Raw genomic sequence first — 70,406 nt, forward strand, 5'->3', positions numbered from 1 at the left:
TTACACTTGAGAAGCCACATGACTGTGAATGAAAAACAAATGGAGGTCTCAGATAACAACAGTGTAAGGAAAACAGTGGAGTGCCTGTGAAATGTTTGGTATGCATCCTAACAGAGGCATAATAAAGGAGTTCAGAGAAGTGAAAATTCCTGGTTTGTTCCAGAATAGTCTTCTATCTGTTCTGCTCTAGAACAAGACGAGAGAAGTTCGCAGAAGCAAACTGAGGGACCATTCTGGGAAGGTCTTGAAATGAGTTGGAAAAAAAAGATGCACTCTCCCCCACCCCAGGAAGATAGTGTTCTGTGGGAGCAAGGGTCAGAATCTCTCTAGCAGTAAGCAAAGGACATTTTATAATACAGTAACCTGTGAATATACATAATAAGTAAATAATAAAAATAGTTGGCTTGTATATTTTGCTACCAAGGCTTCGCAAGAAGTCTTCTCTTCCTTATAGGTAGACCTCTTCCTGGTGGTCAGTCCAATGAGGAAAGATGCCTTCTTCCCCTGGGCAAATAATATTTCTTACTGTACTGCTCTGAATTGGTGCAATTTGTTCTCCTGTCACATTGTTGAGCAGAAAAAGAGGTCTATTTGTTTTAAGCAGTAAAAGTTAAAACAGAATCTGTATGGCTGACTTTTGTTTAGGGAGCAGAAACAGCATAAAAGTGTCTTTGTACTCTGTGGCTTAGAGATAAGGTGGTTTGTTGCCAATTTTAACCATTAAAACAATTAAAGTTTTTTGGGAAGGAAGTTAAAATTTCCTTTAGGAAAAATATTTGTGCAAAAATGACTGGCCCAAGTAGAATTTGTTTGTACATGTTTGTAGCGCTTGATTACCCTTGAGGCCTGAATCTTTCTTGTCAGGCTGTTCTCTTCTGACACCCTGTCACTACAACAACGAGCTAAATACAACTTTAATTGTAAATATGTATTTGTACCTTTGCCCACCACTATTTTTCCCTGCCGGTTTGATACCCCTAACTGTGATGTGCATCTCATTTGTTTATAGGTTAAAAGTGAAGTGCACCTTTGGAGTTGTGAAAGTTACCAAATGCAGGTTTAAATCTGCTGAGATGATTATCTGTGAGCACGCTGAACTGAACTGGTAGTGCTGGAGGAGAGGACTGGAGGCTTGTCTGCCTTTCCGAGAAGGAAGCTCACTTCGGGATGCATGGCTGTGTGGTGGTCTGAAGCAGTTGACCCCTGACCCACGGGGTTTCAGCTCACCCCATGTTCCAGCCCCACGTGGGTGTCGTGGTTTAACCCCAGCCAGCAACTAAGCACCACACAGCCGTTCGCTCACTCCCCCCCAACAGGATGGGGGACAGAATCAGAAAAGTGAGAAAACTGATGGGTTGAGATAAAGACACTTTAATAGATAAAGCAAAAGCTGCACACACAAGCAAAGCAAAACAAGGAATTCATTCCCTACTTCCCATTGGCAGGCAGGTGTTCAGCCATCTCCAGGAAAGCAGGGCTCCATCATGTGTAGTCGTTACTTGGGAAGACAAACGCCATCACTCTGAACGTGCCTCCTTCCTCCTTCTTCCCTCAGCTTTATAAGCTAAGCATGACATCACATGATATGGGATCTCCCTTTGGTCAGTTGGGGTCAGCTGTCCCAACTGTGTCGCCTCCCAACTCCTTGTGCACCCCCAGCCTGCTCGCTGGTGGGGTGGGGTGAGAAGCAGAAAAGGCCTTGACCCTGTGTAAGCACTGCTCAGCAGTAACGAAAACATCCCTGTGTTATCAACACTGTTTCCAGCACAAATCCAAAACATAGCCCCATACTAGCTACTATGAAGAAAATTAACTCTACCCCAGCCAAAACCAGCACAGTGGAACAAGTCCTGGGTAAGAGGTGCTGGGTAAAGGAAGAGAGGTGATTAATTTAAGACCAACACAGCCAAATCTCTTCCCTCAATTTTCCCCAACTAGATGAGATTAAAGATTTGCATGAGAGAAGAGAGAGGGTGTTTTCTTTGTAACCTACCTGTTCCTGGCTCGCTACCCCTGGGCCTACACACCTCGCTTGACAGCCTGGATCAGCCGCTTTTTCTGGTCCTTGTGTTTGTATTAAAGTGCTAAGAACCGGTCTTCGGAAAGATCAGTAGAACAAGAGTTTCCTTTACTAAGATTTCTTTTTTTTGGAGGAGGCTCTACCCTCCTGTCCAGACGCTTGGCTGGCGCCGGGGTCAGCACGCTGCTCCCCCCCGCCCGCCCGCGGCCAGCGGCGGCGCTGATGCGCGGCGGCGGTGACGCGCCCTCCTCTCGCGAGAGGGCGGGCGGCGCGCGGCCGGCGGCGCCGCTCACCATAAATAGTGGGGCGAGGCCGGGCCTCCCCAGGCGGCGGCGGCGGCGGCGCCCGTGCTTCAGGCGGCGGCTCTTCCCTCCCCGGGTGAGTACCGCGGCGCTCCGGCCCGGCTCTCCTCGGCCGCGGGGGTGGGCGGGGCGGCGGGAGCACTCAGCGCCCGCTCGCTCGCTCGCCCCGCGGGGCTGACTCCGCAATATGGTGGAGCCCGGCGGCGGAGCGGGCGGGGGCTGCAGCTCCGTCTGCGGCTCGCCGCGGGGCCGCTGCCGCCGTCATCGCCGCTGCGGTCCCCTGCCCCAAACCCCGGTGTATTTCGGTAGGCTGCCTAAGGCACCCCTGGGACCAGAAAGTCCCGAGGCGCTCGTCTGCCCCGGCAGCGGCGCTGGCCTGCCCCATCCCTGGAGAGGGCCCTGGTGACTGGGCGCCGTCCTCCCTTGGCCCCGCGGTTAGCCAGGGCAAGCTTCTTGGCTCTTCTGCATGGCTCTTTAACTTCTTTCCATAGCGAGGGGGGAAAGTAGAAATTAAATTTGTGACTCACTTTCCTGTTCAGGATCCTTTGCTGTCTCCGAAATATGCTTTTGTACCGTGGGCTTTGATTCAGCCATCTCGCTCACCCGCTCAGGTGAAGTGGATCTGACTTTTGCCAGAGCTGAAACTATTCAAGGAATCTCCAAAACTATGCAAGATCCTAGCTACCTGCCCTGTCCTTAAGAGCAGGAATAGCTTCACAGACTAGCTTTCCTATTTTAGTGACTAAAATTCAAATCCATGCCATGTGTGGCTGGATCTTTTGGGACACATTTCAAATACTGAATAATCCTTAAAGTAAGGGCTCTTCTTCCTTCAGAGGCCAGATTCCGCGCTGTTAGCCTCTTCTGTTCTGTAGCATGCTTTGCAGTTCAAAGTGAACTTCAGTTTACTCTAAGTAATCTGACTTGTAATGCCAAGTGAGAAACATAACAGGTTTCTGGGGGTATTTCAATACTTGATAGATGAAAGGAAAACTTCTCTGTTACTGCTGTTTGTTACCTGCTTGTACGTTCTACATATGGTGATTAATCTCACTATAGGCGTTACCTTATGGCATGTGTGTGTTTAATATGTGCAAATATGCCTGTAAAATGTTAATAGTGTGATGTTGTCCTTGTTCCCCATTATGTAACGAGGAAAAGTTCTGCTTGACCCCAAGCAGAATACTAACGTACTCCTTTTAATACTGTCATACGTATGAGAAAGAAAACTGCTGTTGGCTTTTTGACAAACATAGCAGAAAGCCTTGAAAACCACAGTCCTTTCAAGGACTGACTTTTATCTTGCCTTTCTGTTGCCTTCATGTATACATGTTCTTCTGGAACTTAAGTGTCATATGAAACTATCAATGCAAAAAGTGCTTCTTGCAGATTTAGTTCAGCATGTGTGCACAGGATGATAGTGCAATTCTGTATGTTCTCCTTATGTGGTACTGCAATACCCCTCTCCTTTTATAGGGTTCGTATGGGGAGAGCTGTTAGTATTTTCTCCATGGGAATACATGTTGGAAAATAATTGAGTAGTGTAGGCTTGTTGAATGACTGGTGTCTGCAGCCTGTTTCAGTGTGGGATAGGGAATAATTAAGGCTAAATTAGCATAAAGGAGAGTTATTTTCTGCAGTGGGGAAGTCCTATGGTCTGTATAGGAATGCTAAATTTTGAGCAAGCTGAGCAGGGGGAGCCCTACGTGGGCATCAGGCATGGCACTAGAGATAATGAGCTCACTGAGTTTAGTGGAATGACTTGTGAGAATTGAGCTGAGGTTACTGAAATGAGTACTTCACCTCAGTCTTCCATGTGTTTTCGAGATTTGGACAGCAATGATGACTCAAATTTCAAACTTGACTCCTTTATGCTAATAGAAGATCTAATCTGATTAAAGATATTGGTGGTGGATTCTTCATTTGACTTAGACATCCTAAACTAGAGTTTTGGTGACTTGCTGGCTAGTGTTTCTTTGTCCTGCCTCAATAGATAAGCCCAAGTGTGTCTATTTCTTCTAGAAAAATAAATTAATCCACCAGTTGGTAATTCTGCAGTAAACTGCTGTACCTCAGAGCCTCTCTTGCATGTGCCCTACTTGTGTTGCCTAAACCAAACAAAGTAACTAGGAAACAAAGTTTTGCCTTTCTACATTGTTACAATAAAATGTAATTCCTGTATGCAAGAATGTGAAGATCCTAATCCCCTTGATGAAAGGGCTGGGCTTGATTACAAAAGGGTTGTTGGTTTTGAAGTCTGGTGATTAGATGAAGTGGGTATGATAATGTTCAGATATGCTTCTTTCACAGGCTGTGTAAGATTCAAGACCTGAAAAAATGGCATTGGCAGCAATTGATCCACAGCAGGTACGTTTGAGTTAGCCCCCTAGTTTTTTATGTCTAGTTCAGAAAAATAGGAGTCAACTAACCTCTTTCTCTTTTAAACAGAACATTGTATCGAGGGTTGTCAACCTTCCCTTAGTGAGCTCCGCCTATGATATGGTGTCCACAGCTTACGTCACCACAAAAGATAACCATCCTTATCTGAAGTCAGTATGTGAGATAGCAGAGAAAGGAGTGAAGACGATTACTTCGGTAGCCATGACAAGTGCTATGCCTATCATCCAGAAACTGGAACCACAAAGTAAGGCAAAGATGGAGCTGTTTGACTTTAATTCAACTGATTGCTTTATATATCCAGATGCACTTAGAGTTTAGCATGGTCGTGCTGGTCTGGAGTGCTGTTTCAGGTAGCTGACTGAACCTGTTGCCTGGCTACTGATTACAGATGAGTATGATCTAACAAAAAAAAAAAAAAATCTGGAGCCAAAGCAGATTCCAGCTTTTGTAATACTAAACTGACTGACTCCTCTTGATATGCAAGATGGTTACGTAGTGTCTTGCTTAACACCTCCCTCACCTTTCACCTGGTTTCAAATGCTACTTTGTACTTGCTCTCACTGAGAACAACTTGTGGTTAAATTTGGCAGCTATGTCACAGGAGCCTGGTTTCATGAAGTGGCAGAAGGCCAGGTGCTTCAGGTTGTTGCAACAGTTGATTGTAAGGTATCCAATGTATTTTCTCTGCCTGCACGTGAGCTTTTTTCTGGCACTGTAAACCTGCCTTGTTCTTGGACTTTGCTGCCTCAAATCTCACTGAAAAGGGGAGGAAACTACTTTAAGAGTGTTGTTGCATGAGCTCTGTTTCAAGAGGAATTCTCAATTAGAGTTACTTATACTAAGGAAAAAAACCAAAAATTAAAACCAACTATTGTAATTTCTTTTATAGTTGTAGTTGCCAACAACTATGCGTGTATAGGTCTAGACAAAATTGAAGAGAGACTGCCTATACTGAATCAACCCACTGACAAGGTAAGTTTGTTCCATGTACATATGCTAAGCAGAAGAATTATATACCCTTCCTCTTTTTTGTTATCACTAAAAATACAGGAAGACAGATTTCAGTAAGCCGTGTCTGAAGCACAGCTTAAAAGCAATGAGGAAGTAGAAAGTGTTTCTGTAGAATTGTTTGTTGCCTTTGGGAGGCCATTAAGCCTCTTCTTTTTTTTTCTTTAAATTTGTCAACCATTTGACACATCTATCTACAGCTGCTGTTCACTGGTGGGCATCTTTTTTTTAAAATTTGAATCCTTGTCTGTTTCTTGCTCAGTGTGAAGCAAATAGTGCCTGAATTACATTCACTGAAGTGTTTTGAGCTGAAGGCTGCGTGGCAGTCTTATTTTGTTTTGTCTTATACATATGTTTTCAGGGCAGAATTTCTCCTAGATAACCAATAGTTGTACAAGCTTTAGCGTACATTTATATTTCCTGGATTATGTAGCTCTCCCTAGAAAATACTTATAGTGAATCAACCTGTTTCCTTTGGCAGGTTGTCGCCAATGCCAAGGAGGTAGTTGTTGGAGCCAGAGAAGCTGTAACAACCACTGTGACTGGTGCCAAGGAAACTGTTGCTCACACGATCACTGGAGTTGTGGGCAAGACTAAAGAAGCAATGCAAGACAGTGTAGAAATGACCAAGTCAGTTGTCAATGGCAGCATTAACACTGTCCTGGGAAGTCGTGTGGTGCAAATGGTGAGCAGTGGAGTGGACAATGCTCTCACTAAATCAGAGACCTTTGTAGACCAGTATCTCCCGCTTACAGAAGCAGAACTAGGTAAGACCCATTCAAGGTTTGATTTTGTTGGAATGCTTCTATTGGAGAGAAGCAAGCAATGATCCATTTATTACTTACTCTTAGGGGGGAGAGGGCATGTGCTTCCCAAAATACCTTTTGCCTTGCTGGTTGTAATAGCATCTTCCTCACAGGGAAGCAGAGTGAAAGTAAGGATTTCCACGTGGTGGTTTATCAATCTACTCTGCTGCTAAAGGACTACTAAACAAGTCCAGTATTCAGCTGTTATTAAGCAGATAAAATTGCCTCAGACCTCTTAAGTTTTCTTCCAGTGGTCAATTTCCTTCCTTTCTGCATATCTAGAGAAAGAAGCTGCAAAAGTTGAAGGTTTTGAAGTTGGAGTTCAAAAGCCAAGCTACTATGTTAGACTAGGATCCCTGTCTTCAAAGGTCCGCACACGTGCCTACCAACAAGCCTTAAACAAAGTTAGAGATGCTAAACAGAAAAGCCAGGAGACAATCTCTCAGCTCCATCATACTGTTAGTCTGGTAAGTTTAAGCTTTCACTTGAGGTATAAAAAGCAAATGTTGGCATAGTTTTAGAGTGCAGAAAACAGCCAAAAGAGGCATAGAAAAACTGGAATTGCTTTCTCAGACTAAATGCATTTTCTAAAGATAAAGCATTTCCCATTTCAGACCTTTTCACCACCATTCAGGAGAGGTCCTAAATCAGGCTGAGCTGTCAACTAACCAGCAAGAGCTTGTAATTTTAAGCACTGCAGAAATAGAAGTGACATGTTTAAAATCATATTCCTGTTTTAGAGTGCTGGGTTTGACACTTGACTTCATTCAGTGAAGAAAGTGTCTTGCAATTTAGATACACTTCAGTCCTTTACGTCCGTTTTGTTAATAAAATGTCGGATTCTTTATGGGCTTGCTCTTCTTGCTCTGGGTATCTCTGAGCATTCCTGGGTACTTTAGTAGTCTTATCCTAACAATGTACCTTTATGTACAGGACAAACTGTGCATAAAGAATCATGGCCTTACACTTTCAAATCCTTGTGTAGGATGCTAGTGGGATAAGGAGAAATAGTTGAGGCATACACTACATAACATCTCAAAACTGCTTCCAGTTTTCTCTTCTTTGAAGAGAAGGAACACACTCTCATATTCCCCTAAGTCTTTTATACTGAACTCTTGAAGTATTTAAAAAGGAGGTTACAAAGCAGGTAAGGTAGGGTAGCCCTAATGGAACTGTTTGGACTCTTTGCTTTACTTCCTTATTTGGCTGTATTTCAGATTGAATATGCCAGAAAGAACATGAATAGTGCCAATCAGAAACTTCTTGATGCTCAAGAAAAGCTTTATCAATCCTGGGTAGAATGGAAGAAAAATACAGGCCAAAATGATGGTGATGAACTGCATATAGCTGAGGTAAATAGATGTAAATGTAAACCAGAAATAAATGGATTGTATACTGTCAAGGTAATGGCAAACTAACAGTTCCCAAAGTGCACAGCATCTTAACAGCACAAAAGCTTATGTGCAAATGTGGAATCTGAATGCTGAAGCTCAGGGTAGCTGACTAGTGACTAGTATGAAAAGTAGGGGACACCCAAACTTTTAAACGAGCCTACTTCCTGCAAACACTCTGGGGCTCATTCTCCTTTTAAGAGAATGCTCATCCTGCTTAGCATGTGAACCTGTGTTGGGATATCCATATATGGATCAGCTAGGACTCACCTGTCTGATACGGCAAGACCAGAAATAACAATTTCTTAGCATACAGCAGACTTAGGTACAGACTCACTGAGTTGTATATGTAGCTTTAAACAGTGGTTAATTGATTAGAATATACTTACCTGCTGTGACTTGTTATCCAGAGTTGAGACAAGAACTTGCGTATCTGTCCCTGGGTAGAAGCTATCAATGTTTCTGTTCCACAAAGTACTTGAGCACTGAAGAAATACCAAGTACTTTCAAGTCTCTGACTCTTCAGACTTAAGACCTGTTTTATTATCTGCTATAGCTTTATTTTACTTACATCCCCTCTACTTTGCTTCTTTATGTATCTTGAGCAACATAAAGCTGCTACAGTCATAAAAAGATACTAATGTGCTGTTATGCTTTTTGTTTCCAGCACATTGAGTCAAGAACTCTAGCTATTGCACGGAGCCTCACTCAACAGCTTCAGACCACCTGCGTCACACTAGTCTCAAGCCTGCAGGGGCTGCCACAGAATGTGCAGGATCAGGTTTACAATGTTGGGTCAATGGCAGGTGATGTCTACCAGAGCTTTCGGTCAGCATCCTCCTTCCAAGAATTATCAGACAGCTTTCTTATCACTAGCAAAGGACAGCTGAAGAAAATGAAGGAGTCTCTGGATGATGTGATGGATTATCTTGTTAACAACACACCGCTCAACTGGCTGGTAGGTCCCTTTTACCCCCAACTGCCTGGCATTCAGCATGCTGAGAGCAAAGGTGAAGGGGAGAAAAATTCCAGCCAGAAAGACAAACAGCCTGAACACGCTACTGAATAAACTGCATAGCATGCATGTACTCTGCTGACCGACCAAACAAGTGGCCTTAGCAAGTGTAGCTGTCAAAAAAGCCTTGGAGGAAAATCCATAAACATAGGAGTGGGGGAATAATACAGAGAAAGGACACTCTCACACATGGGCTGTATTGCCCTGTGTAGTTAAGCCATTCTAAAAAATCAAACTGTCTTGAATGCCTAAATATTGGCAGCTTACAGTTGTCAAGATGCCTTGTTTATCTGTCAAGTTAAGCAACCTCACTATGCTTATTAATGGTATTAATACCATTAGTCTAAATGAAACCTACCATAGCTAAAAGCATTTGATTTGTTGCTTAATCTGTACCAGAATGATACAAAAGCCTTACATACTATGAAACGCATTTAAAAGCCCTGCAGTCTAGTTGGGTACACTTAAATTCCATGTTTGCTGCAGATCATGCATTTGATTATTGTGGATCTGACTGTCTCAAATTCTACTGCTACACAATTCTTCACAAAAGTTCTGTGAGTGCAGAATTCCACAGCTGAAAGTGGGGTTTCTGAACGAGTCAGCTGGAGTTACTTAAATGCTGTGACAGTGCTAACATTTAACTATATAACCTTAACTATTGTATAATGCAGTAACCTGACCACATATCTCAAGTTGGAAGGGACCCATAAGGATCATCGGGTCCAACTCCCTGCTCCTTGCAGGACTACCTAAAACTAAACCATATGACTAAGAGCATCGTCCAGATGCTCCTTGAGCTCTGACAGGCTTGGTGCCATGACCACTTTCCTGGGGAGCCTGTTCCAGTGACTGACCAAATCATTATCAATACATTTTTTAATATGCAGTATAAAGACAAGATTCATGCTGTTTGTACCCAGGTGCCTGCTGTTGTGTGGGTTTTTGTTGTGTGGTTTTTTTTTTGTGGCCATCTTTTTGTAATTCATTTTGTTGATGTTAGTAATAAATGCTTCAGTAGCCAAAGTCTGTCTCCATTTCAGTGGTGTTTAAAACGAATGTAACTTGCTGTTCTGTGACTCCTTCAAACTGGGTCCAGCAGAAAGCAAGCTTGACATGCAAATGAAGTAGACATGCACTGAAGTTGTATTTGTGTGTGTATGTATAGATAGGTAACATATCGCTGCAGCATTTCCTTCCTCCCTTTCTGTTCCTGTGCATCTTTCCATTCAGTCTTAGCTTTACTGCTGCTTATTTGGTGCTTGCTGTTGCCTGCCTTTAATGATGACCTAAGCTGTGAGCTGATGGATATTCTAATACTGAGAAGAGAAGGATATGGACAAAAAAAACCCTGTCGTGCCTTTGCAGTAGGTGTTCTGTGTGTGAGACTGCCGGCTACTTGCTTTGGCTGCTGGCTCCTTATAAACAGTATATACTCCTTAGCTGTAAACAGCAGTTTTAACCTCTTTAGCTTTATTTACCCTCTTTCAAACTTGAGTGACTAATGTACATTAACACTCAGCTACTTGGGTGGAATTGTTCCTCCATAAATCCTGTGAACCCCTACCTGGAAGAGAATTACAGTCGCTAAGAAATAGTTTTCTTGGTTTAGGGCTGTCCAGGTAAGTTGTGTCTGTGTTCTTAAGGCATGCCCTGGGCAACTGTGAGTTGCAATCATTTAGTGTAGCAACGCTGGCCACCATTTTCAAAGAGGTCACCAAATAATGTGAAGCAAAAATGGAGTTTAAAGGAAGCTTGTCACCTAGTGACATGTTGCTACATGGAACAATGTCTCCACCTGGTACAATGCAAATTACATGTAGTGTAGCCTTCTAATGTGAGAGGTCTTGCTTAGCTGTTAAGTTAGGGTTGGTGTACAAGTGTTAGGAAGATGGTGTTTTAAGCACGATATTAAACAAAACTGTAACAATAGAGGATTACAGATAAAGATTCTGTAACTTCTAGCTTTAAATACTTGCTTTTTGTAAGGGGGCTGTTTAACATGAAATTAACATGAGATGGTGAGATACTCCTTTCCAGCCAGGGCTTGAGTTAAGACTTCCAGAATTCTTTCAGCAATTAATCCTGTTTCCTTTAAGTATTGAATGAGTCCAGCCAGAGAACATCCTTTTTAATCTCAACTTGTAATAAAATTTGCATCCACTGTTGTAGAGGTGCTTAGGAACAGAATGGGACTAATCGGGTCTGGGAGCAGCTGGCAGTTCAAAGAAGGGAATTCCCATTCTTACATGTATTTTAAAATCTGAAGGCTGTGGGCCTTCATTCTGAGGTGATCAATCAAATAAGATACTCAAACTGTTCACTTTCTTTTGAGGACTGAGAAATAAACAGCACCATCTAGTATTAATGCAAGAGCAATACATTTCTTTGCCTTAAGTTGCACTACTGTTTCGTACTCTCTTAGATGGCTGTCCAGCTTTACTAAACGTTAGCAAGCAGATGAAGTAGAAAATGTTACCAGCCTAGACCTTCAAATCATTTCTTCTTCATCATGCACTGTGACTTCTGACAGCTGACCTACAACTGGTGGCTGCAAATAGAGGATTGCCTGGTTAAATGCTTACCTAATGGTTGGGCTAGTAGCCTCTTATTCCAAAATGCTGTACGCAGGTTCCGGTATCATGCTATTGTGGTGTGCGGTGGTTTCATTGGATCCTGCCCCCCGAAAGTGAACATTCTATCCACCCCCCACAATAGAACGAAGAATCCTTCCTTGGAGGAAAAGAGGGCTGAATAACAGCAAATCAATAGGTTCCTGGTTTATTATATTGAATAAAAGTCTCTGGGTTTAAATTATTAGAGACTCCTGATAAGGACAGCACTGAAATGTTTAAACAGAATTGCAACTGTAGCTTGCATGGGTATCTTCTTGCAGGTAATCTAGTACAGCATATCCCTAGACTCTATTCTAATTACAAGTCTACACGCAAAACTTGGTATTTTTCTTGAGCATGGTTAGAGAGAGTGACTACTAAAATGCCTGCTGGAGGCAAGAATGATGTGGACACCTTCCAAAGCCATCTTTGTTTTTTTGCCACAGTGCACTGAAGCTGACATGCATGCTAATAACTGCTGAAAATTCTCAAATAGAAGGAGAAAAACCTAAGATATTAACAGAGCAGAGCCTGCTTCTAAATTTTTCCTGCCATCTTACCTGTTCCTCTATAATTGCGTGTATCAAACAGCTCAGCTACACTGCACAGAAACTTGCTTGCTCTTAGTCCAAAAACACGTTTGAGGATATAGCTTGGGCTAGAAAGCTGTGAAGTCTCTCTTTTTGAAAAAGATAAGACCAGATATGTTGAAAATTATAGGAAATAGTTGATCCTATTTGCAACAAGGCAGATAAACTAGATGAAATGGAACCAAGTGTCAAAAGCGGCTAGTCACGCAAAAACCGAGGTGGTAAAGGTTAGAATACTAACCAAGTAATTATCACTGGTAAGGTTATTTAGGGTTTATTTAGAATTCAGAACATGATTGTTTCTCTTTAAGAGATCACTCAAAAATCATTCATGCTTTCCCCTTTTCAAGCTTATTTAACAGGGAACTATTACTCTATCATTGCTGATAATCCTTTGCTACAAAAGTTTTAAAAATAAGCATTCGTAAATCACTCCATATGGTATAAAAGTTTCGCAAACATCGTATTTGTAGCAGCATACAGATTGGTCAAATCCAAATTACAAGATCTGTATAAGGACTAAAGTTGCAGGGATATAGCTAGTTTGCCTCAAACTAAAGAAAGGTGGAAAGCTTTTGAAATGTCTCCCATTCCTTAAGATGACTTTTTTGCAGTGATCTTTTCCAAACTGCAACTTACAGTAATACTATATAGCTAGTAAAATAGGTAAAAGGATTTGGAAGCAACTGATGAATTATTTCTCTTTATTTTAAAAAAACAAACCCAAACAACCAAAAATCACAAAAAAACACCCAAAAACTTAACTAAGCCGTCTAATTAAAGACAAAACAGAACCGAACTTATTTTTTAAGCATGATCTGTTGGTCTTTTGCATGATCACGTCCTACCTGCAACAACTTGCTGGAGGTGTTGTACACAGTGTTTTGTTAAATGGATTTCTTTTCATACCAAGATGGAAAATTTTATTTCTTTTGGATAATACATTCTCTGATGCCTAAAAATAAGTGCTTGTTCTGAAACTGCACAAAATAAGAACCATCTCTCAAATTGCTAGTGGCTCAGTTCTGAAAATATATTAAACAAGAAAAAATGGGTTAATTTAAAGTTAAGTTAGTATTGACATTAAGATTTGTATATGAAGATAGCAAAACACTGAAGTTTTGCACTATTCCATGCAAGGCTTTTGCAAGTTTTGCACTATTCTGTGTAAATGATCTAACTGCATCTTACAGAGAAATGGCACAAGGAACAGTCATAGCTGGCCTTACTCTTTGCTGCAAGAATTGACTTACTGCTTTGTTTCAACTTCCTATCAACCGTGAAAAGTGATATGGAACTGAAGGTCCTTTACCTAAGCAAACCCATAACACCAAGGGCTTTGCACAGTTTTAGTTAGACTGGTGCAGATGTCAGAATATGCTATTCTAATACAATTTAAAATGTTCAAAACTGAGATAGAACATACTGACATCAACCCTGTTTTACTCTGATGCTGACAAATACAGTCCAATTTGAAATTCTTTCATGCCTATGAACATCTTACTAGTACGTTAAAGGAGTCAACTGCTTATAATGTGTGCACATTAAGGAGATGAAGAAAGCACAAACTTAAATTGGAGCAATTATCTTCTTGTCAGTAAGAACACCATGGATATAAGTAATAGAAGTGTCTTAAACCTAGGATATAGTGAAATTATCACTGGTCAGACACAGTTACTGAATGTGGTGATGTGCCCTGCTTGGTGTAAATACAGAATAAAACAACTTGTTTAAACCATCCGTTTGGGCACATTTTAAAAAGACTACTTGGCCTTAGTCTTGTTAAGATATTCCCATTTGTACTGTAGTAGGAAATACAGGGTCATGTGCTGATAATGGGAAAACTTCTTGATTTCTCTAAGTGCAGTAATTAGAGTTTTAGGTAAACTGCCGTAAGCAGAAAGATGCAAGATAATTCTTGCTGGTAGAAAGATGTGTTTCCCCCATTCCTAGTGCCTTTTGATTTTTTAGGAGACAAAGACGACTGGTCTCATTTTGATCAAGCTTAGGTTCTCAAAGTGGTCCACGCATATCATTGTATTCACACTAGTGCCTGATAAGTGACATGCTGCTTAAAAAATTCTTCTGAAGCTCAGTTTTAATTACTATTTTAATTAATATTTGTAAGTCCCTCGTGCCCGATGGCTACCTACTTTCTAAGGAACTGAGTGATTCATGTTCAGTGCTTCAGTGCTATCTACAACCTGATAGCTGAAACAGTAATCCCTTTATCCTTTGATGTGTTCTCTATTCTTCTGACTTGTCTTCATAGCAGGAAAAGCATAGATTTGCCTTGCATACTACCTTTCATAAAAGTAAGTTATAAGCAAGGTGTTTTGCGGTTAGGGAATGGATTAAAACTGCTTCTCCAGTCAGCACTGAGCTTAGGTTACACAAATGTCTAGAAGCCTCTTCAAGTTGCTGCTTCTTTGTACATGCGGAACCAAAGTCCTGTCAGCATGCAGCAATCGTTACGTGCCGATACCGTGCCTGGCTCCAAGTATGTCACATCACCAACATTAAAGCTAACCATGAATCAAACTATAGATATAAGTATTTTTCACTTGGGGCAAAAAACTTTTGGTTATGAGTAAATTGCTTAATTATATCCCATTTTTCAGAAGAGCCTAAGTAATCTAAGTCCTACTAAGGGGACTTAAGGGTTGGGACTTAAGCTCCTAAGTGTCTTAGCCAACATTTTTAGAAGTGTGTAACATCCATGTATCCACTAATGTCTCTGGCAATTCCTGAAACCTGGTGCTGCTTAACAGAACAGAATACTATACATGCAGTTAAAACAGAGGCCAAAGTGGGATTGCAGTTGCAGATATTTGTTTCCTCAGGAAAGGTTTGATATGGTAGGCCAGCAGAGCAGTACAGAGCAATCCGTATCAAGCTCCTCAGGGCAGGTTCCTTTGTACAGTCCACTGCTCCCAAGGAAAGAAGAAAGGTAAACTAAGTTTAAAAACTTCCTTTCTTAATTTTCCAGTCACCAGTTTCACTAAATACACTCCACTAAGTTCAGCTCTGTTCCATCTCTACTATAAAATCCCATCATCACATGTAGATGATCTACATCTTGCACAGTATTTGGTCTGTCTTAATGCTATGTGTTTCGTATGTGACTGAGCGTATTTCACTCCGTATTCAGTATTTTGGGTCTGATTTCTAGAGATGCTGAGCATCTTTGTCTCCTGACTTCAGTGAGGAGTACTGCACAAATTTATTTAGTTTTACTTTTAAATTTATTGAAATTTTATTCCTACGCAGGTTCCAGATTTCACTATTACAGACCTGTCTTCAGAGTCAGATGATATCCCAGACATTCTGGATTTGGATGAAGATGATCAACAAGACTTTTCACACACAAATGGCCCTTACACTACAGGGCAAAGAGCTGAATAAAGAGAAGCATAAAAATGTCTTTTTGATACAATGTACTTTTGCCATGTTTAACTTACATTTCTTTTTTTTTAAAGATGAACCTGCCTAGCTTAGGGATTTTGGGGATTTTTTTTTTAATCACTACTGTTTCACTTAGCTGTACCAAAATTCTATTTTTTTTCCACCTAAGGAATGCATGCTACATTAATTTATTAGCATGGGTGTCAAGCTCCCATTCTACAAGCCAGGTATAGCCTAACCAGTGTATCCAACTGATCTAACCTTTGTTGATGATTTGTCCTCCTGCTGGCAGCAGCCATGAGAACACTCCAGTGCTTTGCATAAAGGGCTGCCAACAAAAGTTGTTGACGAGGATTTGCCCACAAAATTTCCCCTTTCAGTCTACATGAGAAGCACTTCTGCATCTACCTCTTTGCTGCTGGAAGGGGTAAGAGACTTTGTCCGTCTCAGATTCTCTCAGGTTCTTTTTGTTAGGCTCTGTACCTACAGAGCTTAGAAGCTTAGCGCTTCCCTTTGGCAAGAGTGCTTTATGCACAAAAGGACTCCCTTTCTCTCTACATGCCTTCTGTGTGCAAAAATTTTGACCATCCTGATGCTATCAGTGGTGGGGCCCGAGACTGGAAGAGGGTAAATGCTTAAAAAGTAAAGTTTTCCAGGATTAAGGACGACAGTTAAAAAAGAAAGGGGAAAAGACTGTAAAAAGTAAGGAAAAACAGAAGGCAAAGAGATACAAAGAGACGTGGGACAAAAGAAAATTGCAAAAAAAGGCAGAGAATTGAAGGTAGGGATACTTCTGGTGACAGGGATGATCCTTCTATGTTTAAATAAAATCTCAGTCAAATATTTGCTAAGGAATGTCGAATCCGCATTTGCTTGCACGCAGTGACTTCTGTAGGAGTTGGGGTGAGCGGGAACTGGACGGGAGGCAGGCGTGCTGCATTTTTTTCCGAGGATCAGGCAGCGCTCCTCCCGCAGAGATCTCCTCCACGTCGCCGGGGTGACTGCGGCAAGCCTGGGGATGCCGCACGGCGCCCCTTGGGCGCGGCCGCCGGCAGCCGGTACCGCTGTGAGGCCGGCGCCTCTGCTCCCCCGCCATGTAACGCGCGCTTGTGGCGAAAACCGACGTCTAGTCGCTGAAATGCCTTGGAATAAAAGTCTGAACGGCACAGCCTGCTGCCGGTGCGAGTTTTCTTGGTTCTCGTGTTAAATTCTGTAACCCGATTACAACATGGTTTAAACTGGAAGGGCCCTCTGGAGGTCGCCCAGTCCAACGGCTGCCCAAAGCCCGACGCCCCCTACCATCAGCTCACGCTGCTCGGGGCCTCCTCGGGGCGGCTTTCGACCGACGGGCCGGCCCCGCCGCTGCTGCCCGCCCCCTCGCGGCCCGGCCTCTTCGCGGGCCCCTCGGCACTGCAGCCTCCACCGAGGCGGCTGCCCTGCGGTCGCCGGCCGCCGTCGGCGCGCAGGCGCGAGGCTCGCCGGTGGCGTACCGCCGCCCGGACTACACCTCCCGGGAGGCAGCGCGCCGCAGGGCGCGCGCGTGCGGCGCCAAGGCCCCGGCTTGCCTCGCGCGCCGTCGTGTCTGGTCAACGGGGGCCGGCGGGAGGTCTCGCGGCGCTAGGGCCTGGTGTGGGCGGGGCCGCGCGCGGGAGATTTTGGCGGGCGGCGGAAGATGGAGGCGGCATGGCGGGCGTCAGGCGGGCGTTAGGCGGCTGCTCCTCTCCACTCACCTGGTTTCGTCGGCGGGTGCTCTGTGAGCCGCTTGGCGCTATGGACGTCCAGTGGGAGGCCGAACATCTCTGGCTGTACGTGCTGGCCCTGGGCTTCGACCCGGAGGCTGGCGACAGCGGCTTCGTACTGGGAACGTAAGTGCGAGGGAGAGACGGGGAAGGAGGAGGAGGAGGAGGAGGTGGAGGGGGGACCCCCCTGCGGCCGCCAGCCCCCGAGCGGGGCCCTGGGTTTCACCTCAAAAGGAGGGGGGGGGTCTCGCCGTGGCTGTTGCCCTTGGCGATGCGTAACATGGGGGCAATGGCCGAATTGCGGTGGTGATCTGTTACCCGTGGCTGAAGAAATGAAACCCAGGAATAGTAATGACTCTTGCTCTCCGGTTGATATGTCCCGCGCAGTTTCCCGCGCGGAAACAAACCCTACAACTCACGAAGAGTTATAAAGCAGGTATGTTTATTGCAGTGCTGGACGCACAGGGGATCGCTCCACCTAGTGTGCGTGCCAAATCACGTAACCATAGGGGTTAAATACAGTTAGAGTGTACATATTCATTATATTTCCGAGAAATAGTCTGAATATTCATTTTATTTCCCAGAATTAATTAACATGTGCAAATATCTCCGACGCATGCGCTCTTGTGCTCTTCGGTGGTCTTTCGGGGTCCTCTGGTGGTCGTCGGTAGTCTTCATCACAGTGCCCTCTGGTTGAACTCAGTCTTCAGGCATGCTCCGTTTGTCCCTTGGCTTGGTTTACATGTTTTTCACTTATAGCAAGCTGGCTTATTCCAGTGTACCTTCCCTGTCAACCCTAGGAGGTTAGCTTATCCATCTAATTAATGTAGAGTACAAAGTTTCAAGGCTCTTTTATCTATTGAATGTCTGGCCTGTCTATTCATAAAGCATTCCTAACCCATCTACATCATTTGAACCAAAGAATCTCATGTCTCTTCGCTGTTCCTTTTCTTCCTTATAAGGTTGTTCCATTTCCGCGGTTAGTGCTCACTGGAGTCTAACAATGCTTCCAAGATACACAATTTATCTACATACCTACAAACACAACACCTGATGGTTACCTAACTTTTAAACAACAAATCTTAACAAACTATATCCACTACATCAATTTGAGACTTATGATATTACTCCCTATCACAGTCATGTGGAGAAAGTGAGCTCATTGGCTCCCTACCTCTTGGTTTGAAAACTTCGAGAGAGAAAATGCTCTCACCGAAATTATTTCAACTTTGTTAAGTAGGCTGGAGTATGTATATTTTTACCTACGTGGCAAATAAAACATTCAATGTATAACTTGTAACACTTTAATATGAAGTAGTATTTTGTAACCTTAAGCGGACAGTAAAAATGCTGTGTTAATTCGGCATCCTAATTACTTCTGACATAGCTGTTTATTTGTGTATTAGGAAGATGTTTGATAACCCAAACAACAGTGCGTTTCACGTCATTGCCCTCTTCTTGTTTGGTAAGCTGGATAAGTCCCGTGCAGCAAAAACTTTCAAGTAAGTATTTGGCTTTTGAGGTTACTGCTGTGCACATAATCAAGAATGTGGTTTATGCAGTTGCTGAGGGGGGAAGAAAAGTGGTCTCTTCGGGAATGCTGTGGAAAAAGAATATACAGCCAGAGAATTTGTTTCGTCTGGATCACAACTCTGTAATGTATCAGAAAACTTGCCTTAATTAAACTTGTTTCTGATAGTATCTATAACTTGGCAAGTTTGGTAAAAAATTTCATAGCTACCTTTCCCATGCATTTCCCTGACAAAACAGCGAGTAACATTTTCGAGTTACAGATTGCTGCCAGGACCTTCAACATGGCAAGAACGCCATCTTCCTTGATGTTTTTCCTCGTATAGCTGAGCTATTTTAGCTTACACATTAGAGAAATGGCTGGAGGAAGACCAGTGATATGAAAATTGTCAGCATTCTGACCCCTTTTTTTTCCTCTTGCCTTCTCCTGAGTTAAAAAGAGCTGCAGACAAATCTGCCTCTGAAATAGCCTGTAATTAACTTATTATGGCAAGAAAACTTTGTCATTTAACAAACTTTTAGCTATTCTTGGTCTAGGCTATATCCCCTCATTTTCTGGCTCCTCCAGGAGGCATCAGTAAGAAATCTGTGTCATAGTCGTGTTCTTATAATGGTTAATTAGGTAACTGAATATTTGAACATGTTTTGAAATTGCTTTTTCTTTTTTTTCCTTCTTTTTCCTTATCCTTTTTAAATGGAAAGAGACTGTTCAGTTCCAGTAGGAAACTTCACAGATCCTGAATTTAGGAAGGAGTGCTGTATATGGCTAAAAGAAATAGCAGTGAGTATTACGAAGAGTGGAAATCGGTGCTCTACTGGTTTCTGTGACTTCATTCTTTTTTTGAGAGAATATGTAGTGCTTTTAAATAAGAGTTTTAAATAGGATTCTTTTACCAAATAATTCAGTTTTACCTTTTGTCTTATTTCACATAGTTTATCTTAGACTTGTTTGAGGAAAAAATTGTGGCATGGTGGAATTTAAATGACAGAGACTTAATCTTGGGTCTTAAAACTTCTGTTCAGGCTGCTTCTGAATAATGGTATTTGATTAAACAGAATTCTAGAGGGTGCCTCAGCTCTGGGTGAGAATAATTTTCTTCAACTTGAGAGGTGTTTGCTTAAGTTGCCTGAGAAGGTGCTTATTACTGTGAAAATGGTTTCAGATATGTGAAAAACTTTTTTAACATTAGTCTTCCCTTTTATATGGGGAAAGGGACTAAAGTTTAAGGTGAGCTTTCTAAAGGAAAAGAGACAAACCAAAATTGATTGCTTCAAGTATCATTGGTTATTATGTTATCTTCTCATGCTGCCTTTCTTTTAATGATAGTTCTAGAAATCAGGTCTTTATGTATTGGAACACTTTTATTTTCTTAGTAGTAATGGACAACAATGTAAAAGCCAACAATGCAATATCTTTGAGTAAGATAAAAACATAACAAAGTACACTGATTAATGACTTCAGTAGCAAATATGAAAGAAAACTTGAATGTTTTTTCAAAGGTAGGGATTACCAGTTAGGAGTGAGGAGGGCAGAGATTTCTAACGTTTACCCAACACTGATTTCAGTCTTTGCATTGAAACTGTCTTTAGCCTATAGAACTAAGGATGGGGGTTGAACATTCAAAGAGTTTTAGTCTTTTTTGCTGACTAGAGTAGGTGTCAACTGTGGTGGCAAAGTAGTTCAGCTTTGCATCAGGCTGGCTAGCAAGTAGGCTGCAGTGTTTTGGTACTCAGCCAAATGTTTGATGGCTGTTGTTTATTTCTTAGATTAGTTTTGTGTTTAAAACAAATTTAACTTTTCTAGAATGAAGACAAAAGCTGTTTTCCACAAGTTACACCTTCTTCATTTATTTCTCCTGCTGGTCCTAAATTTATTCAACTATTGTATCGGTTTGCAAGACATGTAGTGGTTAAGGACGTGGAAACGAACTCTGTAGGTAAGCATAATGGAACAATAAAAATGCTTCATTTGTCATGTTTGACAGTGAATCTGTCAAGTCTTTGATATATGCCAAGAGCTTTAAGTAGTTCTGAGTTGGCCACCCAGTTCAAAATCTTTCACAGGGTTCTGTGCACTTGCATAGAGCTACTGCAGATAGAACAGTGCAGATTGTTTTGCTTTCTATTGCTTTATGGGTCTTGCTGCAAGGTTCATCTGTGTAATGCTGTATACGATTACCCACACAAGCAATGTTTTGGTCCAGAAGTGCCAGACCACTATACTATATTCTTTCTCACAACTTGAGGAATTCTGAAGGATCAGAACTGTCTATTGTAGGCATCTTGTATTGTTTTGGTGACCTAAAGAATAGGGAGAGAGAGTGAGTGATGTAATAAAAATGTGTACAATGGAAAGAACTGGCAAAAAAGACAGTACACTGCATACTCTGTTTAAGGCCAGGTAAAATGGGCGTCTTGATTTGTGACTCTTTCAATTAAAACTAGGTAGATTAGGAAGTTGTTTATTTGCTAAAAGTGAATGATGTAATCCAAACATTAACTTTCATTTAGGCACTGATATACCTTTTGCTGAAGCTGTAATGTTGAGACCTAAGGATATGTACATGGCAAATGCAAGATGTAGAGTCGCATACAATAAACTTCTGCAAATTTTTCAAAAGGAAGATTTTGTTATTCAAGAATATGAGAAAAAAGCACAGTAAGTAATGCATGTAAGAAATGAAGTCTTTTCATAAAAGCTGACTTTTGTGTGTTTTTAAAAGGATTTGAGGAGGCTGCATCTGCTTTCCATCATGAGTTCTGTTGAGCTTCTCCCCATTTTTTCCCACTTTACCTCCTTTAATTGATAGTTCTACTGTTTGTAGGGTCTTTTGTGAAGCATAGTAGTCTAAAGAAATCAGTTATTCGGTTATTATAGGAGACACTATATTTTGGAAGATAGGGTCACTCAGGCATTAAAAATGATCAGGGAATTCTGCATGTATAGCACTATGATTTCTTAACATTTGAAGGGTCACATCTTAGAACATAACTGTCTCAGGATGAAACATTGGGTCTTTGCTTAGTCACTGTGGAACACATTTTATTTACATGATCCTTAATTACTTCACCAAAGTTATGCTATTCTTCTATTCTTGTGTATGGAAAACGTTCCCAGTTTGAGAAGCAAGAATAACTGGAACTTTCTGTGCAGGCAAAGAGTTATGTATCATTGGAATTTACAGAATTTGGGTGGGATAGTTTACATGACTGGAGTACTGTCATGGACAGTTGCAAGCTGTTCAGTAAGTGGCAGAAAAGGAGGAGGAGTTGCACTGTAGAGCAGTTTCAGTGCATGTAGTGTAGCTCCGTACAAGAGGACCGGTCTGTTTCATGCCTTTGGATCAAGATCAGAGGGCTCAGCATCAAGAGAGACCTCATGATGGGTGTCTACTATACACCTCTTCCTCTATACCAGGGAAGGTATATGAAATCTCCTTCAGATGAATCAAACACACCTCAGACTTGCAGGCCTTGATTCTTATAGAGGACTTCAGCTTACCCTGGTATTTGCTGGGAAAGCAGTACAGTGGTGCATTAGCAATCTGGGAAACTGGAGTGCATTGAGGATGACTTTGTAGTGCAATCACTGGGTGTGCTGAGTAGGTTTGAAGTCACTGCTTACAGGTAAGAGAGACTTTTCTGGACTGCCGTAACTGCCGACAGGAGCCGTATGGTCACTGCAGCCAAGACTGTAGAACTTAAGATCCTAAGGAGCGTGAGGAAGACAAGTGGAAGAATAATGACACTGGACTTAAAGGAGTGGATTTCCACTTGCCCAGGGAACTGCTAGGAGGTATCCGGTGGAAAGCGGAAGGGCTCAGGAGTGCTAGGTTATTTTCAGAGATCCTCGCTGAAGCTCAAGCGTGGTCCATCCACTTAAGTGGTAAAAGAAGCAGGCATAACAAGAAACCAACTTGGTTAAAACAGTGAGCTAGTGATAGAGCTCAGAAACCAAAGAAGCAGCATGTGGAATATGGAAAAGGGGACTGACTCCCTGACATAAATACAGAAATATTTCTCAGGTGTGCAGTGATGTCGTTATGAAGGCCAAAGTTCAGCTAAAGTTCCAAGAGCCTAGTAAGAGCCTGAAAAAAGGCTTCCATAGGTGTGTTGTTAGGAAGTGGAAGTACATGGAGGATTTAGGTCTGCTTCGGAATGAAATGGTATGTTAAGTTACAAGTGTCACAGGCTGAAATACCTAATGCCTTCTTTGCCTTGCTTGTCATGGTGAGTAACCCAGTCTCTGTGCCAAGAAGCAAGGATGAAAGAAGCAACAAACCACTGATAGTAGAAGAGGGTAAAGCAAAGGTTCATGTATACAAACTGGACATACACAAACCTTTGCTGCCTGATGGAATGCATGCAAAGGTGCAGGGATACTTACCTGGCATCATTTCAGAACTGCTCCGTCATCTTTGGAAAGATAGAAGGCTAGCTAAAGGGGTGAACCCAAAGGGTGGTAGTGCCTCAAAGTCTAACTGATCATGATCCTGAGTGGAGTTCCTCTGGGGCTGATACTGGGTCTTACACTATTCCTTGTCTTCATAAGGGATATGGATGACAGGATTGAATGCAAACCCACCAAACTTGCAGATGATGCCAAAATGTGAGGAAAGGTAGATACACTGGAATGAAGAGCCATTACACAGAGAGACCTTGCTGGGTTTGGAGACTTGACCAACAAGAATTGTGTGGGGTTTAACAAAAATCAGTGTGAAGTCCTGCACCTGGGATGGAATAATCCCCAACAGCAGCACAGGCTTGCAGGTGATCAGCTGGGGAGCAGCTCTGCTAAGAAGAACCAGAGGTGAGAGTAGTGCTGGGCCACAAGTTGAGCACAAGTCAGCAGTGTGCCCTGGTAGCCAAGGAGACCAACAGCCTCCTAGGCTGCATGAAAAGGAGCACAGCCAGCAGATCAAGAGATGCATTTCACTCTGCCTGGCGATTCTAAGGCCACACCTGGAATACTGGAAATACCAGTTTTGGTCCCCTCCAGTTGAGGAGAGAGATTGAAAGATAGGAGAGATTCTATCAGAGGACTACAATGATTAGAGGGTTGGAGAACTTGACACATATGAGTAAAAACTGTAGAAATTGGGTTTGTTTAGCCTGAGGAAGAAAAAACTCAGGGGGTTTAATCAGAGTCTTCCAATATCTAAAAAGTAGTTGTAGAGAAGATGTTGGTACTCTCTCCACAAGGATGTATGGTGACAGGACAAGAGGCAACAGGCCCAGGGTGCTTAAGGGAAAACTCGATCTGGATGAAAAAAAAAAAGTTTAAAAAATCTCATGTGAGAACAGTTAAACACTGGAATAGGTTGCCTAGAAAAGTGGTGGAATTTCCCTTACTGGAAACGTTCAAGGCTTGGCTTGACAGGACCATGAGTAACATAATTGCAGGCTCTGCTTTCAATGGAAGGCTCAATGATATAATTCCCAGAGGTCAAAGTCTCCTAAACTTCTCTGATTTCTATAGTTCTGCATCTCCTCTGACCCTGCTTGGGAGGTGTTAGTGCTCTTGCTTACCTTGTGAGTGGTACCCATCAAAAATGTAATTCTCTATAGATTTTTTATTCTCAACAAGGCATCAGAACTCTGAAGATCCTTTAAAATTCAGCATGATTCAGGCACCCAGTGTTTCTGAAAATCAGGCCACTGTTTTTACATGTTTAAAAATTTAATAAAAGCACTTTGGCTTTGGCAAAAGAACTTTGATGGTCCAGCTGCTTGTACTCCGGTATTCTGTTCTCTAGTTTTTTGAAGCTGAGGGATTTGGGTACCATACAATTGCTGAATATTTGGAGGTTTATATTGATTAAAGTACATTTCTAGTAACTTCATTATTGTTCTTGGGTCTAATAAAAGCTGTTCCATTGCAATAAAATAAGTGTGAGCTTAATTGCCTAATTTACAAATATCTTAGTTGCTTTCCTGGCTGTCTTCCTGCGTAAAGTCACGGTGAGGAAGTCAGGGGTAAGGTGTTTTTTGCATTGTTCCAAAACTGCCTCGGTATGCAGATTTGGAAAGAATGAACATGATTGGTTAGTGATTGTAAGGAATTCTGAGGATAGCATAGTAGAAAGTTAGATTTTTTTAAAAAATATGTGGTAACTGTAAGCTTTTTTCCTAGGCTTTTAATTAAAGAAATAAAACAGATAAAGTCTGAATATGCAGTCCTGCAGATACAGTCTTGCAAGTAAGTGTTTTTCCTTGTAACTAAGTTAGCATATATAAAATCAATTTCTTACTCAATTTTATGAAATATGAACTATAATTTCATTGTAGTCCACTTGAACTTTTGTTTTGCATGTGCATATAGGATGAAACAAAATGACCAAAACAAAAATGACAAAACTGAGAGAATTCAAAAGGTGAGCATTTTTTTTCTGCTGTAGCAATGTACTGTATTTCTTCTTACATTTCTGCAACGTTTACTCTCAGATACTGTTATTTCCACTTGTCTACCTGTGGTTACGCTAGCCCCTTCATCTGCCTTTATGCTCTTTCGATACTCTATCATTATAGGTGGCAAACATTTTAACGTAGCATTTTTGTCCTTTTTGCCTATTAAGGTCCGCAGTATGTGGACACTTATAATGGAAATGCTTACATCTCTGAAAAAGGAAAAGGAAGTTGTGGATTCTGTACTTCATGAACTTGAAGATTGTGTTGGTCAGTGCGTTTTAGATGGAACTAATGTTGTTTTCAGTGTTCCATCGCTGTTGGCTCACAGAGTTGAAAGTGGCATACACCAGGTAAGTAATTTTTGTCCTTCTTGCTGAACTGTATTTTTTTTAGTCGCCAGGGTGTAATTAGATACCTTTAAAAAAAAAACCAAACTACTTCACAGATTATAAGAGACGATTCCTCAAAGATGGAGAAAATATGTCTAATTTGTTTGTAAAAGTTTGTTATGATTATGCTACTGTTTCGTATTGGTTATGTTTCAACCATTAACTTTTTAAGGTCAATAACTGCATTGGTAAGTCTGCCTGATTAGTACTTGGGTTTTTTTGTTGTTTAGACATTAAAACTAAGTTGACCAGTTTAACTATTGCTTTTATTGCAGTATTGTTTAACTAATGGGCTTTTGTTTCCAGTATGTAGTATACAGTGCTGTTTAGGCCTGCCACATCTTTTGGGGTAGTGGTTAAGCAGAATACCTCATTAGCTGAAGTTTTCTTAGTTTGTGTTGCTTTATTGACTGCTTTCAAGCAGCTGATTCTAGAAAGGAAACCTGAGGCTTAAATCCAGAGTGCGTTTTTTGAAAAATGAAACAATTGGGAACTCTATCAAAATACAAAGTGGAACTTTGTATCCCTGCTCTGACTACAGAAGACGTAACTTTTTGATACTAATGCTGTTCACTAATTTGTTTTTTTTTCTTGCTTGCTATACTTCAAGGTTTGTACAGGAAATGTATATGAAGCTGAAAAACTGAATTTCTTAACGGTTATTCAGTTATTAAATGAAGCCCTGAGGACATTGAGAGATGAACGTTGTCAATGTGAATTAAAACAACAATTTCATGTCTTTGAGGATAAGATTACGCACCGTGATAAAGTACTACTGGATTTGAAAGCAAAGAGGTAATGGTCTGGAAATTTTCTCTGGTTCCTTATTCTTTAGTCTAAGGATCATGTTTTCCTACCTTGGAGTCTTTTCTAAAATAATATCACTTATAATGAGAACACGTTGGTTCAATCTTTTTCCTTTTCCTTTGCCTCTGGGAAATTCACATTTGTCTTGATTATCTATATAACTTTTAACCAAGATTCTTCTCTGGGTAACTTCAGCTTTTGCCCTTGCTTCATTAATATTTTAGGCTTTGTTCTGGGGACCTTGTTTATTAGCTGATCTGATTTTAATTTTTTTTTCTTTTATGTTAATCAGTTCTGGGATTTTAAAACTTTATCTGAAACTGGCTTAGGGAAAGTTTAAGTGCATATCTCATTGTGTGTATGTATTTTAGTATAGTTCTTCAAATTCTATTGTAAGAATCATGAAGACTACCTAGCAGCTGCTTTTTAGGTTGTGAATTTCAGTTAGTTCGTAGTGCATACACAAATGCATGAATAAGTTGATATATATTAAAGATTGTGCAGGATAAGGGGAACACATAATACTCTCCATCTTTAATTAGAATTGTTATCTCCACCAACAGATGTGTTATGTTCATTTTCCATGCTCATATTACAGGCTAAAAACAGAGCGACAGCATTGTGTGTCAACGAGTGCGTCTATATCCAGAAAACAGGAAGACTGGAAAGCGAAGTGGAAAAGCTTTCTTAGACTGTGTCCTTTTAATTTGATCTTAGATCAGCATCCAGTAAGTAGTGTTCAATTTATCTGATGCTGGGGAAGAGAAAGGGTGAAGGTGAGAGAGGATGTACATCTAAGCTGGTATGTTGTATTGCAACACTTCAGCTTTATATGTAAGGTTAGGGAATCAGATAGCACAGTATAGCAGAAATTGCTTTATGAAGTAGTCTTTCTTAAAGAAGATACATTTGACTTAATTACAGCTGGTGTTGTCTTTTGAGATGGGGATGGAACCATTCTTGTCAAGACAGTAGATCAACGTAAGAGCGAACGGATTGGTTTTGGTTGTGTCCATGTCCATCCCCCAGTGGAAACTGAATTGGGCTTTCTTGTGCTATCAGTCTGAACATCTGAGTTCTGTTTTTCCCTTTCAAAGTGATCTGCTTGATGAATGAAAAATAATTTCCATTCTGACACATTGATACAGGGATCTGAGTTATACTCTTGCTTAGCTACCCAACAGAGAGAGGAAAAGTTTCATGTTGAGTCTGACAGCTGGTTTGCAGAAAAGGTGTTGTAAATAACTGTCTGTTAATTGCTGTTGGTATGCATTTTTTTTTTCAGCTTGTGTAACTTTTTTTTTCTTTTGAAAGGAACTTGATTTAAGAGCTTCGCCCCCCCATTCTTTTAATTTTGCAGAAGATGATGATGAGGATAGCATCTTTTGTCAACATCTAGTATCAGTTTCAGGTGGGTGAACAGGAGAAGCTGCTTTTCCTTCTCCTCCCCTGCCACAACTGTTAAAAGTTACTTGGAGTCGAAAAGACTCCCTTCTTGCGTTCTTATCTTTGATAGTCTTTGATAATCTGGTTGTGAATGACTGCCTGCCACAATTGCCTAGCGTTTTTCAACCTTGTCATATCTCAAAGGTTCTTTGAAGCTTTTGATCTGGCAAAAAACCAGTGCTGGAGCTGTTTGGTATTTTGTTCTTGCACAAAGGATGTTGAGAGAGATTTCCATGTACAAAGGTGCATTCATGGGTTCTAGAGAACACATTCACTCTAACAGTAAAAGTTGCTTCAGGTTGGAGGAGTAATAAGAAAGAGATAAAGAAGATAAAACTTTTCCCATTGGCCAGCTGGGAAAATAAATTGAAGGTGTCCTCCCAGGTAAGCATCTTTCCCTGGTGCATTCTGAAATACTTATTTTACAGTAACTGTGACATTTGATCAGGACCTTACTTGATCTCTGTGTTGGTTGCTTTCAGTCATTAGGTTACAGGGCTGATCAGAGCTCACTTTGATCAGATGTGGATGTTGCACGTGCTAGTCGGCTGATGAGCTTGATTGTATTTTACTGGATAGTGCTTATTGACCAAGTGTTGACTGTCCCTATTATAGAGTTATAAATTAGAAGCTACAAAGCAAGGGTGGAAAAAGAGGGTGAAGACAGCTTGAATCATGTAATTTGCAGTCCTTTTAGGAAAAATGACATAGCCGATGTGTGTTGGAATTTAAAGTTGCAAAGCAGTTGGGAGAACATCCTTTTGGTTACAAAGGTGATAGCACTGTTCCAGCAGTCTGAGGGTATGTAGGTATAAGGCTAGAAGCTGCAAAGGCTACAGAATTGCAAATGGAAGGTCACTTGCCTTAAAAATTTCAAAGATTTAAGCACTGTGCAATAATGCTGTGAGCTTCTGGCAATATCAGAAAGCTTGAGACAAACTGGTGTCTGTGGCATGCTCTCTACTCTGTGGTTAAGATGCTTGATCTGAGAATCCAGCCACTAAGAAAACTAACTTTCTGCCTGTTAACATGGTAGGCTTTAATAAAAATGTTAACCTCACCTAACTTCTTCAATTGAGCTTGGATTTTGGAAGTGTTGTTGAGGTGAATACAAAAGGAAATGCCATTTATGTTTGCAGGAGCTGAAATTTAGGGTTAGTAGGGAACTATTGAGGTTAAACTTTGGCTGTTTATCCAAATAATGTGCCAAAATAGATATTTATTGTTCTAGAGAGTCCTGTCCTGAGATGAGGTACGTGTACCTCTGATAATGTGCAAAACATTTCCTTATAGTGTGCTTTGCCTTGCTTGGACTGAGGCAGTGTTGATCAGAGGGATGACTATGTCCACAGAGGTACTTACTGATAAATGCAGGTGAAGATAGTGGGGAAAACATGGGTGGAATTTTGCTTTGTGGAATTGATGTGTCACACGACGTGTATGTGGAGAGGAGGGGATAATGATGGCATGTGGCTGGGATTGTAGCTTGGAGGAAGGTGGAATGTATGATTGATATGTGAAGGGCAGCAGATAGAATCATGCCTCTCAAACATGCCTTCAGGAACAACACAAAGAGGTGCTGGCTGCTAGTGGCATCTGTGGCTGCAAGATGCCTGGTACCTGAGCAAAAGGATTGATTTCACTGTCCTGCTTATGTATTAATTTATTTTTCTTGAAGTGTTCATAAAGTCCATCCTGTGAATAGTCTACAGGAGTGGTCTGAGTCACTTGTGTCATCTGGGAAGCCTGAGCAAAAAAAAAATAGAAGCAATAATAAAACTCTTCACTTTCTTTTCTAGAAGTTTGTGACTCTGTTCATGAAGTACATTATGAGAAAGATGGTGGGGCATCGGAAACTATGATGGATAAGTCAACACCACCACCAAGATGGTATAATGTTAATGAGAAATTGATAAAAAAGCAGTGGAAAAAATATAAGTTTACTTGTTGGAGTTGCCTCTCTTGATCCTTAGTGGAATATTTCAGTAGCCCACTCCTTATAGATGTCACATCCACCTGATTTAGCAAGGTAGTCGTAAAGTAACTGCTGCTTTCTCCAGCTGGTGACTAATTGATCAACTGGTTGCTGCTGAATAGGATGTGCAGCAGCTAAGTTGCAAGGTTTTTATATCGGTTTTTAACTACATTCTTTCAAGTTTTAAGAGGCGGGTGGAGAAAACAGAATTCTGTTTCTTAGGCTGCATTGAGGTAGGCATGTATGTTCGGTATAGCCTGAGAATAAAAGAACAGACATTCACAGGAGCCCTTCTTTTGTGTTTAAAAAAAACCAACTGAAACCGAACCAAACAAAAAACCCTGACTCCCAAGCAGAATTACTGTGCTAAACCTTCTCAACAAGGCTTTTCTCATGAATTTTCTAAAATCACTTTGTTCTGTAGTGTCTCTTACTACAGTTCCAGCAAAGGATAGAACACAAAACAATGGTATTCTAAAAAGTGTTGGCCTGTTTGCCATTTACTTAGTCCAGGAAGATTTCATGACCTTTTGAATAACACTATATTTCATAATATGACTCCTGCATATACTTGAAAGTTGCCTACTAGGAGAGTTAGTTGAAAGGCAGTTAGCCAGGGAAGGCTGTCCTATACTTAGACATCAGTAGATGTAGTTGCATATCATCTCAAAGGTTGTGCAAGTAGTTAACAGTTGAAGCCTGGATTTCTCTCAGTGACTTCATACAGCATGGATTTTTGTCTGCTTCTGATTCTAAATACAGATAATAGCAAATATTAATGTTTTAAGGTGCATTCTTCCTAACAAGTGAGGGCTGTACCTTATGTTTTAGAGACCTATGCAATTAGCATTACGCTCATCAGAAGTGATAAGACTCAAGTTTTTGGTAGCCAGGTGATTGTGAAATATCAGTAAGTTCATATAAGAACAGATCTGTGGATGCCAGAGGAAGAATATCAAGGGAAAAAGAACATTACCAAGTCTGCAGAAGACTTTCCAGTTATCTTTGATTGCAGAATACAGAAGACTTGTGTACAAAATGTATCACAAAATCCCTTCTTTTTCTGTTTGTAATCAAGGGAGAAGTTTTGTAATTTATTAATTTTGGGAGGCTGATACACAGCTAGGGCTAAATCTGCTCTAATTGTCACATGTTCTCCCTATAGTAAAATTGCCTTCTGATGACCGGGACGAATTGAGGGAAATCGTAACGGACAGATACGGGGCACACAATACGTAATGGCCTTCTACTAAGACTTGCATGCCACTTGTTAAATTTGTCTCTAAAATATCTTTTTTTTCTTCTTTTTTTTTTTTTCCCACCTTCCTCCCCTCCCCCACCCCCCCTCAAGGATCTCTTCAGTGCCTTTGGAGTTGTCAAAAGCATCTGAAAACAGAGATGTGTTAATTGAAAAGGTTATTCTTCAGTAATTTCCTACCTGTCAAAGAAGTTAAACTTACGATATTTGCTTTTTACATTGATTGAAGTCTAGAGGTAGTATTTGGCGGGGAGGGTTGTGGTTTTTTGGTTTTGTTTTTTTTTTTAAGTAGTATTTTTACACATCTGAATCAGTCCTGTAAAACTGTAAAAGCTAACTGCCAGGGACTTCATTAAGCTTTAGGAAAGGACAGTAGGAAGTAGGTGCACTTGCACCTGACTTCCAGTACAACATACAGTGTGTCACTGATACCCTGCTTGCTGAAACAGTTGTCTTGGTGTGAGCAGTGGTTAGACTTTGATGTTTCTTTAAGTTGTGTGTGAACTTAAGGGTTATAACATGGCCTAAAAGCAAGTTGGATGTGCAGTTGTTCATTGCACAATTGTTCACTGTAGTGTGTTCAAGGTACGGATGTTCTATGTTTTATGGATGTTCTATGTTCTATGCAACACCCTATCCTAGCCACTTAAGTCCGACTTTAAATACGATTGTAAAAATATTTTGCGTTTAGTTAGAATTTAAGACTGAAATATTTTTATTGACTAAGCACTAAGGCCATTGCTGTTCAGAATTTGTACAGTAGTTTCTTCATGCTAATTTTCTGACACCTGAGTTTAAAACTTCTAATAATTCCTATATATTCCTCTAGGACTTGCATATTGAAACTTGCAAGGGGGAAAAAAAGCCTGTGCCTCCAAAGATCTTAAAAAATGGAAAGGATGAGTCCACCATTTCAAAAATGTGGGAGGATGCAGGTGATGATGTTATGCAGAGAGAGTCTCCTGTCAAAAAAGAAGACTCTCTTAAGAAAGCCAGAGATGAACTGGCAGAAGAGGTTAGGAAAAGTTATTTTTAGATTTTTTGTTTGTTTGTATTTAAATAAATGGTCATTAAGTTCAGAGAACAAATTACTAATTATATCATAAAATGCCTCTTGTAATCCACGTACGTCAAAAGTTACTTTTTTCTGCTAGATAGTAATCAGTGTCACTAAGTTTTAGGGGTGACTGCCCAATTGAATACACCCTGAAAGCATGGAGCTTGTGCAGTTATCATACTTACAAATCATGGTGAAGTGAATAGCACTTTCAGGAGAATCATGGTATGATTTTTATCACCTCATACTGTATGAACTACTGCATATATTAAGAATTCAACAGTCCTTTTTGTTTCTGAAGTTATGCAGGTTAAATATTTAATAGGGGCTTGGGAATTTTAAGTAGGAATTTAAGTATTTCCTCTGTTAGGAATTTTATTTAAGATTCCTTCACAAGAGTTACTGTAAAATGTGCCACAGCTTGATTTGGAAAGTAAGTTGCATCTTTCAATGAAATGGTACAGTTATTTTTCATCTGCTAAAATGTTTTACTTATGTAAATATAGCTTTAGTCTTCATCCTTATGCGGTTCTTGACTAGTGTCTTAAATATATTTTATCTGAGCACATTTTCTTATTTTAAAGATGGATTCATAGATAATGAGGGAACTTAGAATGGAATTCTGATTTCGGTCTCCTATCTTCATTTTGTGTTTTCTAGGACACTTACTACTTAGGCTCACTGTGGTCATTGTGAGCCTAAGTAGTAAGTGACAGAAGAAGAGTCAGGAAATTCTGAACTCTTCAGATCATTTGGAGAATGGGATTTATTTTGAGCCATAACTGACAGAAGTAAAGAGGTTATAATTTTGCTTTCTCAGGATTTGCCCTTCTTTAACATCCTGCAGGTTGCAAAAACAGTGGTATCTGAGTCACCTCAGAGTGGTGAAGGAAAAGGAATGGCATTAGAAGATCTCATTACCTCACTGGCTTTTAACCCGTTTTTAACAAGGAAACAAATTCCCCGAACTCCAGAAAATCTGCGTAAGTCTAAAACTCTGTTTTTTATAATACTCATTGATTAGAAATGTGATTAGTTCATTGACATTGTATACCTCACACAAGAAGAAAAAGGTAATTATTTCAGTGAAGCTGCAAGTTACCCTAATGGCTCACTCTGTAACACAACATAGTAGGCCTAATAAGGTGTAGGCCTTGTAAGATGTGAATACTGTGAATTTGACATAGATATTTTTCCTGTGTAGAATCCCTTTTGTGTTGAGGAAGAAAACTAAGCATAAACAATATAAAGCAGCTATACATCTTCCTTCTTGGATTGCTTATGTTACTGAAGAGACAGAAGAAAAACAGATTGATTGAGAATATGAAAGTACTAAATTTTACCTTGATTTGTTCCATTTAGTTACGGAAATTAGAAGCTCATGGAGAAAAGCTATTGAGATTGAGGGTTCATCAGACATAGAGGTGGCCCCAGCTGAAATAATGATAGAAGAAGCCCCAATGGATGCTGGACCTATAGTGCAGAAGGCAGCAGACTCTAGATTTGTGTGCTGTACCGCTGCATCTCCTGTACCTGACTTTGATCCTCCCTTGTCAGAAGGGGAGTCCCAATTAAGTTCTACAGAATTTAGACCTCAAGAGCAGGTGAGGATAAGTCATATCATTGAATCTCCAGTTTTGGAAACATCTGGAACGCGAGAGAGTGAGAGAACTGAAGAACAGGAATTAAAACGTATTGTTTTGAACAAAAGTTCTGTAGAAGGTCCAGAAGAACAGACTTTTCAATATGTAAAGAAGAGCATGAATACTCCAGATACTTGTTCAGAAAACGATAGTAGAACAGATGTTCTACCTTCAGACCACTTTCGGGATTCCTTAACGGATGGGATGCTGCACTGGAATGTATCTTCATTGTTAAGTTCTATCAGTCGTGAAGCTGCCTTTTTGGGGATATTGGATGAGACACTTCCAGAAGAACTTGATAACATAGATCCCAACAAATCTGAAAGCTCAGAGTCTGATTTTGATGTAATAGACAGCACATATGTTACAGGTGGTTCAAAAAATAAGGGGGATATTCAAAAATCAAAGCTAGATGTACAGTCCCTGTTCAACACATCTAAAGCGCTGAAAAAGTCTGCATCTAGAAGTGAAGAGGAGGTGCATCAAACACATAATGAATCTGGAAGTTGTAGATCAAACCTAAGTCTTGCACCAGAAAAAGGAGAAGGAGATGAATTTTGCAGTCCTCTGGAACTCTTCTGTTTGGATGAAGAATTTACCAAGATGACATCACCAATATCTCTTGGCGATGAAAGAAAATATTCCCTGTCATCTTTGCTGGTATCCTGTCAACATCTGGAGGAAATGGCGTCAATGGTACATGAAATCCCATTAGACTTATTACATAAATTGAAGGGTAAGTGTCCATGTACTTTTGCAACAAGATTTTGTCCATTCTGCCACTGGGTATGCTACCATAAACAATCTACTCGGAATAGCTGAACCCTGCTGTGGAAATGTAGGGAGATGGATTATTTGTATGCTTATTCCTTATGGAAGATGAGACATAAAAGCAAAGGAAACATGCTTTCTTTAGTTGTATCAGCATCTTGCAAGTAGGAGGAAGGGTGTTCATCTGACTTTCTGTGGTAATCTGCAGCTATTTAAAAAAAAAAAAGCCTTAAGGTGCATTAGCAATGGAGTAATCTGAAGTTAAATTTTGAGAATTCACAAAGTTAGTTTGAAATAGCGTGTTTACTCTGAATAAATTTGGCTATTTAGAAATGTGTTGTAGGTAACTGGAACTTTTGTGATGTCAGTTAGGTGTTCATAGTCTGCAATACTTTATGAATATACTTTTTATTATGAAATATCCTGCATTCCAGCCTGCCTGTCCCCTCACCCCATTTCCAACGGAAGTGTCAACTTTGTTTAACCAGTAGTGCAGTGTTTAGTTACATGTGAGGTCAATTTTTGAAATGCATTAACAAAAATGAACCAGTATATACACAAGACTTGCACCAAAACAGGTGGTATTTAGTGGAGTATTGGGAATTTAACACAACAAACTAGTCTCAAGGACTGTGAGATTTATACTTTGTGCAAATTGCTTGCTGCAATTTAGCTTTTGCTTAAAGTTGTGGTAGTACTAATAGATGATTTTACCTTACTTGGAACAGTTATCAAAATTAAAAGTACCATTTCATATATGCTTTTTTCAATATACGCCAAACAGTTTTGGAGCAGTATTTCTGTCAATTAATTGAATATTATAGAGTGCTAACTAATACACTTTTTCTTCCAGATAAAGAGAGTTGAATGAGAAGCTGGGCACGAAGGAACCGTCATCAGCATAGAATTTGTAAAGCAGAAGCATAACCATAGTAGCACAATTATGCTACACTTGAGCGTGTAGCATCTTCTCCAAGCGCTGCCTGGATGGAGAAGTTGCACTCCTTTCTATTTTTTGTGGAGGTTGTGTTCCAGTCTGCTTATTTAAGAATGTCAGTTGCCTGCTCTGGTTTTTCCAATTTCGTGTCATCCATAGTAGCATTCTATGTACAGCCCATCATTTATGTACAGAACTATATATTCCTTTTTAAGCATATTTTTAAAAATAGCAGATGTTGAGTAGTTGGTAGCATAATCCTAGAAAATGGAAAAACAAAGTCTCAAATGAGAAATAGTGAAATCGTTGGTGTCTCTATCTTGCCCTTAATTCCCCTCTTCCCCCAAAAAAACCCCACCCACGCACCCAAATTTTAGTTGATGTTCTACATTCATTGGATTCTTCTCTCTTATTGAGACTTCTGGTCAGTATTGCCATCAGTTCTACCTGTTGATAGAGGCTGCTCTCTTTTTATAAACTTCCACTGAAGTGCCAATTTCTTTAGGCATATTACTGAATAAATGTTTTAACATTAAAGTTGCAAAAATTGATGACTTGTGATAGTGTTAATACCACTTTATCTTCAAATAGTTGATACACATTTGTGACATTGTGGTATAAGTAACTGATAATACTGCTTGTGGTGGGGTGGGAATGCAAAAGTTGAGGTTCCAGCAGATAAACTTGTTGTAAAAGTACTGACCCCTAACCTGATATGTTTACAGAATTTTGAAGCATTGTTAAGTAGAGTTGTTTTTCTGTTCTGGTATATCTTTCTCCTCCTTTCTTCCAAAACAGTTCCAAATAGGTTATAAGAAGACTCTCCACTTGCATTTGACATCTTCCTTATAAAGCAAAATTTGACAAGCTTTATGAAAAGAGATTTATGTGGCTGGTTGTGGAAGCTATAATGTAGCTGCTAACATGTTAACAGCTAAGAGGGAAGTGCTTCTTAATAGCCCATTTACATGTTGATCTGATCATGGTCAAACAGCTAGAGAATTGAAAGGTCTGACCTTAGCTATCGGTTCTCTGGAACCAGCCCAGCCGTGTTCCATGCAGACTTGGCTTCTAGAGCTTGGTGCTGGTGACTTCACAAAGGTTCCCCTGGTGACTGTCAAGGTTTTCTTGCCCTGGTCAGAAGAGGCTTGAAAGCAGGACAGCAGAGCTTTGGTTGGGATGCCCCCAGAGGAACCTGGGCATGCTGCCCCAGGGAAGGAGCTGGTCAGCTGGGATGTGTAGTGTAGTCTGTACCAATGTTGTGTGCTCTGCCCCTGCTTCTGGAGGTTCCTAGATCATCTTCTGACATAATTGTCTCCAGAGACTGCTGCTGAAGCCGGGGGGGAGGGGGGGTTGGTTTGTTTGTTGTTTTTTTTCTTTGTTCTGCTATAGAGCATCTGCTGGGAAGGACCTGAACCATAACTCTTTTTATTAGCAAACATGTCTCCTGTATCGCCTGTGTCTTTGCATGTAGTTCCATCCTTGAAGAAGTGCATTTGTCAGCTGTGCTCCTGTGGGTATGTAAAAGGCTGGGGGGAAGGAGCTTGGAGTAGCAGTTACTTGGCTAGCAGGCTGCACTGTTATTCACTGCTATAAGTTGCATATGAAAGATGATAAATAAAGGTATCTTAGAGCATTTTTAACGCTTTAAAACAGGAAGTATTTTTCCCCCATTCTGCCTATTCAACCACATGGTTCTTGTTTTTGTCATAGGAGTAAACAAATGGCAAGGAGGCTTCCCATTTTTCTTATGTAGGTGGATTGCATCTCTTAAGAGGAGAGCTTTCTGCTTTTTGGCCACAAACTTGCTTTTGAATGGGTGTTACTGGCTTTAAGTCTGTGTTTTAATGTAATACAAAGTGATACTTCCTCTGTAAACATGCTAATTCTGGAAAACATACCGGGGTAGAGCTTTACACATGGAAGAGATAACTGAAAATACCAGGATTCATTAGCAGTTTTGTTAGTGTCAGTCTTGTGAATGTATCCAACTTTTCTTGAAAGCAATGATTAGCTTTAGGCCCTTTGGCAAAATGTCCATTCTCCCATATTTGCAGGTTAAGAGTAAAATTATTATCAGGAGAAAAAAATAGAATCATAAAATAGTTTGGATTGGAAGGGACTACTAAAGGTCATCTAGTCCAACCCCCCTGCCATAGGCAGGGACACCTTCCACTAGATCAGGTTGCTCAAAACCCCATCCAACCTGGCCTTGAACACTTCCAGGGATGGGGCATCTACCACCTCTCTGGGCAACCTGTCCCAGTGTTTCACCACCCTCATTGTAAAAAATTTCTTCCTTATATCCAGTCTAAATCTACCCTCTTTTAGTTTAAAACCATTACCCTTTGTCCTGTCGCAACAGGCCCTACTAAAAAGTTTGCCGCCATCTTTCTTATAAGCCTCCTTTAAGTACTGAAAGGCTGCAATAATGTCTTCCCAAAACCTTCTCTTCTCCAGGCTGAATAACCCCAAATCTCTCAGCCTTTCTTCATAGGAGAGGTGTTCCATCCCCCTGATCATTTTCATGGCCCTCCTCTGGACCCGCTCCGACAGGTCCATGTCTTTCCTGTGCTGACGGCTCCAGATCTGGACGCAGGACTCCAGGTGGGATCTCACCAGAGCAGAGTAGAGGGGCAGAATCACCTCCCTCGACCTGCTGGCCACGCTTCTTTTGATGCAGCCCAGGATACGGTTGGCTTTCTGGGCTGCGAGTGCACATTGTTGGCTCATTCCTCATTCTGTATGTATCATTCCTTTTTTTTAATCAGTATTTATATTTGACTTTGCGAAATGTGTTCCAGAGAGAAGTAAGTGTGATTTGATTATTGTGTTAGAGGACTGTGCTATCAAAGACCTAAACATGTAGCACTGAGATCTGGATTGAGAAGGATCCTCTGGTTCTAATCAAGTAATATACTGAAGTATAGGTCTGTCTTTGAGGTCTGCCGTAATCTTTCAGATGCTAGATGAGCTAGTAGGGTAGCTCAATCTACGGATGTGGATAATACCTTGATCATGGCCTGTCTTAAGAAAAATTAAACTGGATTTTGGTTTGCTACTACATTGAAAATTCTAGATTAAGAAGTGACAGTTAAGAATTTTGAGTTTCCTGTGAAGACCTGGCCTCAAATTCCAAGTGATATATATACAAGTGGAAATGATATACCTGTGCGCCTTAGGGATCTTTACTGCTTGCAGGTAAGTGCAACACTATGAGTTTTGTGTTATAAGTAGTAGCTCACCTGTCCACTGGTTTGTGGCAGATACTTAGGAAATTTTGGTTAGGCTTATATTAGAAGGCCATCATAATTATGTTGAACTTCAGGATAAAATCCTCTTGTAGAGGAGTAATTTGCTGATTAGTGAGGGGGAGTTGGGAGAACAGCAGGGTATTATCAGCAGCTACAAATACACCTTTGTATATATTTTTGTGACTTCTTTAAAACTGGGTATTTGCTGAAGAGGAATACAGTATTCATAATGTACAGTGTTAAGTGTCTAAGATACCTATCCTGAAATACTATTCAGAAGAACTTGATGACCATTAAGCTTGGAAAATTAATTTTCTCATTAACTTCCTAATCAGAAGATTCTTCCATTTAACTTCCTAAGAATAAGGAATTTGGGCTCCTGAAGTTAGGTGTGCTGGATTATCATTAGCTGAGGTACACAGTGCAAATGCCTCACTTTCCTCTCCAGAGAAGAATACACCATAATTTAGTGCAGCACTGCAGAGCAGTTAGTATTTTGCAGTTTAGTTTTGCCCATCCTTACCAGCTGAGTTCCAAAAGAACAGGTTTATGATCTTCTATATTCCTTGGTGTCTCTTTTACTTCGGAAGATTATACTAACATTCTCTTCTTACCAAAGCATATATGCATTGCTCATAAAGGTATGATGAAGTCTCTGGAGTATCTTCCCTCCAAGTATAATATCAAGCAGTACAATGTTTGGTAGTAGCATACCAAATAACATGTAGCTATTACAAAACATAGATTGCTATAACTTTTGCAGAGTAACAGATAACTGTTTGCAGTCTGTCCTGTATATGTTCTGTCTGTACTGAACATACATCAGTCTGTTTTTATTGAAAAGTAAAGCTAAAAAACCCATATAATTGATTGTCACTAGTTCTCTGAGCATTGAAAAATGCAAATACAGTTCTGTCAGTGGACTTGTGCAAGTAATGGGAGAAACGGTCTCAATTATGAGACTTAATGAACAGCAAGTCCCCTCTGTAATTGCTGCTTTTAGGATAGTTCATTGTGGCCAGTGGTAGCACTAGCTGAGAGATAAAATTTCTACTTTGTGCTAGAAATGGCAGTGAATAGAATACATATGTTAATTCTGCATAAAGGCAGAAAGATAAGGTTTTAATGAGTCATTTATGCATTCCGTACTGTCTATGATGGTGTGGATTGAGAAAATACTTCTTTTTTAATCAGCTGGGAGAGGCAGAAAAAGTAGAGGCTGTGAAATACATATTTTTAAAAACTAAGATGACCTGTTCCGTCACAGCTTTGAGATATTAGAGAAAGACTTTTGATTTAACTATTCTAGCTAATACACTACATGCAGCAGTGACCAGGCCACTAGGGTATGGATCTCATGTCAGAGCTATGAATTTTATAATGATTTCAGGTGCTCAGTTCTTCTCAGTATGGATGTTTGCCACACAACTGCTGAATGATAAGTAACATTTATAGATATGTCCGTATATATGCATGTGTGGAGAGATACAGAAATACATGTATCATTCCTTATGGACAAGGAATTCACACCAAGTTTCTTTCATTCATGGATGGTGTATGTATGAGATGGTGGATGGAGACATGAGGGTAAGAATTCCAGTGTATTAGGGCAGCAACGCAAACTGGCTTTTTGTAACAGCAGCTGTACAGTGAGAACCTGTTTTTGAGAAAACCAGTGAGTTCATAACCATGTTTTCCTATTTCCCTTTGCACAGTTTGTGTGGATCTACTGACTAAAATCTCTTAAATTAAGAATGTCTGAGGGCAAGAGCAACTGCAGGCAAGGATTACTTCTTTTCTTGCTTCTGCATCTTGTGCAAGACCCATTTATGCACAAGGAAGTAACATTGAACCTTTAGTAATTCCATAAGCACACAGCTGAGGTTCTTGTAATGCCTTGCACATTTGATTGCACAAAGATCACTCAAGGGATGAGCAGTCTTCCACAGTGTCATGGGGACAATTGAATAGAAGGAAGCAGATTTTTTTGGTGTATTTGAGATATATGTTGAAGTGATCATATGCTTTTGCTTAATTATTTTGCATGTAGAAGAGTGTATATTCATCTTCAGTATAACTAGAGAGGTTTCTGGGAGCTGGACTGGTAAATGATCTAAAATACTTGGTAGCTACTCAATAAACTTTTTTTTCAGTGGAGATTGGGAGAAGATGGGATAAGTAGAGACTTAAAAGAATACAAGTGCTCCAGTGTGAGGAGCTAAAGGGGACCATGGGGTCCTTTAGCAAGCCTGAATTACATTCATGGCTTAATAGTTCTGGTTCAGTCTTCTGTGTTGCATCATTTGGAAAAAATTTGGCAGAAATTACTCTATTGGTAGCTATGGCAGAATGTTGCATGAGAGCTCTGTCTTAGCATCTGCAATGCTTAACAACTTCAGCTGGGCTAACTTGTTAAGTGTGGCACCATTTGGAGGTAGCTCTTCCATATGAGAATACTTTTCAGACCATCCTACCTGGTGATGTCTACCTACACTCCAGTCTATGTGAAGCTGTTCAGCAGTGTCTGATGCATTCCACGTGGGCTTACAGCTGGGGAACTCTGTGTTTAATTGGCATAAAGCACAACTGCAGAGAGTTTGAGTATCTTTCTGTTCCTGTTCTCGGCATTTTAACACTTCTAAATCATATATCACATCTAATGGTGTGTCTCTGTGGCACCAACAGTGGTTTCTGTTTCTATGTTTACAGGTAGGCAGAGTCATCCCAAGAGGTGGATCTAATCCATAGTTACTTATGTACTTTCTGGCAGCTTGACTATCTTTTCCAGCTGCATGCATTTTAGTAGTTTGCATGTAGGAATACCAATCAGGGAAAGCTGCAAGAAGCTCTTTCATGGTAAACATGAAGTACTGCAGGGGCACAACCATTTCACTTGCATTTGTGTCTGGACATCTTTAGTTGCTTAAAGAGTTTATTTACACAGTTTTGTTTTGTGTTTTTTTTTTTTTAGTTATAGAGCAATGACAAATACAAGTAGAAACAGTCCTTGTCTCAAGAGGCTTTCAGACAAAAGACAAAAATCTAGCCAAGAAGCCTAATTAGAGATGTGGAAGATGGGTGTTTTTAATCAAAATAGGACTGGTGGTATGTATGCTGTAACTGCTGTAGAAAATATGCGTATGAAGAGAAATGGAGAATAGGACACAACTGGTACCTGTTGCAAGTCAAGGAGGTGGCAGTAAGGTAGCCTGTGGGAAAGAAAAGAAGTGATAAGATGTGTGCTGCTAATGTGGTTGATCTGAATATAAGGGAAAACCGTATGTGTATGCAGGAACTGTGCTGCACAGATCATCAAAGGCCGTGAAATAACTTGTGTGAGAAATGTCTGATTCTCTTGTCCTTGGAACAGGTTTACTGTAGCTATTCTACTTCCCTCTTGTGCAGTGCTCATATTGCATTCCGTGCTGTCCTTCAGGGTGTAAGTTGTGTTTGGGTCTCAGGCAGTTCATGGCAATGGAAAGATCAAATGACCAAGATTCTTGACAATAATTTTTATCAAAGGTGCTTGAGCTGAATTTTGCAGTACATAACATCTCAGAGAAAGGTTCAGTCAGTATGAGGGTGGTGAGGCACTGGACCAGGTTGCCCAGAGAAGTTGTGGATGCCCCATCCCTGGAAGTGTCCAAGGCCAGGTTGGACGGGGCTTTGAGCAACCTGGTCTAATGGAAGGTGTCACTGCCCATGACAGGGGGGTTGGAACTAGATGATCTTTGAAGGTCCCTTCCAGCCTAAACCATTTGATGATTCACCAGTGTTGTCTGTATTCCTAACACACAAGATTCTGATACCCAGTATTCCTATCTTTGAATTTTTGGCATTCTTTTATTTCATGTAATTGGGGCTGAAATTTTTGTCAGTGGCTGTTTACCATTTTGGAAGATCAGATGTTTTATTAGTATTTATAGGAAACAGTTGGCAGCATAGGCTTGGGCACTGCTTAAAAACATCATCCATCATGTAACAAGGGAATTTTGTTAGTCGGCGAGGGTAGTGTAAAAAAAAAAAAAAAGTCTGAACAGACAGAATATCAGTATCTGATTATGTAATTTTGCATAGTTAGACATCTGTGGTGAAAATACCAGTCCTTTTAACAAGCCATTTGTAACAAACTCTTTTCAACACTAAATGCCGGATGCAGCTATATTGCACATATTTTTTCACCTAACACTTTGTAATGCCAATTCTAGACACTTGGGTGCATCTTTTCACTGATGGAGGTGGTGATGTCATGTTGCTGAGTGATGTCATCTCGCAGTAGAAGGGGAGCTTTGCATTTTACTCTTAGCAATTTTTGTTTGGAAAGTGAATGGACCACTGGAGTGTGACTTTCCAATTTATTTTTTTTTTTAAATAAAGTGGTTTTGTTTTGTAGGTTGTTCTGTTCATCTCCATCTTGATATCCTGAAGTCCCTTCTGAAGGTGTTTGCAAAGGGTTTTTGTTATTGCCTGTTGTAGTTCTTGTGAGGATTTCTTGGGGGTAAAGTCAAATAAAACACTTAGGTGCTGAGTGGCTGCAGTGACAACTAGTTTCAGTGGTAGTTACTAAAATTATTTTGCCTCAGAACTGGTTTAAGAACTTGAGAGAGTGTCTGTCAGAATGGACCCATCTTCAAAACACAGCTTCTGTAAATGAAGTGCCTCACTATGGAAAGGACTGAAACTTCAGTAACTTTGAGAGCGGAAATATGATAGCCTGGAAATGTCAAACTGTGGAAGTCTCCTGAGATGGGAAGTCCTACACAAGCACTTGCAGGATCACTTTTCTTTTCAGCAGTTTGTGATATCATTTTCACAGTGTAGAGTGTTTAGTTTGACGCAAACATTGTAAAACTCAGGAAAAACTGAGCAAGAACTGAGTGAAATCCTTTCCATAGAGCTCTGTTTCTTTTATTAGTTTTAATGAAATTCTGGCTTTAAGTTTAAACCAACTTCTAAAACAATAAGTGGGATTTCTTTTAGCAGATACTAAAGATGCATAAGACTTCATCATTTTTGCTGTATTGGAAATAGTTTGTTAACAAACTGGCAAATGCATGTCTAGAAAGAACTTTAGTAAAGGCCAGAGTTGGATTCAATTCAAGTAGAACAGTTCTTGTAACTCTAACAGAAAATTTTCTTTATTCCTACAGAAGAACAAAATTGATTCTAAATACGTAAATGTCTATCCTGGAGACTCGAAATTGTTTGATTTCAGTTCTGTCAGTCCTCCTGACAGTGACTGGCAATTTCCTACCTATTACTTTCACACGTTACTACCTATTACAATTACCTGTTACCAGTTCAGTCCATTGTTACTATGCATGAGAAAAGTGCAATAGAACTAAACCCCTATTATAGACATTACAGTCTCTTAGCATTGCAAGAAGGGAGGTCCTTTGTTTTTTCAAGACAATTTTTTTAACCCTTCTTTTTCTGTTCCCCTCTCTTTCTATGCAGTATTCACAGAAAATGTGGATTTTTTATAAAATACTTTCAGTTGGGAAAAGGTAGCGTTCGGACTGATCTCATCTCCAAAATGCAGGAAGAGATGTTGGCATCAGGTCATTAGATGGCATTACTGCATTAACTCTTTACTGGTGTAAATTGATGTACCTCCACTGGCTATGTGCTGTTGACTCCAATATTCAGTTTATATAATGTTTAAATGATTGTAGGGAGTGAGTGGGGAATCAAAAACAAGGTTTAGAAATATTTTCTAGATTCCTGTGATATTCTTGAACACAGCAAATGTTTAAAGTATGCTTCACATTAAGTAGTCAAAGGAGAGACTTCAAAGGCAGGGGAAAAAAAAAAAATCTCTTCATGTACTTAACTCTCACTGGGCCCATGCAGAATGGGTCTCAGCCTTTTATGAAACATCTTCCCTCAGCTTAAAGACTGTAAAGTGAGTGATTGATTCTTCATGGTGTTGGGAAAGATACAGTCTTATTCTTCTGGTCTTGGCTTGAAGAATGAAAAAATCAGGCAGAGATAGGCCAGTAAAGGGTAGCTACAAATTCCATTTAAACCAATGGGAGATGCAGACACTAAGCACTACTTAAAAACAGACCTGGCATGCTAGTCCTTGTGTTCAGTACAGCACACAATTTATTTCAAAAAGGCATAAAACCAGCAAAAGCGTGTATAACTTCCCAGTCCTGCTTAACTTGTGTTTGTGTATCAATACTATGAAAAAGTAGTGTAAAAGGAATGAATATGTAGAACAAAAAGGTCCTCTGTGGAGGATGGGGCATGGATACTGTCTATATTTTTGTCAGGTGGTGGTGTGGCAAGGGTTGTTTTGGATGATTGTCACAACCTTTCAGTGATAAAGTGAATGGCCTGAAAATGACATGGGCCAACTCTCTCACTGCTTGTGGGTGCTCCCTGGACCGGAGTATGCTGTTTGCTTGTTTCCTAACTCGCTCCTCTTCCACCAAGGGTAAGTATTCCTTGTCCTAGACTTTCCCACTGATCTCGGGGACCTGGGATTGCTGACAGCTGGTCATACCGGTAAAGACCAAGGCTGAGACTGAGATTCAGAGGTCATGCCCTCGCCATTCAATGTAATTAGGTGCTTAGGGAGCATGAACAGCTGGTTCTTGCAAATCAAAGCTGTTGATCTTGAAGAAAGATGCAAACCATTGGTGTGAGCCAAGAATAATTTCCTGGGGCTTGACCAGCTGTGCTGGCTTTCTTTTCAGGCAGATTTTCTGCAGTAGGAGGAACAATCTCTGTGGTAATGCTTTTCAGGAGAGTAAGCTTTATTCAACGTTTGTCTCTAAGGCCTCTCCGTGCTGCTTAGCAGGTTTAGACTTGGAAGTCAGTATTAATAATACCAGTTAAAATTTCTTGCAACCATTGTTTCTCAGATAGTGAGGAGTGCTAATGGTTAGAAAATCCTGACTTTATCAAGGACTTGCAGTTTAATGCTTTGACAGTATTTTCTTCACTTATTGCATAGGTAGGAGTGCAAAATTAATCTTTTTTTACATGTTATTTCAAAATTTCTATTTACCAAATTGTAATACAAGTGGATTGCGAAGAGAGTTTTTGTGATGTCAGAAGTTCTGATATAACTTCTTTCAGAGGCATCAACATGGCATTGTAAGAGCATAAAATGCCGGAACATGAAATAAAACATTAAAACTATTAAAAAGGGAAAAATTGAAGACAGATTACAGGAAAACACACCTGTTTGTAAAATCAAACAAAAATAGTTTCATTAAGTTGCCTAAAAATCAACCTATTGTCATGGAATATTTCCATCAGTACCTTCTGATGGAAAACAGCTGTCAGAAATGACTGTCTCTTTCTATTAAAACTTGGATTGGTGTTATGATGGCACAGAGGGTTGCTCTTGGCAGAGGTTTGAAGATAAGTATGGGTATAGACGTTGGGTTTCTGAAGTCAGCTGGGAATTTGGGACCTTCAGTCCATTTTCAGTTTCCTTCCTACAGTCTGCTTTTCAGGCTATGGTGAAGCTTATGTTTGAGTGCACCAGGAGGTCTGTATTTCCTGTTCCTTAAGGAAAGGAATGACTGTACTGCATATGAGTACTGTGTTATTTTTTTCAGCCGTGTAAGGCATTCTGCAAATTGTGCATCTGACTTTTTCTTGCTTGGTCTGTCAGACTAATTTGCAGACCTGCATGTCATACCCCTAGCGATGTTTGACACTCAGTTGAACTATGGCAGCACTGCCTTCTGAGTAATCTTACTGTGAGCATGTTCATCTAAATGTTTGAAATAGTGTCTCTCTCAATGATAATTTTTTATGTGAGTCAACCTCAATTCATCAAGAGCTAGTTATGGTTGGCTTAAATGGGCTAAAGGATTGGAAATTGCCATCATCTTTCTGCTGGATATTCTACGCATCAAAACTAATACCACAGTGCAGTTAAGATAATTTTCTCATCTGTATTCCTTATGCTCGCCATTAATTTGGATATGTTGTGGTGAAGAATTTGCTGCTCTTCATTGCAAATATGGGAAGAAGTGACTTGGGCATGTGAATCCTGTATTTCCCCTTGGAATTATCATGTGCTGGTTTCTCATATCCCAGGACGTGTCACTCTGTGAGGAACATTTCCCAGCTGCACAAGCTTAGTGCAAAGAACAGGCAAGAGTCAAGACTAAGTGGTAGAAGTGAGTGGAGTGGCATCCGTTTATACTCTTGCAGTTCTGGCTTGGTTAACATAACCTGTTTTGCCTATTTAGTATCATATTCTGCCTTTCCTGATTTTACTCGTGTTTTGTCTCTCCTATTTCCAGTGCATGCAAATAGATGGCTTCTAAAGTATATTTTATTGTTGCTGGATTGGATTTACTTTTTCGAAGTAAAATAATAGCTACTACTTAATGCTGAAGCCACTTTGTTCCTCTGATAGTCACTATCCAGATTATTGCAGGTATGGTAAAGGATGAGTGAAAGGGGATTTGTGAAAAGGATCCCTACTCCCTGTGAGGTCACTAACCTGCTTGTTTCTCTCTCTCTAAGTAATATTACTGCACAAGTAATATTGCATTGCCTTACTGTGAGATAAAAACCCAAAGATAATGGGAGCAAGCAAGAATTTATTGTATTTGCGGTTGTTTAATGTCCTGAACTTTTCACCAGAAGATGGCAGCAGGCTGATGTTAGTCACAAATATTTCTACTGCTTACTGTTGGATAAATGTGGAGATACTGTGCTAAATACTTTGAACTGAATAGTTTACCATAGCTCACAGTGAGAAACCGGGCATTGGAAGTGTTGCATGTCAAGCAGTTTTGGGGGTTTGTAGGTCTGGCTGGCTGCTGGCCTGCAAGTCCTCTGCTAGTCCTGGCTGTTGTTCAGTGATGTGCTTTCATTTGACAGCCTTTCAAGGGCATTTATTTTGGAAGAAAAATCAAAGCAGATAGAACTGTTGCATAAATAAGTTTGCATTTGTTGAATATTGCCTTTCAGTTCAGGAAAATGTTTCATTCTGTTCCTAGAATTAATTTTCCTGGCAATAAACTTCAGTTAAATGTGAATGCACGTTTTCTGTGACAGAGACAGCAAAAGCGGACTGGAACTGGCATTGCATGATGCAGAAAGAATTCTTGTTTTCAGTGAAAAGCCTATGTAAATATTGATAAAAATGCGGAGTTCAGCAGCTCTTGCAGATGTTTTGTGGTATCTTTAATGGAAAATAAGCTTTGTTAGCCAGAGGAACAAAGATGTTTTTTACCCCGTAGCCATAAATTAATCTTCACCATAGTAAATGTTTAGCATGTCAACAAGCACAAAATGTCAGTGAGATACATTTATGAGTTTTCTATTCTCAGTGCATGCAAATATTGCAGAATAATTTCACCATTGGCAAAAACTTCCTTCTGAAGGTGGTAAGAAGAGGAAAATGCATGTGTTTTTCTTAGAGGAGAAGTAAAACACCAAATCAAGCCAAGGTGATCCATTGCACCATGGCTTGATAAAACTTAATGCCAAACCTTCAGATTTCCCTATGTGCCTGAGGCTGAGTTCCTTTTAGGTGTTCAATATGGGCAGACACATAGGAAGAGGTTACCTGGCCTTGGGCTTGCCCAGACCAGTTATCAGCTAATAAAGACAAACTACAGACTGAGTCCAAGATGCCACAGTCTAAATATTGCATGCTGGTGCCACGTATTCCCACATGCTGATTCCTAATCCACATCCATAATAGTGATGTGCCTGCAGCTGTTTCTTATGACCTGTTCACAGCAAAACATGCTAACAGTTCCAAAACAAGCAAAAGCAAAAGATACAGATTCTTTGAAACTGTGGCTCTCAAGTGAGTCTTTACCTGTGGAAAATTTGGGGTTGGTTGTGTAAGTTGAACTATACCATAACCCACATTGACAACAGGGCTGGACTGATCTGCTACAGGCAACGGTAATTCCAGTGTTTCCTCTCTTTTGAATGCTTTGTTTTGCACCTTTGGTTCCATTAACTGTTACAAGATCTAAATATTATATATAGCGCTTAAGAGGAATATTACATCAGAAAGCTTCAAATTCCGTAATTTGAGAGCTGCCTTTCCAGGCGTATTGATGAAAAAGTAATCACAATGTTGTTATCAAAATAGTTCTTTCAAGATGGCAAAAGTTCATTCATTTGTGACATTTGGTTAGCTTAAGATTTGCACTTGCATTCCCAGTAAACACCACTGGTGGGGCTTTCAATTCTGTCTGATGACCAGCTTTGCACAAGCCAAAAGCTAGGAATGAAGGATGTCAGATTTCAAACATTCACATATATTTTTATTATAAGTCTTATTATGCACACTACTTAGCATTAAAAGGCTGCACACAGACATACTTTCAATCTGTTATATTTGGTTTTTAAACGGACTGAGTACCTCTGGCTAGCGAGCTATCATGAATTCATGTACCTGCAAGTTAATGCAGTAGTATAAGGGGGCTTTAATACACCAAAGACACAGTGTATATTTTGCCAGGTTATTCTACAACTAGTGCAAGTTGTCTAGTTATATAATTAAATTGATCACTAAAAGCAAAATCCAGATTTCCAAGGTGGCCGTTCTTCTTAGCACTTTGACACCTCTTCTCCCATCTCCCACACTTCTTCCTTCCCACTTAAGCCCTGGGTATCCTTTTACCTCTGAGGCCTTTCCATAATTCCCTCCAATCCATCAATATCCCTCTGCACAGTCCTCTTGGCTAAGGCTATACAGTGACTTTATTGTCTTTCTGTGTGGTTTCTCCCCATCCTCCCTGTAAGAACATTTGCTCCTTCTAATTTCAGGTGTTCCTCTTTGCTGCTTCCAGCCCCCAGCATCTTTCTCACATCTCTTTATACATCTGAGAGCATCTGCTCTCAGCTTGCAGCTTTTTTCCCTCCACATACTTGACTCCTATAGAAACTTTTCTGATGGGAAACCTGCAGGAACTGTTTTTTCAATGTGAATGAACAAGGTGTAGCCTCTAAGATCCTAGTTGGCTGTCAGAAGGGCTGGAGGAGGTCCTTCCTGTGCTCACAAATTATTTACATGCTCACAGCCTACTTCTTCAAAATCAAAAAATGCTGGAGAAAAGCCCCTTTGTGTTTCATAGCATTTTCAGAAACTGCTTTGAAAATATTGGTGTGCTTTGTCAGTTGCAGTGTTTAGCAACACTATGTGTAAAGCATTGTGTCAACAAAAAGGTATTCTACACTCTGGAGTCAGCCTAGGGATTTTATCAGGAATGCATGTAAACTGCACTAAGACATCAGTGATTATATAAGACTTCCTGAATTTAAAATTCCAGAATAATTTGCATTTTTCTGCATAGAAATTACCATATGAGAAGCAATTGTGTAGATTAGGGAAAAGGAAAATGGAGCAATTAAAATTCCCATCAGTAGGGTATGCCAGCAATTTGGAAAGTTTGACAGATGCACGTAGACATAGAATCATAGAATCATTAAGGTTGGAAAAGACCTAAGATCATTGAGTCCAACCGTCAACCCAACACCACAGTGCCCACTAAGCCACATCCATAAGTGCCTCATCTACACGTCTTTTAAATACTTCCAGGGATGGTGACTCCACCACTTCCCTGGGCAGCCTGTTCCAAGGCCTGACCACTCTTTCAGTAAAGAAATTTTTCCTAATGCCCAATCTAAACCTCCCTTGGTGCAACTTGAGGCCATTTCCTCTCGCCCTATCGCTGGTTACTTGGGAGAAGAGACCAACACCCGCCTTGCTACAACCTCCTTTCAGGTAGTTGTAGAGCGCGATGAGGTCTCCCCTCAGCCTCCTCTTCTCCAGACTAAATAGCCCCAGTTCCATCAGCCGCTCCTCATAAGACTTGTGCTCCAGGCCCTTCACCAGCTTCATTGCCCTTCTCTGGACACGCTCCAGCACCTCCATGTCCTTCTTGTAGTGAGGGGCCCAAAACTGAACACAGGATTCGAGGTGCGGCCTCACCAGTGCCGAGTACAGGGGCACGATCACCTCCCTGCTCCTGCTGGCCACACTATTTCTGATACAGGCCAGGATGCCGTTGGCCTTCTTGGCCACCTGGGCACACTGCTGGCTCATGTTCAGCCGGCTGTCAATCAGCACCCCCAGGTCCTTTTCCTCCGGGCAGCTTTCCAGCCACTCTTCCCCAAGCCTGTAGCGTTGCCTGGGGTTGTTGTGGCCGAAGTGCAGGACCTGGCACTTGGCCTTGTTGAACCTCGTAACAAAGAAAGTTAAACCACATAACAAAGAACACAAAACTGTATGACCATTTTAACACGATCTCATGCATTTCAGAAAGCCAGTCAATCTGGCTGTGAAGAGAAGATGAAAGGGCAGTGAGCATGGCTTCACCTGGGTACACACAGTCCAGCCAACCCACCAGTTTTAAGTAAAAAACATAGGTAATTTTTGGTAAAGGCAGCTGTCATGGGACAATTGGGTGGGTTGGCTGCCAGGACAGAACCATACTGCTCAATGACATACGAACTAGAACTTCTTTACCATGCAGGATAGGCGTAGCAGGTGGATACCGATTTCTGAGATTTCTCTTGCCTGATACAGGCATACTTTGTACTGTATCCAAGGACCCCGTCCCTCCAGTCTGGTGCAGATTGACAGCACAGACCTCAGGGCAGAGGACACTCACTCTGATCTCCTGATGAGTTGGAGCCCTGGATGGTGGCCTTGTGCACAACATGGGATGTCAATGTATGTGTAGTTTTACTGCTTCTTGAGGGATTGTTCTCTTCACCATGAGTTAACCTCTGTTGGATTGTCTGTCATGCTGCCAGTGGCCATGGATAATCACAAGTCACCAACAGCTGTGACTTTCTCATAGGTGGTGCTGCTGCACCTGTGTTTTCAACTTTCTTGCAGTGGAATGTTTGCTAACTGTTCTGGCCAAAATTCAATGCAGTGCTAGGTGATGCTCTGGCTGCTCTCACTTAGCCACTCCGTGCCAGGTGCTCTGCCTTGAATGCTTTGGCTTCTGTTCTAGCTATATTGTGCTTACGCATACATAGTTTCCTAAAGAAAAGGTTTCACAGGTTAATGCCTTGTAAGAAGTACACAAGTTCAGGTTTCAGGAAAGAAAACCCAGAAAATATTATGGCAGTTTTAGTTAAAAGAATATAATTTTTTTCGCTCTAAAACCTAACAGTTCTTGCTGATTTAGTTAACCTGATTGTAGTAAAAACTGGTATTTAAAAACCTACCTAAAGCTTATGAAAGTTGAATTCTATTTTTTATTCTTACAAATTCCTAGTTTACAAACTCTGAAGGCCTCATTTTTTGCTGCCAAAAGGGCTCTAGTATTCAGATCACTACAGATGGCTGTTGATAAGTATCTAAAATTCACTCTGTGCAAATTTACCCTCATTAGAAGTTGCGTAATCTGGAAGTATCTTAGGTTTCTCTACAATTTTTTAAAGCAAGATGAGCAAAAGACCTTAATAAATTCTAGCACCCAGGTTTGCAAAATTTAGGCGTCACACCACACCCGGACAGAGTTGGTCAAAGACAGAACCAGAAACTTTTAACTAAGTAAATGGCCCTTTAATAAAATTTTGGCTACAAGAGAAAGTATTCCAGGCAAATTTTATATGTGGAATGTCACTGATTGTTCCATAATTCTTACTACTCTTTATTTAAATGTTCAAACAAGTGGTTCATGACTGGATAGTTTGACATGCTGCAGCCTGGTACAGTTCGGCAGAAAGAATAGTATTGCTAGGAGTGAAATAAGGCGAAGGGAGCGTACTCTGGAGGCTGGTGTCCCTTGTGAATGAATGGTTGTAAACTGTTTGCTAGTGCATTGGCATGTCTCCAAGAAATACAATGTCTTTTAAAAAGCTTCTAAATATTGAAGGGAAATAATCTGTGGTAACAGATTTCAAAAGGAGGACAGGTATCTACATCCCTTAAGTAGCTTTGTAAATAAATTTCAAGCCTAGAAGGACGCGTGATTACCTAGTCTGACCTCTTTCATAATGTATTGACTTTTGTGCAGTACCTGCATTAAAAGTAATGGTTTGTAATTGAAGAAGAACTCATAGTCTTAATGTATTTTGTGAGTTCTAAACTTGCTGCCCTCCATTTCTAAGAAGGGATAAAATGGTAGCTTGTATGCTAGCTAAATAGCTTACCAAAAGAAATAGTTTTTCTTAAATTCCATATCCATTTCCATATTTGCTTGATGAGATATTTGCAAAGCATTTCTGAAGTTCTGGTTGTTCATTGTGCCTCATATTTTAATAGTTGATTAATATTTAAAAAGAGATCTCAAGGAGATTTATAGAATTGTTCATGATAAAGAGCATAGTAACAGTGACTATTAACTGTTGTGTGTACTTTTAGCATTAGAGCATAAATAGCCACATGCAACAGCACTGTAGGTACCCAATGTAAACATCGTGGTAGAAACAAAGTCATATACTTTACTACAGGGAAGGATGGAGTTCTTTTGTACGGGGAGCAGTTCAACAGGAAACTTAAATTTTCCTGATGTGTAACTTACTCCATTTGACTTTTTTCCCATCAAAAGGTTTTTTATGGCTTAAGAACTTCCATCCTGGCAAAGCAAAGTGACTATATCTTTTAACAGCCAAAATTTGCCTGCAATTCTCTAAGCTAGATGGACTCCTAGAGCAGCTTATAATCTTTCCATGCTGTTTGTATTGTCAGACTGTATTGCCATGTTGCTAACCAGACTTTTCCATAGCACTTCAGGTTGTAAATTTAATGCAAAAGTAGAAGTAGTGGAAAACTGCCTTTCCTTTTGCATGAGGAGGAACAAATTTAATGTAGGAGTGATGGGGTTGTTTGTAAATTTCTTCCCCCCCCCCCTTTCCTTTCTTGGGTTGCATTATGCAGAGGTTATTAGCAATTACATAGATCACAGCGAGCAGATGTTGCAGACCTGGCAAAGTTTTATCAGCACTCATCTGATGCTTCCTGAAAGCTGGAGCAGTTGGTGAAAACATGCCTTTGGAAATTGTTTTGCAGAAGCCTTCATTTTTAGTACGGCACCAGGCTCAGGTTCTGATAAAAGAATACAGGATCTTATTTCTCTCTTAAGTACTCCTGTTGTACACCAGTTTAAAGCTACTGACTGCAGAGGAACAGCTCCTCATTTCACTGGTGTAAAATGAAATTATGTGTAGAAAGTATTGCTCCAGGTTCTCTGAATCTATAGCAGTTTTTAAAATCCTCTTCAGCTGTCTCGTAAATAAAATCAATGGAAATCAATTCCCATTTTTTATAACACAGAAATTAATTGGTGGAGTTATTTTACAAAAATTAAATATTCTAAGTCTTACTTGAATTTGAGGACACTGGGCTGTGGTGCGTGTGTTTACAGATTACACAACATCTGTAAACATTCCACTGCTGTGTCAGGTGGATCATCCAAGCTTACAGAACATGCTACAGCAGTAACAAATCTGAAGGGAAAATGAGGGCATAGGGAAAGTGAGCAAACTGTGGGGTTGGATCTCTGCTCCGCCTGCCTTAGGGATTTCCACCTGCTCCAGGCCAGGTTTGTGGAAGTGCACGTGGCCTGCAGGTTTTGAGGCAAGGTTTGAAAAAACAGGTGACATTCTGGGAAGAATCAGAAATTGATTCTGCAGAGAATTTCTGCTTTCTAAAGAAGAAGGTCGCCGTCAGAGAGGAAAGAGTGGGATGTGTGAGCAAAGGAAAGGGACTCAGGCTACCACCATGATGTAGAGGAAATCCATGGAATCACAGGATCATAGAATATCTCAAGTTGGAAGGGACCCATGAGGATCATTGAGTCCAAATCCCTGCTCTTCGCAGGACTACCTAAAACTAAACCATATGAGCATTGTCCAGGCGCTCCTTGAACTCTGACAGTCTTGGTGCCATGACCACTTGGATCCAGTGATCAACCGCCCTCTCTGTGAAGAACCTTTTCCTAATGTCTAAACTGAACTTCCCTTGAGGCAGCTTCATTCCATGTCCTCGTGTCCTATCACTGGTCACCAGAGAGAGGAGATCAGCACCTCCCCCTCTACTGCCCACCTTGAGGAAGTTGTAGACTGCGATGAGGTCACCTCTCAGCCTTCTCTTCTCCAAGCTGAACAAGCAAAGTGACCTCTACCACTCCTTGTAAGTATTGCCCTTGAGGCTTTTCACCATCTTGGTTGCCCTCCTCTGGACACACTCTAATAGTTTGATGTCCTTATATTGAGGTGCCCAAAACTACACAGAGTACTTGAAGTGGGGCTGCACCAGAGCAGTATAGAGTGGGACAATCGCTTCTCTCGACCGGCTAGTGATGCTGTGCTTGATGCACCCCAGGTTGGCCCTTTGGCTGCCAGGGCACATTGTTGACTCATACTCACTTGCCATCAACGCAAACCCCCACATCTCTTTCAATGGGGCTGCTCACCAGCCTCTCATCCCCCAGTTTGTATGTATAACCAGGATTACCCCATCCCAGGTGGAGAATCTGGCACTTGCTCTTGTTGAATTTCATGTGGTCGGTGGTTGCCCAGCTCTCTAGTCTACCCAGATGTCTCTGTAAGGCCTCTCTGCGCTTGAGGGAGTCACAGCTCCTCCTAGTTTAGTATCATCAGCAAACTTACTTAATGTACATTTGACTCCTGCGTCCAGATCATTTATAAAACCATTAAAGAGCACTGGCCCTAAAGTTGAGCCCTGGGGTACCCCACTGGTCTGATGTAACCCCATTTACTGTAACTCTTCGAGCCCAACCCGTCAGCCAATGTTCACCCATTGTATTATGGACTTGTCTAGCTGTGTGCTGGACATTTTTTTGTCCAGAAGGATACTGTGAGAGACAGTATCAAAAGTTTTGCTAAGATTCAAAAAATCCATATCTTCTAGCTTTCCTTGGTCAACTAGATGGGTGACCTTGTCATAACAAGAAATTTAGTTAAACAGGACTTTCCCCTTGTGAACCCGTGTTGGCTATGACCAAAGACTGCATTGTCTCTTTAAGTGTTTTTTCAGTAACTCCCAGAGAAACCTTCTCCATAATTTTACCAGGCACTGAAGTGAGACTGACAAGCCTGTAACTACCAGGATCTTCCTTCTTATCCTTCTTGAAAATTGGGATGTTTGCTTCTGCTTTCGTGCTGAATTTTTCTCCAGCATCCAGAAGGCGAGGTCATAATTTTTGGTGTTTTTAATGGCAGTTGAAATGATGTGTATGTAGAAATAAATTTCTGCACCGATTCTGAGGTCAGTTCTGGCAGTTCCAGTCCAAAACTGCAGTTCACAGTGATTTCTATCAATAAATACCTTCAGATGAAAGGTTTTCAAAGACTGTTGCTTGTCTGTTGTACCCTATTTGGTGTGGCAGCAACTGACAGTCTTTCATAAAGTAGAGAGTAGGTTTCCCACACTAGACTTGAAAGGCTCTAATACAGGTATCAAAGAAGTCTCCATGTGTAGCACAGTTTTCTTCTTGTATTTGTAGTAAAGAAGCACTTGAAGATGTAACTCAGAGCAAACATCCTATTATTTCAGATGGGAAATTCAGTCTTCTGCGGAAAAGTTTTCTTCCTTCTCTGTGTCATGGAACAAGGTAAAGTAGCCCTAATTCAAAGTGAGAACAGGGCCATAAGCTTTCAGAAAAAATCCTGTCTGAGAATCTTGCCTCTCATTTTGCAGAGGTTTCTGTGCTGGCTCTAACCTTTGAGGGAGATATCTGCCATTAAAGCATGGTTGTACAGCATGATTTCTGGTTTAGGCCTGTGTGTCTTTCAGGTAGCAATGGTCACATCATTTTTATGACTGGCCTGTTACCCCTTCTGATTGGAAGGAGAGCACAGCACTTCCGTAGCCAGTTTGGCAGCAGAGGCTAAGACAACATGAGCTTGCTCATTCACATCAGTGTCCTTTGCCTAGTGAACAAACGGTCACTGTGCTTGGCTCCTTCTTTTGGGTTCCTTTTATTGTACTCAGTTATTGGTAAAAAGCCTGTATTGCTGTGCTCTTCTGGTGAGGTGCTAGGGCAGGAAGCACAACCTGCAGGGCACGTGGCCCAGATACCGATGGAGCCAGAATTCAGCAGCCACTGGACTGAATACAGTCTCTTTTGGCAGTGACTCTTCTGCGGAGTCACTTAGTCTTGGTTTTGCCTCCACTGGTAGAAATAAGACAATGCTAATTCTTCTTATTTTGTTGGGGGGGTGTAAGTTAAGTGAGATTCGCCAATGGAAAACCTGTGAGCAGAGATACAGTATTTTCACTTTTTTCCTCAAGCCGAACCTTGTTGAGCAGCTTGCACTAGGTACACAGGAGCTTCTCAAGATCAAATGGGAGGCATTCAGTTTGTTCCTGAATAGTGTGAATGTGCAAGCAGAAAACATAACATCTAATGATGCCTGTCATCCATACAATCAGCTTTTGATTGTCATCAATCTAGGAGGGATGTTGCCTTCGTTCGATGCCGCCCTATGGAATGATCATTCTTTTAAAGGTGGTGTTTTCCAGCCCATAATAGCCCTGCAAGCCTTTAATGCGGTTGAGCCGTTCAGCACTAGAGTGGGTAAGTTATCACTGTGTTGTCTCTGCCCCCTGCATCCCAAGCACAGGCAGAGCTTGCTGGCATCTGTCTGCAGTAACGTTATTGACATTAAACATTCAAACACCTTGTTTCACATGCAGAAACAACATTGTCTACTCAAATCAGTTAATCTTTGTGGCTTATAGATGAATTCTCCGAGGACTGATGATATGTAAATCTCTAGTTTTTTAGTTAGCTGAGATATCTTTCTAGCTTTCTGTCTCATCTCAGATAAATATCAGGTGTGCACCTCTACTTGATCTATGGTACTGCTATACAAACTAAGATGTAAAAGAAACTGGTATTTGCTCCATCATTGCTGATTAGGTGCAGTGGGTGTGCACGCACAAGGACAGACCTCACTAGTTCTTGTTTTAGTAAGTCACAAAATCCATCATAATGAGTTTGTGTAAAATGTGATCTGCCATGATTGTGTTAATGTGCTGAAATCTGAGAGCTCTCAAGCTTGCAGTGAGGATGGCATTATAATACTTCATGACAGGTCTAATTACACTTTGACTGCTCTCTTAGGGGAGAGTGGTGTGAAACTTTGTTCTCAGTTGGAGGCCACAGATAAATCACTGTATTCATTTTGTGAAAGTTAAATCCATTACCACCCAAATTTAGTATCCCTGGACATAGATATCTGCCTGTTTCCTGTCAAAAGCATATTCCAATTTCAAAGGATACTGTTTCCACAAATAATTTACTAAAGTTATTGGACTGTTTGGACCTTCCTTTTGCTTGTGTCTCGGGTGAGCTGCCAAAAGTAACGCAGCCACAAATGTTTAGTGTATGCTCTTGCCATGACTGCTCCTGGGACCCCTGAAACTAGTTTTGGCATAATTTTCTCCATTGTTTGCTGCATTTAGCTAGGATGAGTCAACTCTAACAACATAAAAGATTTACTCAATCTGCATGATTACCTGGTTTTGCACAGTTGTTGTTTGGTTTAATGACAGTCAGGATCTTTAAGACTTCCTTTCTACTTGCTATACTTTTTGTTTTAAATGAGTCAATATTAATCTTTGCTTACATTATTTCAAAGAGGACATGTATAATAGAGGTAGGAAGGTAGTATTTATTTCTGCAAATTATCTCTTCTGAACCTTCAGGTACTGAAGTAGAGATAAGTCAATAAAGCCCTCTGAACCGTATTGGTGGTACCTAAAATCATATTAATGACAATGTGAAGAAACAGTACAATTCTTGTTCATTGAGGGTTATTTGAGATGAGATTAGTACAGAGATTATAACAAAGATTTTCTTTTCTTGGTTGCACATGTGGAAAGCAAGATTAAAAGTGTGAATAAAGGCAAGACTGGCCATGAGGAGTATAATGAGCTTAATACAGAGCCTTGCTTAGAGTTCACTAGGTCACTAAAAAAGGATGACCATGATGACTTTGTGCAGCTTTTGAAAGGGGGACAACCACAACGACATGTAATAGTGAACCCCAGGGTTTTGTCCTCTTCCAGGCTACTGTCCTCCTTCCAGCTGCTCTGGATTCCCAGTGGTGGCATTCTGGTGAGAGTGGATTTGGAAGACTGAGCAATCGTATATTTCATTCATTTGGCACTGATGAGCACTACACGTCTACAAATACATGTTTCTCTTTTGTTAAACTTTTGCCCAAAATCACAGTGAAGACTGTGTGCATGCAGGTGTGTCAAACCCCTCTTTCTCCACTGTCACTTTTATTCATTTTGGGGTGATTACTGATCCACCTGGTCTAACATTTGGTGCATGTATGTGTTGGGGAAAAAGTGAAGTTTGTCATCCAGAGTTCAGGGTTCTGACACGACACAAACTAAAAAGCTTCTGAGCTGTATGGGAATTACAGTTAACCTTCCAAAGGTTTCAGATTAATATTTTTTTGTACTGTTATCATCACAAGGACTTCAAACTTCTCTCAAGGGATCTCTTGCTTTTATTGTGCATTTACTTTTTGTTTCAAAACCATTCATCATGTAAAAGCAGAGCCTTGTACTTTCCATGTGCCCCTATCCACAATGTGTTTTCATTTTCCTGATATTATTAGCATATTTAATATTTGTATGTGATATACTTCGGTAGTTTGCACATGGATGCTCTTCTTTTCTTCACAAACATCTAATCTGTCATCCATTCTTTTGTAACTCGATCAGCTGGGCCTCTGATTGCATCTCCTTTGCTTGGAAGAGAAGAGATTTGCACAAATAAAGTCTCACCTTCAGTGATTTTCTTTGCAGCCTGACTGTTGACAATCAGTGCCTGCTATTAGAGCCCACCTCCATTGTTTGGCACATTTTTACATCCCTATCTTTCTTTGGACAGCATCATCATTCCACCTAAACTAGAGATTCCTATTGACTTGATCTGACCACTCATGGAAATTAGAGATGGTACAAGAAATAGATTAAGGGTCTAAGTGGTCAAGGAGATGTTGCTTTTCCCTGTGAGTCTTGGTCTGAGGACCAGGGGTTTTTTACAAGAGAATACTAAATTCTCCTGAATGACAGTTCAGCCATTTCTGAGCCTCATGTTTTTTCTCTCAAGCAGTAATACCATGGCATTCATGACCTCTATGGACAGTAATTACCAGTAGTAAGCCACATAACTGGGATAAATTACGCTTTTAATAGTACAACTTTCTTACCATTCCACCTGCATTTTAAGCCCACTGTGATAATCTTTTATTATTAATCACAGACATTTAAAAAATCAGGTAAATTTGAGAGGCTTATCTTTATAAACTAATAAATCTTACAGGATTCCTCCTCTTTCTCCTCTGGAGAAGTCCATGTTTTCTCTCTAGTTGGCAGAGAGCTGTGCTGGTCGGGGAGACTGTGGTAAATGCAGAAATTGAATTCAAACATCCTGAATTCTGGTCTTGAGCCGTGCCTCAGGTTGTCCTTCCTGGTTTAAATGAGTATTTAATGTAAGCTGATAAATTGTTCACGTTTCATGTCAGCTTCTGTTTAGATGAACCCAAGTCCTTTGAAGGCAGGGGACCTGCATTCTTTTTACCCTCAAAGAGTCTGCTATTCTTCATAATTCCTAGTAAACAAAAAAAGACCTCTGTGCTTTCATGTTGTTACATTTTATTACCAATATTGCTGGGCTAACTTGGTAGCTCAAGTTAGTTACTCCATCAAGTAAAGTGCAATTTGCATAAGTGAAAATCAGAGTGGAATTAGCCAAAAAACCCCAATATCTAAGCAGGCAAGCATAACAAATGTCAAAATTTAGGTCTCATCAGATTTTACAAAATAGAGTACAGTTTGAGAACTGCAATATCAAAACATTTATACAGTAATTTTAACTGTTTAGCTCTGACATTAACATGCCGACTTGCTGCAGTCACATAGCAGTGACTTCAGTACTGACAAATCATGTAGTTGTTTTATAAATATTTATTGTGCCAGAAGGAGTAGTAAAGTGTAGCAAATCTTGAAGTCTAGCATTGTTCCACTCCTTGTTGTTAAGGGTCTTGCTCTGCTATTTACATTAGTCTCCAGTACAAAATATTTTCAGGAATATCTCTCTGGATGCAGAAGCAAAGCTTTTGCAATATCATATATTGGTGGTGAATTATCACTGATGATAATTTTCTGCTCATAGTCTGTAATACAGGGAGTATTACTGTAAAATCTGTGGGCATACATCACAATTTAGTGCAAAATAATAGACGACCAAGCATTCAGGTTTAGTTGTCTGCCCTGTCAGGAAGTGCGGAAGTGCTTTTCCCAAGAGCTAACTCTGAAATATCTCATTTTGTTGTTGATGTGTGCTCTGAAGTTCAACAAAGAAAGCGGATTTGTACGCATGAAGAGTGGGTGAATACTTGAGGAGTAAAGCCACCTGTGTTGCCAGATCATGCTGAAGGCTTAACCTCATCCTAGGGCAAAGAGCTTGGCAACCTGGGGCTGCTGCTATCTGCAGGAGATCCTGGCCTTTTTCCCATCCTGGGCTGTTGAGCAGTCTCCCAGCATTCATGCTGCCAGCAATGTCTGCAAGGGGAAAAACGTACGTTCCACAAGCTGTTGTTCCCTGCCTTCTCCTGGGGTCCTCGGAGGGGTACCTGCATTACCCATCCTTGTCCTGCCGGTTCGCAGGACCCTCACCTTCGCCAGTGCCAACAGTGCTACTGGGCAGGTGCAAGACTGTCTCGCAAATGTCCATCAGGATGCGGGATAATGTGTCTGCAGCAGAGTGCCTGCCTGGTACAGACAGGGAGGTGCACAAAGCCTCTGCTCTGGACAGCTTGGGAAACCTGGTGTCGCAAGCCAGCCCCTTCAAACCCTCTGCGTGCAGCTGAGCAGTGATGGGATACTAACTGATGATATCAGTGAAGTGTCATTAATTTGCTCCTGATCAGCCATTCCTTATTTGCAGATTGCTACTGCTGGCCAGTGTCTGCACCATATGCAGGGCCATGATGAACTAGGTAGTATAGCTATTTCCCCCACTCTGGTCTGAGTGCAGTTTTACCATAAAAAACTAACATAAGGGCCTCATCAACACACTCCAAAGCCAAGCAGAAAACTAGTTGCTGCGTCATAGACTTTAAGAGAGTAGGGGGACAAAAGCGCACTTAAGGGTGATGTGAAGCCAGCATATCTGAAGCAGAAAAAATAGGCAGATCATTTTCTCTTGGAGAATGAGGAATAATTCCTAGGAATACTGGAAGACCACAAATGTGGCCAGAAAGTGTCAGTGCAGCCTGTGTTTGGAAGGTTTTTCTCACAAAATCCATTCCAGCAAGGTCACATGGACCAGCCAGAGTGAGCATATTTATCTTTTTTTCATTTTCCTGTTTGCCTCTCCTCCAGTTACATGAAAGCTGGAATTTTATAAGGTTCCTAAGAGAGTGGGGCATCTCCTTTTTTTTTTTTTTTTTTTTTTTTGAGATTTCCACCCTGAAGTCTTGTCTTCTAATATTTTAACTCACAGGAATAGTCTGCCTTACTTCCTGTAAGGACTCCCTTTAGGTCCAAACTCAAAACTTCTCCAAGGAAAAAATGAATCTACTAGGACTCCTCCTGATTTATGTTTTCACAGAAGGATTTGTAATCCAAGTGAGAAACTGGCTTGTCAAAAAGATGCTGAATTTTATTTGAGCCCTCTGGGCCCTTTTTCCCCTCCTGTGCTAGTTTGGAAAATGATTCAGTGTATGAAGGTGTACCCTTGAATGTAGACCAGGGGTTATCTATATAAATTTAGGTAATGAGACATCTATTGATCCTATATTGCTCAACATTTAATTTAACAGGGATTTTGTTAAGTGTGGAAGCCCTTTCAAATGAGTAATTCAGCTCTGGACTAGACGTAGCACTGGAAAACACACATCCAGTAGGCAACACTCTGAGTTTGGCAGGAATGATGTATGAGACATAAAACCAGAGGCCTCCTCCTCGCACTGTAATTCCTGTGGGCTGGTTTCTGAAGTCCTTAATCAGCAACCTTCGCATTGACTCTAGTGGGTTTGACTCAAACCAGAAAGGGACATAAACTGTTACGTCTCTGGGAAGAAATCTGAGGGCGGGATCCCAAACCTCTTTTTGACAGGATGAACCTTGCCCACCCTGCTCTGGCCTGGTCCCAATGTGGAAAGAAGGAGGTCACCAATGATGGATGATCCATGGTGGCATTTTAGTTTCAGTCAGGAGGGAGCTTCCTCAGAAAATCAGTTTGTTCTCACTATCCTCGTTTTGGTGCACATTATGGAGAGGTCTTGCAGTATCCAGACTGAATTGCTTTCGGAAGGAGAGATGAGCAGAGCAGTGCTGCCCAAGTGTGAGTGAATAGAGACTCCCGAACTGTTACCCTTTTGCTCCCTTGTCTACACAAGTGAGCTCAATATGTGGGCAAAGTAGAAGAATAAATTTATGAGAAATGGAACAAAAGGGACATTAACTAGAGTTTCTAGTCCAGCACAATATAGCGCACTTGGCTGTATCTCAGATTAACTCGCTTTTTTCTTCATCTAGATGAACTTGCTTTTCTTAGGCTGTTTTTGTTGACTTTACGGACTTTTTTGACTGCAGGCTATAGTAGTAGACAGAACCAACCCTTTCTTTGTGCAGGTTATGCTTTTGCACATTAAATAATCAAGGCTATAGCAGTCATTGCAATGCTCACTTACCCACTATATAGTAGTTGCAATCTGCAGCCGACTTATACAATGAGGTATTATCAGCTACCTGTGAGTCACTAACTTCTGTGCTGTTTTTTTCCCTTGCAGACGTCACCGTTGTCCACATCTGCCCACCAGGCCCTATGAGAAGAGTGAGAAGCCATGCGTGCTGTCAGAGTACATGGAGCAGTACCCTCTTTATCCCATCACTCTTCCCAGAGGCTCATTTAAGCCGAAGGAAGCATACAAGATGGCACAGATACCCATGGAAGGCACCTCGACTACAAAGTATGAAAAATAGTGAAAGACAGGGAGGAGTGTATGTGTGAGAGAGATGGATAATGGAGAAAAGGAAAATGATTGGTTTTCACAAGGGGAGCCTGAAAAGAACAACGTTGCAGTGGTACAAACACTCATGAGGGTTCTATGAAGGAGGGATGAAGGTCTGAGGCCAGTTGTTGTAGAGGAGGCAAGCAGCTATTTTTCTTGCACTTCCTGGAAATTGAGATGTGATTTGATCAGAGAATACGTGCGCCATAGAAGCATAGTCATGGTCTCAGCTTTTGCTCACTTTCTGTTTTGGGAAGGCTTCTGGGAAATGAGCAGAAATGTTGTCTGGGAAAGTATGGATGGTCTTGGAGGAGTATTTTTCCTTTGTTCTGTGTTTTGTGTGGCACTTTGTACACTGTAATGTGAGTGACTGGTTTCCAAGGGGCTGTGAATATGGTAGAGCTTGATGATTGGAAAGGGGGTGTGGGTGTTTTCCTCAAGGAAGTCACTGTGGATTGCTAGGCTGTTTATGCTTCTCAGCTATGTTGTTCCTCAGTGTTGGTATTTGGCAGAAGTCCTCACACTCGCACTGTGCCCATTTCCCTGATGGAAGTAACTTCTGAAGTTCTTCCCTGCTGCTAGTAAAGAGATGTGCCAAGCGCTTGTCCACCAAAGAAACATAAAAAATAAGACTCTGATCCTTTAATATGAATCTGAAAGCTTCCCTTTCCTCAAACAGTGGCTGCTGCCTGATCTTGATGTTTACTTCCTTTGTCATCACAGGCACAGTCATGAGGAACATCACTCTTTGCTGAACCAAATTAGAGACCTAGGAGATGCCAATAGCTATTAATGAAGTCCTAACAACTGACACCATGCATTTGTCCTCATCCTGACATGGAAGCTCTACCAACTCCTTCCCCTACCTATGCCTTTTTAAGAGTTGTCAATTTAAATCACAAATGTGGCTGATGAAGTCTGAAATGCACGACTTACTCATATTTGGGATGCCTCTGTCTATGCGGAAGTTCTCAGCAACAGCTGAAAGGATCAGAGGTTTCCAAAGAGCAGACTCTACTTCTATATATGCCTTTCATCTCCAGCATGAGACGAAGCAGCTAGACATCTTTGTGTCTGCCTAGAACTAAATCCTGGGCTCACTGGAGTCCTCTTAAGGCAGGCGAGGAGGGGCAGCCACCATGTGGGGTCTGTCAAGAAGTCCTTAGAAACTTCCTGCTCAATCAGCAAGACTGTCCTTGCTCAGACAAGGCTAGTGATTCCCAGAGTAACTGTTACTCCTGGAGTTTAGTACAACTTCTGAAAAGCACACTAGTAAGAAAGCGCAGAAACTGCTTATATTTGCTTCTTCAGAGCATGCACTCTACCAAATATGTAAAACTTGCCTACCCTTTTTAGAGGAGAAAACACAGAGCCTGAACAGTTAGCCATAGGATTGCAAGTCTTGCTGTTCTCTGGGCAACACTGGTAAGAAAATATACCCAGCATGAAAGTACCAAGGCCTAGTGGAAAAGTGCCACCACCTATTACAGGTCTGCTAAAAGCTCTGGTTCTGTGTGGCTAAACTCAAGAGAGGATGAACTGACGGAGTATATGAGAATAACTGCAGGGACTGTGAGGCCAGCAAACACTGAGTTGTCACCCGTCTTCTCTAGTAACACTTAGCTGAGTGTGAGGTGTCATATTGCAGCAGCAAGCCCCCTCGATAAAGTCTGGGAGTTGCAGGCAGTACCATTTTTCGTGGTGTCTTGGATGCAGGTTGCCACTGATGTATCAGCAGATGAATCTCTCCTCTGTAATCTCCACTGCAGGTCCTGTCGTATCACAGCGGTCAGAGTGGGAAAAGGTACTCCCACTGAAGAAAAGCCTTCATCACACTGGTGAAGAATTGCCTGCCTGTTACTTGCCTCTGGTACAGGCTCGGCTGTTTCAAATGTGGGATTGTGCAGCCTACTGGGAGTGGCTTGGGAAAGAACGTCTCTGTTACTGATCCCTCCCTGCTACTGAGGATGCTGCATGACTGTTGTATTCCTGCTTGTCTTTTCTTGGCTCCTCTTAAAAAACACACTGGCTTTAAATTGCTGTCAAAAGTATGCCAAGGAGCTACAACATGTATGACATGTACATAAGTACCTCTTGATGCTCTTGGATTTTTTTTTACTTCTGCATTTCTGTTTTTACCCCTATACCCAATACTTTGCAATGTACATTCTCTTCCCTTCTGCTCCACACAGACTTTTGAGAACCTTATTTATTTGCTAAAATATGTAACTAATACAGTATATTCAGAGGCTCAGGCTCTTGCCCACCCAACATCACTCCAGATGCAAAGCGCAATATTAATATTAGAATAGCTCCAGTACTGACCATTTCTCCTGGCTGGCTGCCAATGGTGTAAACAGATCTGCACACCAGTGGAAAAGTACTCTGACATTAGAGACTGAATTCGCTGGTGCCAGGCAGCAGACTCTCTGCCCTGTACCAAAGGATGTGGGCAGCGAAATAGGTTCAGCTTAGGGAGTGTCGGATGGTGATGTTATTTTCCTCTCCATCTTGTTTCTGTAATGTTTTGTTGGAGTAAAGTAACACTACGCCAGTATCTTAAAATAGCTCTTTTACAGTGGTACCTGAGAAAAAGCTGACTGTCTGACCATGCTGGTGTTTCTTTCCTCAACTGGTGTTTTGCTGTAGAACTGTTTTGTTGTTATCTCCCCATTCTGGGCTGAACTGCTGTACAGTGTGTTGTCTGGGAAGGCTATTGTTGCCTCTCTCACGTTTCCCATACATACTAGGTAGCCTGCTATAATTATTGGGCTTTTAAAAGGAGTTATGTCGTCTGATGTAACTCCGCTGTAGAACAGAGATAGCTTTGTGTAAGGCCATTGACCTCACTGGATGGAGAGAAAGGGGAACCTGGTCTGCCTGAGGTTGTTCGGAGCTGCCTTTTTCAGAGTCCAGGTTTCCAAATGTGAAAGGCTTGTCTGTTTCTTTACTGCTTTATCCTATCCAGACTTTCTTAGGCTGTGGAGGTAAGGGGAAGTATTAATTTCTTTTTGTGTTCAGAAAAAAGAACATGATTTTTTCCTCAAGACAAAAGACATAATGAAATTATTCTTCACAGGAGAGATTACATAGCTTATGGAGTGTTGCCACAGAAACTTAAACCACCTGAAAAGCATGTCAAGAGTGATGAGAGTATGGATTTGACCTCCACTTATAAACAAGATTATAACTCCTACCCTAGCTCTCAAGTACCTCCGTGCATCCCCTGTGTGACGAGACATATCCCCAGTGCCAAAATGGATACAAGAACCACTTACGAAGGTACGTGCCCTTGCAGCTTCTTTCAGGACTTCACCAGTAGCTTCATTTTTTAAGAAGACAGATCAAAACCGTGTGCAGTTGTTATTCCTTCTGTCTATGTATGCCAACAAGCTGTGCAGGAACCACACAGACACAAATTGTTGGGAATACAGCCCTGCATTAATGGTAGCACTGGGACCTCTCTGAGTTCACCTCCTTCGCATGTCTGACAGGCCTACAGGCACCCTAGGTAGAACCAGGGCCATGTGAACTCCTGCAAGTGGGTCCGGCAGCATCATCTTTAGGATATACTGAACATAATTTTGACATACTGGCAGGGCTGGTCCACACATTCAGTGGATCAGACACATCTAAAAAATGTAGAATTTGCTAGGTCTGAGCAGATCATGAAGCATGGGACCCTTTTGGTGTGTGCTGCAGAGTCAATCTGTGGATGTGCAAGAGACGTATGTGGGAATTACGGACAGACAGAAGTTCCACACAAAACTCCAAAGCACTCAGGCTCTACTCCTGGTAAAATAGGTGCCCTATGCATCTAACTCTGCTGCTCTTGTTTCTCAGTAGCAGTAACTTGGTGTGGGTGGTTTGTCTTTGTGGGGGCTTTGTTCCTTTCTCTTCACCAGCATGAATTCTCTTCTGCAGGTACTGGGGGAAAACTGTCAGTTGCACAGTTACGTAACTGTGCTAGTTTTGGTAGTAAGTTATAAGTAGAAAAACAGAGGATTTTGCCTCCCCTCTGCACACCTTCCAGCTAGCTAATGTTCTTAGGCAGATAGCTAGCATTTGTGATTTCTTAAAATATTTTTAAATTATTTTACTTTATTTTACTTTATTTTTTTTGTTTTATTTTAATTTATTTTATTTTATTTTGTTTTATTTTAATTTAATTTTGTTTTTATTTAATTTTATTTTTATTATGCTGTGCAGGTATAAAAGCTTATGATTGGTGCTGGCATTGAGATTTGTCCCAATGTACAGAAACATTTTTTTTCTTAAAACTCAAAATGATAAAGGAAGTAAGGAAACGAAAGATATGTGAATGCAGTGTTAAGATTACCCAGCTGAAATGACTGAAAGTCAGACTTTAGTGCAGCTGCATGTTTGCAACGGCATAAACTGGAATTTTTACATTACGCACACAGGAAATACTGTCCATTTAGAATGACTTGAGTCATGAAGGCTGTGACCCACAGGTGCAAAATACCCACATTTACACAATTTTGAACACTTTGTTTTGCAGAGGCAATGTCACCAGGTGGTATTCATTGAAATAGCTTCAGCAAAGCCAATAAAAAAAGACTGCTTTGCGCAAGCAGAGGGTCTTTCCTCCATGTTTAGATATCCTTAACTTCTCTGTATCTGAACCAGATGTGTATCTTTGTCATTTATCAGTGTTTAGGTCAGCACCTTAACTGTTACTCCAGAGCTCTAATAAAATGTATCACAGCCACATTTGGTTATAATTTGCAGTATTTTTCAAAACATTGCAAATGAAAATCTTCGTCCAAACCCCCTCAAAGATCAAGTTGCATACTGAATAAATTCCCTTTTAAAGGCCCAGGTTCACAAAAAATACAATTTTTCATTGTGCTATTCTCTAAGCATTGCTAGGTTTTACTGATCACTACTCAAATGTGAAATTTTGAAACATGTTAATCAAGTAATTATCATAATTCAAATACTTAAGCAGCATATAAAACACTGCTGCATTGGTATTAAATGGCCTTTCTTACTGTATTGTCATACTCCTTCGCACTGAACACACCATATCCCAAATGACACTGTAGGTTTAAGACGATGCCATTGCACATCACAATTACTGTCAGATGACTTTGCAACTTAAGGTTTCAGAATTATCATCTCCTCCAAGCTACACACGTAGCTGTTTCTATCCATCTGCAGGTACGTAATCTAATTTTAGTTTTGTCTTGCTTGGTTATAGTGAGATGTGCCTAACCCTCCAATAACATATGGTTCATATCCTCCGTTCCCTCCTGTACCCCCTAATGTTTTCAAGATTGTGCTACATGGGAAACTATTAATATCTATGGGAGAAGAATTAGAGTTACAATAAAATTGTAACATATTTTGAAGGAATAGTAGCACTGCTGGCTTACACTAAGTAAAATAAATTCATAATGCCTATGAGGTCTCCAAATGTGTAGAGCTTGTAAATTTTTAAAATTGAAGACAGATGGTCTTGCTTGTCATATTTTGAATATTTTGCAAAAGCTGTGGTTATGTCCAAAATGCACAGACTATTTTCCAACAAGGATGATGGGAGAACCTAAAAAATTTTTTGGTAACTCTCGGTTGGCATCTGAAATGTCAAATCTCTGAATGAACCCTTGCTTAGAGATGGTCTGAATCTCATTAACTTCTCACTTTTTAACACTTTATTAATACATTCCCTGTAATGACACGTGTCCGTATATGCTTGTGGCTCACCCTGCTGGACCATCTCTCCAGGAAAATGATGTACCCTTGGCAGAAGGTCAGCGTCCCACCAGTGCGGCGGTGCCTGGACATCTCCTATTTCTCCAGAGAAACAGGAGCACCTGGGGCATTTAAACACCCATGGCACTAGCAGGGCACGCAGCCCGGGCTTCAGTGGCACCAACAGTGTCAAATGAATGTCTATGCCGGTGCACACAGGCAGACCCATGTTCTCAGCTGCCTGCAGTCATTAGCAACATGAGGGCAGCTCCGTACCCAAGGGCCAGGGCCTTGCGCCAGGGCAGAGCAACTTGATTTGAACCAGAAGGACTTTAAAAGGACATTTAATTGGGGCAAAAAGTTACTTTCTTTTTTTGGTCAACTTCACATTGTAATGAACACATCCTTTGTGTAATTGTGTTTGTGCAGTACAATAGCCATGGCCATTCAAAAGGAATAACACTGTTTGGATTGGAGAGTTCAAATATCCTGATACCTAATTGCATCATTTACTCTCTACTACTTTGAAATCCAGACTTCCTTCCTGTGCAGAGTCAGCTGGAAGCTTATTTGCCTCATGACTCTCAATGTGGTTTGAAAGGAGGGAAAATTAAAAAAAAAAAGACTTGGATTAACTCCAAGACTATCTCGTTTCAACTTCCTACCAGTAACCATAATGCTCTCTAGGGGAAGTTGCACAAAATTAATAGGAAGGGAAAAAATGATGGTCTTGTGGCTGCAGCAGTGATCGGAGAGTTAGGCAGCTTTGCAATAGATTTCTAATGTGACTGAGTGCAAATCTTTTTAAGTCTCAGTGCCTCATTTTTTTTTTCCGGTATCCTGCCAAAGAAGGGAGATATGAATGTCTCTAAAATGCCACCTAAAATGTTTTCTTAGTCATGAATTTGCATAGCAAGATTTCTGGAGTATGAGCCATCTCTGCGGTATGA

The 70,406-nt window shown here is 40.8% G+C and overlaps 3 protein-coding genes, 2 long non-coding RNA genes and 1 other non-coding gene across 8 annotated transcripts in view; 4 read left to right on the forward strand and 2 right to left on the reverse strand.

Annotated features, from left to right (window-relative positions):
• Nucleotides 1–1,355: 1,355 nt before the first annotated feature.
• On the reverse strand, nucleotides 1,356–2,218 carry LOC142075622 (uncharacterized). Its single transcript, XR_012670945.1, has 2 exons — nucleotides 1,994–2,218; nucleotides 1,356–1,716 (listed from the first exon to the last, which is right to left on the reverse strand). It is a non-coding gene; the product is annotated as an uncharacterized LOC142075622 (long non-coding RNA).
• Nucleotides 2,219–2,270: 52 nt separating this feature from the next.
• Nucleotides 2,271–15,571, forward strand: PLIN2 (perilipin 2). Of its 2 annotated transcripts, none has more exons than XM_075137182.1 (9): nucleotides 2,271–2,398; nucleotides 4,633–4,689; nucleotides 4,771–4,966; nucleotides 5,612–5,694; nucleotides 6,212–6,497; nucleotides 6,819–7,003; nucleotides 7,754–7,888; nucleotides 8,595–8,885; nucleotides 15,418–15,571. In XM_075137182.1, the coding sequence occupies exons 2-9, from the start codon at nucleotides 4,660–4,662 to the stop codon at nucleotides 15,550–15,552; spliced, it is 1,341 nt and encodes a 446-aa protein (XP_074993283.1). In that variant the 5' UTR covers nucleotides 2,271–2,398; nucleotides 4,633–4,659; the 3' UTR covers nucleotides 15,553–15,571. The 2 variants fall into 2 exon arrangements, with proteins under 2 accessions (XP_074993283.1, XP_074993284.1); XM_075137183.1 differs by lacking the exon at nucleotides 2,271–2,398 and adding an exon at nucleotides 2,679–2,933.
• Nucleotides 12,019–17,367, reverse strand: LOC142075623 (uncharacterized). The gene is made up of 3 exons (XR_012670946.1): nucleotides 17,283–17,367; nucleotides 12,989–13,172; nucleotides 12,019–12,236 (listed from the first exon to the last, which is right to left on the reverse strand). It is a non-coding gene; the product is annotated as an uncharacterized LOC142075623 (long non-coding RNA).
• HAUS6 (HAUS augmin like complex subunit 6) lies at nucleotides 17,093–37,155 on the forward strand. Of its 2 annotated transcripts, none has more exons than XM_075137180.1 (17): nucleotides 17,093–17,417; nucleotides 18,698–18,793; nucleotides 19,524–19,602; nucleotides 20,626–20,758; nucleotides 21,333–21,480; nucleotides 24,955–25,020; nucleotides 25,144–25,195; nucleotides 25,397–25,579; nucleotides 26,229–26,413; nucleotides 27,024–27,153; nucleotides 27,740–27,836; nucleotides 29,671–29,761; nucleotides 31,198–31,261; nucleotides 31,934–32,119; nucleotides 32,982–33,144; nucleotides 33,524–34,540; nucleotides 35,429–37,155. In XM_075137180.1, exons 1-17 carry the CDS (start codon nucleotides 17,236–17,238, stop codon nucleotides 35,440–35,442), a joined length of 2,886 nt encoding a protein of 961 aa, XP_074993281.1. In that variant the 5' UTR covers nucleotides 17,093–17,235; the 3' UTR covers nucleotides 35,443–37,155. The 2 variants fall into 2 exon arrangements, with proteins under 2 accessions (XP_074993281.1, XP_074993282.1); XM_075137181.1 differs by having other exon boundaries at nucleotides 33,009–33,144.
• LOC142076105 (small Cajal body-specific RNA 8) lies at nucleotides 30,951–31,080 on the forward strand. The gene has a single exon (XR_012671110.1).
• A 26,365-nt stretch (nucleotides 37,156–63,520) lies between the features above and the next one.
• SAXO1 (stabilizer of axonemal microtubules 1) overlaps nucleotides 63,521–70,406 on the forward strand; it is an 8,832-nt gene continuing 1,946 nt past the window's right edge. The window contains exons 1-2 of the mRNA XM_075137184.1: nucleotides 63,521–63,696; nucleotides 66,818–67,020. Of these exons, the coding sequence (XP_074993285.1) occupies nucleotides 63,590–63,696; nucleotides 66,818–67,020 (310 nt within the window). The 5' untranslated portion in view covers nucleotides 63,521–63,589. The remainder of the gene's footprint in view (nucleotides 63,697–66,817; nucleotides 67,021–70,406) is intronic.

This window comes from Calonectris borealis, chromosome Z (genome assembly GCF_964195595.1).
Source record: "Calonectris borealis chromosome Z, bCalBor7.hap1.2, whole genome shotgun sequence".
NCBI classification, from domain to species: domain Eukaryota; kingdom Metazoa; phylum Chordata; class Aves; order Procellariiformes; family Procellariidae; genus Calonectris; species Calonectris borealis.

What these genes read in the sequence shown, in the direction of transcription:
- PLIN2 (XM_075137182.1), top strand. Translation starts at nt 4,660, where the DNA reads ATGGCATTGGCAGCAATTGATCCACAGCAG. An exon ending in CCAGAAACTGGAACCACAAA is followed by an intron (nt 4,967 to 5,611) that starts GTAAGGCAAAGA and finishes TTTCTTTTATAG; the next exon opens with TTGTAGTTGCCAACAACTAT. An exon ending in ATGAACTGCATATAGCTGAG is followed by an intron (nt 7,889 to 8,594) that starts GTAAATAGATGT and finishes TTTTGTTTCCAG; the next exon opens with CACATTGAGTCAAGAACTCT.
- HAUS6 (XM_075137180.1), top strand. Translation starts at nt 17,236, where the DNA reads ATGGCGGGCGTCAGGCGGGCGTTAGGCGGCTGCTCCTCTCCACTCACC. An exon ending in ACATCTAGTATCAGTTTCAG is followed by an intron (nt 27,837 to 29,670) that starts GTGGGTGAACAG and finishes TTTCTTTTCTAG; the next exon opens with AAGTTTGTGACTCTGTTCAT. An exon ending in CCGAACTCCAGAAAATCTGC is followed by an intron (nt 33,145 to 33,523) that starts GTAAGTCTAAAA and finishes TGTTCCATTTAG; the next exon opens with TTACGGAAATTAGAAGCTCA.